This window comes from Gasterosteus aculeatus, chromosome 1 (genome assembly GCF_964276395.1).
Source record: "Gasterosteus aculeatus chromosome 1, fGasAcu3.hap1.1, whole genome shotgun sequence".
In the NCBI taxonomy this organism is placed as follows: domain Eukaryota; kingdom Metazoa; phylum Chordata; class Actinopteri; order Perciformes; family Gasterosteidae; genus Gasterosteus; species Gasterosteus aculeatus.
Genome location: NC_135688.1, coordinates 21698361 through 21759308, shown reverse-complemented (window position 1 = coordinate 21759308; position 60948 = coordinate 21698361). Strand labels below are relative to the sequence as shown.

The 60948-nt window shown below is 41.7% G+C and overlaps 1 protein-coding gene across 1 annotated transcript; it reads left to right on the top strand.

The window, feature by feature from the left end:
* The first annotated feature begins 402 nt into the window (after positions 1–402).
* Positions 403–17638, top strand: LOC120815534 (glucagon-like peptide 2 receptor). The gene is made up of 13 exons (XM_078087707.1): positions 403–857; positions 8322–8418; positions 8499–8597; positions 9006–9127; positions 9237–9343; positions 9999–10155; positions 10411–10570; positions 12530–12590; positions 12679–12745; positions 12920–13008; positions 13290–13428; positions 13516–13557; positions 16894–17638. The coding sequence occupies exons 1-13, from the start codon at positions 750–752 to the stop codon at positions 17254–17256; spliced, it is 1611 nt and encodes a 536-aa protein (XP_077943833.1). The 5' UTR covers positions 403–749; the 3' UTR covers positions 17257–17638.
* The last annotated feature ends 43310 nt before the right edge of the window (positions 17639–60948 follow it).

Below are 60948 nucleotides of genomic sequence, written 5' to 3'. Positions count from 1 at the left end.
CAAACAAGATATGTGGTGAGAGCCTTGTGAAGCTTTGGCTCTCTGCTCTCCCATTTGCTTCTCGATGTAATGCTTCAGTGCTGATAGTTTACTCTAAGTCCTCATTACTGTCAGAAATGCTGTGTGATGCTTATTTATTGAGACAAACAGACGCAGCCTAAGCATCTGTGTTTACAGTACGAGTGGTATTTGCTAAGCATTTGTGTGCACTCAATATTGCTATTGGTAAATTGGACCCACCCAGTCTGCCCATTTGCTGCTATGTGATCACTTTTTTCAGAAAACCAAGTTACTGCAGTTGTGCAGCTCCACAGGAGCTGCCTAGGCCTCTTAATGATTGGTTGGGAGAGGACGGGGCGGGACATTTTATCTCTCTTTGAGGATCCCCAGACACTCTCACTTGCGCTGCATCTACACAGACAGATCCACCTACTTCATTGCTTTAGAGCTCTTCAGGGACAGGAGGACTGAAAGTGCAGCCGAGGAATTTTGGAATCCCGGAAAACAGATCAAGAGGATATTGAGGAATTAATTGAATTTTAGTAATATTCTGGGATTAAAACAACGGCAAGCATCTCAAACCGGAGAAGTCAATTTTACGTTATTAAAAACTATCCTCATAAATTCTCAATATTCCCAAACTACCTATTGTTTGGGGGAAACTAAACAGGGATTTGGAGGCCTTGCGTGTGCATGTGTGAGGCGTGAGGTGGCCAAACAGCTGACAACCCAAAAACTTGCTGCAACCAATGCAAACAGACAGTACCATGCCAACCCTGCTGCATATATGGCACAAGAGGACTACAACAGGACAGACTTTACTCCTTTTATTCTTCTTTGTTATCTTCAACCACCAGGTAAATGCTTAATATACATGCATGCACACACACACACACACACACATGCGTACACACACACAAATTAGGCCTTTCAAGTAACTTACATTCAAGTCTTGTTTAGAGTTGTACTTCATAGTATCAGCGGGATACTATAAATACTATAATTCTCCTCTAGATTTACAGAGGTAGTATAACAGGTCATGTTTCTCATGAAACACAGAAAAAAACGTGATGCAAGATGAATGTCTAGAATGTCTAAAAATATATTTAAGATTTTATTTTCAGTATCTCTGAAATCGTTTAATAAAAAGAGCAGTTTAGTGACATTCTTGAAAAACAACTTTGTATCTGAAATCAAATATAAGAAACATTCCCTTCAAAGGAAGAAAAGAAATGTAAAGAAAAAGACAAATTTGGGGTGATGAGGCACTTTAAATTAGTCTATACATGTACATTTTCCCAACACTTACATGTATAACTTTATATTAATATTTTTTCTATTCAATTGTATTTTATTTTGTATAGCCCAAAATCACAAATTTGCCTCAGAGTGTTTCACAGTCTGTACACATGCGACAGCCCCTGTCCCGAAACCCGCACAAGAACAACTCCTCCCTAAAAAATGAAAGACCCTTGATGGGGAGAAAAAAAGGGAGAACGGCAGAGAAGGATCCCTCTCTCGGGATGGACAGACAGCAATGGATGTCATGTATTCAGAATGAACGGCGTAAAAGATGTACAATACATTCAATTCCTATGACAGAAATGATTAAAATATACTTACTATAGTCTTGAATTTCTAATTTGAGTTTATGATCATCTCCTGCTTGTCAGCGGAGAAATGTTCTTCAGGTGAGTTTATTTACCACTGTACTTTTAAAACTTTTTGAGCACAGATAAGCCTTTTAGCATGACTTCAATTATCGGGTCAATTAACCCGGCGAATAGGACATTTGATTGACTTAATTGAACCACGTATGAGGAAGAGGGCCCTGTTCGGAATGGATTAATGGCACAGATATCAGGAGCGTTCTCAAGAGACCTTAGAGTGCTCCCACTGCCACAGATGTCTTTTGAATGCTGTCGTATTACATCTCGTCAAGGTCTGTCTGATCACAAAATTCATATTTTTCCCACCTCTAATTGTACCACTACAGTCCTGGATGACAGCAAAGAAATGGTTTGTACTGTACCCTATTGTGGTTAGAATTATTAGGGCCTGAGGCGACTCAGGCGAAGCCCTATTGTGTTTTGAGGAATTATTAAGGCCTGAGGCGACAGTCAGGCGAACCCATATTGTGTTTCTAAGAATTATTAGGACCTGAGGCGACTGAAAGTCGGGGGAACCCATATTGTGTTTCGAAGAATTATTAGGGCCTGAGGCGAAAGTCGGGCGAAGCCCTATTGGGTTGAGGAACTATTTCTTCACCACCTGAATCGCACTATTGAGGCCTTTATTATATTGAAAAAAATTCTTCAAATTTGACCTGCGCATCAGAAGTGTGGAACAATTTAGATATTTTTTGGGTCCCGTATTTGGGTATGAAAAAAAATCTAGTGCCCCTAGAGAAGTTTCCTCTAGGGAGATTTTTGCCCAGTCTCACAAATTGACTTTTACAGGTTTTTTTGTGGACTAGTTTTCCCACCATTTTTAATTTTCCTCCTAGACGCTGGGTCCCATTCTCACAAAATGATCAGGTAATTATTATTGACCACTGCAGGGACAGCACCATCAGATGTAACCACAGCCTGTGGGAAGGAAAAGCAAAAAGTGTCACAGCTAGCCGTCCCCTTTAATGTGAGGGCCCAGACGCAGACACTGTAGGCAGAGGTGGAAGTGATAACAATTTTTATTTAGTAGAAGTGTTGTAGATCTTCGGGGGGGGGGGGGGGGGGGCACTTAAAAAGGCTGTTAAGATGAATGATAAATCCAATGGTGATGTTGGCAGTCCTTACTGCGTTAGATGGGAATCCAGATAGGAGAGGAGGGTGCTGGCTGAATGCTGAGGCTTTGAGTCCACGGTGGGGCGAGCAGGCAGTCAGTGAAGTGGAAGGCAGTGAAGGGGCCAACGGTGTAGCAGATTCCGGCAACAGGAGCAAGACTGGAGGAGACAAAGACAAAATGTCACACTAAGAAAGAGGCTTCTCTCTGAAGCGATACATGGGAGCCGTACTACCACTCAGGAAGCGAGATAATCTGGCGAAGACTGGAGCTCCTGCAGATCCTTAAAAAGGGTGTTCTGACGAGGGTAGATGAAGAACAGGTGTGATGACAGGAGTGATCCAGCCTCCGCCCCAGACTCCCAGGAAACCTGCCCCGCCCTCACCTAAGACTCAGAAACCAAACAACAACCGGAAAGAAGCAAAGGGGGTAATGTTGGATGGATTATGGATTATGACGAAGTAATGCGATTAATATTTAAAATAATAACGATGATGATAGCAGAAGCACTTGTCAACACGGCCATGGTGAGAGGCATGGTCCGGATAGAGCCATGATCCATGGAAACCTGTGAGGCGAGAAAGCACAAGTACTCTGTGGAAGTAACAAAGTTAGTTATGCGCATTAATGTTGGCAGTAATAGTATTGAGTAATAAGCGGTGTCAGCAAAGCCAGGATCCAGACGGATCCACGGATAGCTGCGGGGCGAGAAAGCAGCTGAATTCTGATTTCAACTAAAACTCGCGAGGTCAAAACGGGGATTTGGAGGCCTTGCGTGTGCATGTGTGAGGCGTGAGGCGGCCAAACAGCTGACAACCCCAAAACTTGCTGCAACCAATGTAAACAGACAGTACCATGCCAACCCTGCTACATATATGGCACAAGAGGACTACAACAGGACAGACTGTACTCCTTTTATTCTTCTTTGTTATTTTCAACCACCAGGTAAATGCTTAATATACATGCATGCACACACACGAATTAGGCCTTTCAAGTAACTTCAAGTAACTAATTCGAGTTGTACTTTACAGTAGAGAGAGAGAGAGAGAGATTTTTGATTTTGATAAACCTTTATTTTCTTATAAAAAAACAAACACAAACAAGAATATTGCCTGATGACATTAAGGTCCAATCAATACACAGAAGAACGCCACGCTCTCCTATCAGCCAGTCCACACCAGGCTCCTCTGCAGCATCAACGCACACCGCCCACTCCGCCGATGAACTGGTAGTCCATCTGGTCAGTGGCTCCTCACCTCCGCCGGTACTCCACTCAGTCCCCAGCAGCCCTCCCGTTGCCATTGTTGATCTTCTGGACAATCTTTCGCAGCCGGAAGACCTCCTGCTGCGTGTATTGGGAACTGCCTCGTTTGCTCGCACCCTCCCGAGCAGTACGACCGAATTTCTCCATATCCGGAAAGTAGTCCTCCAGCTTAATCCCCTTCATGTTCTTGGTGGTCTTCAGGAAGAGTTTCACCCTCCCCACGCTGTACCGATTGGTGGCCGTCTCGCCGGAGGAGACGCTGTGCGCAGAAGACTCCGCTCCTGCTGCCCCTCCCCCCTCTGTCTCTCTGTTCCCTGACCCCTTCTTGGCCTGAGAGCCCCCTCCGCTCTCCGTCTTTCTCTTCAGGCGGGGGACTTTTAACGCCTCTTCTTCTCCCTCCATGTCCATGTCGCTGTCCGTGGACAGGGTCCCTTCAATGTAGGTCCCCAAACCCGTTCCCGGCTCCTCTTGCCTCCCTTCACCCCCTTGACCCACCTGCTGGACCCCACTCGCCCGTACTTCCATCCCTACACCCACTTGACCCGCAAGCTGGACCTCGTCTGCTTTCTCATTCACTCCGTCACTCGCCTGCCCCACCTGCTGGGCCCCACTCACCCCTTCATTCGCTCCGTCACTTGCCTGCCTCACCTGCTGGACCCCACTCACCCCTTCATTCACTCAGTCGCTCGCCTGCCCCACCTGCTGGACCCCACTCGCCCCTTCATTCACTCCGTTGCTCGCCTGCCCCACCTGCTGGGCCCCACTCACCCCTTCATTCGCTCCGTCGCTCGCCGGCCCCACCTGCTGGGCCCCACTCACCCCTTCATTCGCTCCGTCACTCGCCTGCCTCACCTGCTGGGCCCCACTCACCCCTTCCTTCACTCCGTCACTCGCCTGCCCCACCTGCTGGGCCCCACTCACCCCTTCATTCACTCCGTCACTCGCCTGCCTCACCTGCTGGGCCCCACTCACCCCTTCATTCGCTCCGTCACTCGCCTGCCCCACCTGCTGGGCCCCACCCGTGTCTTCAATTACCCCGTCAGTCCCTCTCTCCACCAGCTGGACTCTGCATCCCCCCCCCTCACTCACTGCACCCTTCTGGACTTGACCTGTCCCCGTTTCACCTCCCTGTTGGACCCCAACTGTCCCCTCTTGTCTTTCCTGCCCACCTTGGCTGTGACCAGTAGAGGTCTTCTCTGGACATGTCCTGCTCAGATGTCCCTCTCTGCCACACCGGTAACATTTCGTGCTGTCAGAGTTGACAAACATCACATAGTCAAACCCATCCACCCTTAATTTGAACACCACGTTCAGATCCTCGTTTTTTTTGTTGAGGATCATGTAGAGCGTCCTCTTGTGAGATACCACGTGTCTCAGGAGAGGGGATTTGAGACCACCCCGTGTCTCGACAGTTCTCTGGTCAACATCTCGTCCCTGATGAACGGGGTCACGTTAGAGACCGTGACTCGGGTCGCTGGTGTGGCGAGAGGCAGGACGGGCACGAACGTCTCGTTCACCACGATCCCCTTCTCCACCACCATGTTGGCTTTGTCCACACTGTCTATGAACATCACCACCGCGTTGTTCATGCAGGCGGCGGATTTTACGCTGCCGTGACCGACCATCTCCCCCACGGCCAGGCTGCAGTCCTCCACCGAGCACGGGAAACCCGGCGGAACTTTAACGCCTTTCTTCCGCTTCAGTCGGGTCAGGTCCATGGCGGCGTTTAGCGCGCCGACCAGCGCAAGCCGATCAGCCGCAAAACGCGCACTGCACAAACACAGACCTCTAAAAACCAAGTCCACACAAACTCTCTAGGTTCTCCACATGAACTAGTGGAAATATCCACACGGAAAACAGTATCGCTCTCAGCTCCACGCTCCGTCACTCAGAGAGAGAGAGAGATTTTTTTTTTTGATTTTTAGAAAACCTTTATTTTGCATAAAAAAACAATTACAGTCATTTCATCTCATTTGCATTGGCCCGTCTTCTTGCTCAGGATCCTCCTCCGCCGGTCGGACGCCTCACTCAGCCACATTTCCTCCTTCCCTGGTGATCTTGAGGTTGATCTTCCGTAGTCGGAAGACCTCCCGCTGGGTGTAGTCTTCCCCACCCTTTTTCGTGCAGCAGCAACGGAGCGCGCGAACTTCTCCAAGTCGGAGAAGTAGTCCTCCAGCTCCACTCCTCTCTGGTTCTTGGTGGCCAGCAGGAACGATTTCATCCGCCCCACCCCGTGCCTGCTGGTGACCGTCCCCCCTGAGGAGACGCTGTCTTCAGTGGCCCACCCTGAAGAGGACCCTGACTCCACACCTCCCACCTTTCCTCTGCGCCCCCCTCTTTTTGCCCGAGAGCCTCCCCTGTTGGCCCTCGTCTTCCTCTTCAGGCGGGGAGCCTTAAAGTCCACCCCCCCCTCTTCCATATATTCCTCGCTGTCCGAGGTTCCACCTCGAGCAGCTCCCCCACTACCAAGTGCCCCCATCCCCTCTTTCACTCGGTCACACACACCTGCCCGCTGGGCTACATTCAACCCCCCATCCACTCCGACATTCATCCCCTCTGACCCCTCACCCACCTGACCGACCGGCTGGCTCTCGCCCAATCCCACACTCGCCCCCTCATCCACCTGATCGCCCGGCTGGCCCTCACCCAATCCCACACTCACCCCCTCACCCATCCCCACAGTCACCCCCTCACCCACCTGACCGACCGGCTGGCTCTCACCCAATCCGACACTCCTCCTCATCCACCTGACCGACCAGCTGGCCCTCACTCGTCGCCACACTCACCCCCTCACCCGTCGCCACAGTCGCCCCCTCACCCACCTGACCGAGAGGCTGACCCTCACCCGTTGCCACACTCACCCCCTCAGCGACCGGTTGGGCCTCACCCATCGCCACACTCACCCCCTCACCCGTCCCTACTGTCACCCCCTCATCCACCTGACCGACCGGCTGGCTCTCACCGCCTCCCACACTCGCCCCCACATCCAGCGGAGCGGACGAGGGGTTCCTCTCCGGGCAACCCCTCGCCAGGTGTCCCTCTCCACCGCAACGGAAACACCTCCCATCGTCCGATGTGGCGAACATGGCGTAATCAAACCCCTCGATCCTCACCTTAATCACCAGGTCGAGGGCCTGGGGTTTGGTGAGGACCATGTGGAGTTGCCTCCTATGCGACACCACATGCCTCATTAAAGGCAACTTGCAAATATTACTGGGTATATTGCATGTTTCAAAAACATAAATATTGACTATTTGTAAAATATTTTTCTTTGTGGCTCAAGCTGGGGCTACGCCACATGGTCCTCTATGGACCACCCGCCACTGGTATGGGCAGATGGGCAGTATGTATGTATTATTCATAACCAGTCATTCGATCAATTGAAGCAGTGAAACATGGAACATCTAGAAGTTTATTAAGCGCAAAATAAACAAACCAAACTTTACGAAGAGCACAACATGCAGCGGCTTTCCAGGTCTTCTCTGCATCGCAACATTCTACAAACATGTACTGTATGAGAGACTGTGTGTGAGACAGTATGAGAGACGGTGTGTGAGACAGTATGAGACAGAGACAGTATGAATTTCCTCTCTATAAAACCTTAACTAATATAACATCAATGAGGAAGAGAGCTGCCCTTTTTTCCGGAGGTGTGGTGAGCTAATCTAGCTGGCTCAAATAAGCCTGCGCCGGAGCAGGTTCAAGTTTTTGGATGTGTTGCTATGGTGATTGTGCAAAACTTGCTTTGGAGAACCGAAAAGCCTGATTAATGTAATGTTATCGAAAATTATCTGGCAAACTCAGTTAGCCACGTACGAGGAACGGGGCCCTGATCTTGGATGCAAATTTATTCCGGAACCATCCTGCTGTGCATCTGGGCCCCGCTGCAGACCTATTTTTGTAGATCTGTTACAGATTTTATTATACTTCCAGGGCGGATCCGGCCCATCTGCGTAGGCAAATGTCTGCTAAAATATTCAGGGTAAATATTCGGGTGATAAAAAATCATATGCCACATGTGTACAGATTGTAAAGCGCGAGTTTTTGAATTTTGGGCTGTACAAAATATATGTATATTTAATTTAATCAAATATGTTTTTCTAGTTTCTTTGAGTTGTTGAAGAAATAAAGATGATTTATATAGTGTGGAGAGCTTTATTTGAAGTAATATTTGGCTTGCATGTGGAATGGAGATTCTGTATATTATAAAAGTGGGTTTAATTATATTATATCATAACTATGCAGTTGATTTTATTTTTTAAACATTTTAATGCAGGTAACAGGCTCACTGCTTGGAAGTCTGATAGCGAAACGGACCAAATACTGGGAGGAATGTAACATAACTCTGGCAACAAGGGCACTACCAGAAAATGGTGAGTCGGCAAAGTAGTTCACTGTTAATTAGCTTGCTTCTTACTATCTTTGTGATAACTAGATTATTGTTGTTTTACAGGAATCTACTGTAAAGGAACGTTTGACACATTTGTGTGTTGGCCCCATTCATCTCCTGGGAATGTGTCTGTCCCCTGTCCTTCTTACCTACCATGGATCAGTGAGGACAATGTTATGTTTTACTACTTGAGTAAAAGGCCTTTTATGTATGAAGTCAAATTAGCAACACTTGGAGGAAGATATATAAATTGCACTACACAAACTTTAATTGTACTTTTGCTGAAATATGGGTACGGGTATATATGCTAATTAATGAATCATAACCACTGTGGTTATTCATTATTACATCTTGGGTCAGATCAGATCAACATTTTAATTAGTCCACTACTTTCAAATTAGGACAAATACCTGCATTGGCAATAATTGGGATATTTTGGTACATTGACATTGAAATTTATCTCAGTACAGCAGACTCTTTCAAAGGAATTTCTCAAAGGTCCATACAGCCTTGAAAAAAATAGTATCCAGCCTTGAAAATATTTTCAATGTGTCCTTAAATCACCGACAGACGGCTCCAGGAGGGCACACAGAGAATGCTTATTGAATGGTGTATGGCGAAAGAAGGATAATTCCTCCGAGACCTGGAGGGATGACTCAGAATGTAAGGAGGACCATTATTTCAAAGACAAGGTGAGATAATGTAAAATGCATGGTTTCTATACCCTTTACATTTTGGAGCATTTTGTCTCTATATTAGTAACTTATCCATTTTCTTGTGTTTGCATGTGTGTACGTAAAGGAGGATGAAATGCTTCGCCAGACAGCCCTCAGGCTTATATCTGTCATCGGCTATTCCATGTCCTTGTCCTCTCTTTTTATTGCTACTCTCCTGTTGGGCATGTTGAGGTCAGTAGTAGGGAGTAGAGGCGTTTCTGATGGAAACAAAGAAAATAATCTAATTTGTATGGAGATGGAAGATTTGCCTTAGCCTTAGTTATGATAACATTTACTTACCAAAGTCTAAGAAATGTTTCTGCATTGTATCCGTTTTCTAGATTGCCATTTAAAATTTTGGTAACCAAAATTGTTCCGTTTATCATTTTGAGAATTTGAAGGTGTAAATATTTCATAAAAGGTTATGTTCATTGCTTCTCACCAAAATGCATAGTTTATACTTCAAACCTGTTAAACATGTTCATTTATTTACCTTTCTAGAGTTGTAAGAAGGTAAATCATTAAAACATGCCTTTTCTAACATTTTAAAAGCAATTAGTACATCCATGAGTGATTGAAGTTAAAGTTGATTCAAGAAGTAGTTTTCATTCTTAATTAATCTATTGATGCATTGCTTAATTGTCCGAACCTGAAAAGGCACCCACTTTTAAAAACATTATTTCAAAGTGGTGAAAACAGGAAATTCTTTCTGGTCCATGTTGTTTCATGCACATTGATCATTTCGCCCTCTTATACCATGAAATAAGCCCTCAGTAATGCTTTTACAGTTGCACAGGAAGTATTGATTGTTGCCTTTTTCCAAATTACTCCTGTTTCTGTCTACAAGGAAGCTCCACTGTACCAGGAACTACATACACATGAATCTCTTTGTGTCGTTCATCCTGAGAGCCCTGGCTGTCATCTCTAAGGAAATTGTATTATACATTATGTATTCCAAGCTACCCAAGGACGATCCAGGATGGAACTCCTATTCAATCTCTGCGGTATAAATTATATGTCATTTTTCAATTAATTTTATTTTGTATAGCCCAAAAAGAGAAATTTGTCTCAGAAGGCTTTGCAGTTTCAAAAACCCCTGAAACCCTGATTACCCTCATCATTATTCACATATCTGCTCGGGCTGATTTGGTTTTAGCTGTGAAACCTTTTAAATGTGTACACGAGAGCACTTGTTAATCAACCAAAGCAGTTTGAATTAACCATAACATTTCATACTAATTTGCAATTTCGTTCAACAGATAGCGTTGATATGTAAATTTTCCAAAGTGTGTATGGAATACTTTGTGGCCTGTAACTTCTTCTGGCTCTTGGTGGAAGCCATTTTCCTCCGTACGCTGCTCTTCACAGCTGTGCTGACCAAGAGACATCTGCTGAAGAACTACATGCTGCTCGGATGGGGTAACTAAACCTAATATCACTCAGTGAATGTTTGGTCAGTGGCTCTTCACCTTCATACACTGACCATCTTATCTCACCTTTTGGACATGTCACACCCAATGGGTGAGAAATCAACTCTACGTTCCAATTTAATCATCATCAATTATGACTCGATGTAGAAAGGTATCAATTGTTATCATTGTTATCCCTGTAAAAATTGTGACTCTGTGTTGACCATTCTTTACTATCCCTGAATGCAACAGACATAACAGACATGCTTCTTATTCACGTTTAAAGGTAGGCTTAACTTGCCGACTTACATCCCTAGTTTATAAGATTATATTGAAGCATTTCGATACTTTCCACGCTAAACTTAAAATGTAGAAAATTGCAAAGCTTAATAGATTCCAATTTTTTACTGAAGAATTGCGGCCCTATATTGTCACGAAGAAGCTTTTGTGCTGTGTTACAAATTTTGGAAACAAGATTAAAAATGAATCTTGACGATACACAGCAATACTGTACGTCCAAACCAAAGCTAAAGTCATGGCATCACTCAGGTCCAGAAAGCGTTCTTGGTGATTTCGGGGAAGAGTCAATATTATTTTTATCAATTGGCTCCTTTCAACGGAGCAGCTCTACTCCGTGCTCCTCACCGATGGCTGAGCTTCTCACCCTATCTCTGAGGGAGACGCAAGCCACCCTCCTGAGGAAACCCATTTTGGCCGCTTGTACCCCCGACCTAGTTCTTTCAGTCATGATCCATCCTTCATGACCACAGGTGAGGGTAGGAACGAAGATTGAACAGTAGATTGAGAGTTACCGTGCGGTAAATCGAGTGCAATACCGCCCCCGCTGCTCTAATTCTCTCTAATTCAAACTCACACTCCATCGTCCCCTCACTCGTGAACAAGACCCCGAGCTTCCCCCGAGACTCCTTCACTTGGGGCCTACACGGAGTAGGCAATCCTTTGGTTTCCTGCTGAGAACCATGGCCACAGATTTAGAGGTACTAAACCTCATCCCAACCACTTCACACTCGGCTGCGAACCGCTGTAGTGAGAGTTGGACCACATCATCTGCTAAAAGAGGCGATGAAATCCACAGCCCCTTGAACTGTAGACCCTCCTCATCATTCTAAAAAGCCAAATTCATCAGATCCATTTTCACTATGCATTCCTTCAGCCAACTGCCTTAAACATGGTATAACAATTGCTGTTAGCCTAAACAACCTTAGTTGAGTATAACACACAATCAATAAGCTGAGTTATTATTAAACCAATTCCAACTGCATACAGTTATACTCTAATTACCTTAATTTATTGTCTAATATTGTCTTATTACAAAAAATGAAAGGTCTAAAAAAATGGCAACTGCCGTCAGCAGCTTTGGCAGTGGGCAGCTTTGGATGTCGTAAAACAAAAAGGACACAGAGGACAAAAATCTCAGTGTCCTTGGTGGATAGGGATGGGTATTGTTTGGGTTTTTTCAGATTCAGTGCAACTGATCGGGTAAACACTGACTTAAATGAAAATACATAAAAGGTAGATAGCTAACTAGCTACTATATATACACAAGCGGTGGGCTATGTTAGCTTCTGCAAGTGTAAAATAAAGTTTTTCAATTGGCTCAGGTACCAAAACCTAAAAATCTGGGTTGCGTTTCGGTATGGTAGGTACTGATCGGATAGAATACCAATATGGCACCAGTTCTCGGTACTCAACCCTATTGGTGGAGGCCCTGTCTTTGCCTTTATACTAGTAGATTGCTTTGACTTTTGAATAATGGAGACTATAGGTCAGAGTTGCTTGAAAGCCCTGTGTGTTGCATCCACACATCTGGTACCTGACCATCTGCGATTATTTGATGAGTTAGGATGAACTCATCAAAGAACGCAAAGCATAAAGGAAGGTTTTTTGAGAAAATGTGTTTAAGTGCATTTAAAATGTTGCACCTTATTCTTATTTTATTACTTTTCAGGCACACCTATTTTGTTTGTAACACCATGGACAGTGGTCAAGATTTTATATGAAAACACTGAGTAAGTTTTTCATTACATTCTTCTACATTCAAGAAATTATTAGAAAATGTCTCACTGATCGACTTTTTAAAATCTTTTTATTTCTAAGATGCTGGTCAATTGTGAACAAATGGTTCTGGTGGATAATAAGGGGCCCTATTACTTTTTCAGTGCTTGTAAGTGATTTGTGAACCAATCTTTGTAAGCCTGTCTGAGAACCACAGTACATTTATTCAACCTTATGTTCACGTTAGTTACAGATCCAACATCTTGTTCCTATAAGTCTCGTTTCAGTGGTGCCTGATATCATAACACATTTCTATTAAATCTAACCTTGATATGTATTGCAGGTAATTTTCTTCATATTCATTAAGATTCTGATGCTGCTGCTATCCAAGCTAAAAGCAGATCAGTTGACGTTGACAGACTACAGATACAGGTATTTGTCCCTGCCTTTACCTTCTAACCCATTCAAATTCCAGGAAACGTCTTTGACCTTAAGTGCCAAGTAGTGTTTAAACAATGAATTAGGTTCATGGTCAAACATTTAAATGTCAACCGTGAATTTCTCCATGGAAAGGAAGCTTTTTAACCCTAATAGTATAGCTTACTTTGCACTTCATATAGCCCTTTGAATTGTGTGCAACTATATATTTTGCAAACTTATTACCTGTCTTAACAAGTTATAATTATTTACTTCTGTATAATTTTGTCCTTCAGCTTGGCCAGAGCAACACTGGTACTGATTCCTCTGCTGGGACTCCATGAAGTGGTTTTCACTGTTCTGATAGATGAATGTGTGGAAGGCAGCAGTCGCTACGCCAGGAACTTTATCAACCTTACTCTCAGCTCGTTTCAGGTAATATCTGTAAAGTTGATTACATAAGTTTTTATGGTTGTTGTAAAGCTACATTAACTATCATATCTTATGTGTATCATTTTCCAGGGATTCTTAGTCGCTGTGCTGTACTGCTTTGCTAATGGAGAGGTAAATTTCATCTACTTGTAGTGTGATTTTTCACGTACATGTAGAAACATATGAATTGAAAGCTCAATACAGTCATTATAGAACAAATAAGTTGGCATTCCAACAATAGTAAATAGTACTTTCCAACTATTACTTTTCAACTTTCTACTTATGCTTGCATTAACATAAACCAAATTAATTAACCTTTTTATCATGGTTTTTCAATGGAGTTTTCTTTTCTAATTCCGCTCAAACTTTAAATCCTTCTGCTTTGTCAATCTTTCAGCTACAGCCACCATTTAAACGTTAAAATGTGGACAAAAGCCTAAGGTATTATTTTTAAAGAAGCTTGTTGATATCTATTTAACTTTCTTCAATATCACTCATTATGTTTCATGAATTTCTGAGATTTACATTAGTGTGTATTGCGCCAGCTGGTGTGAAGCCTGAAGAGCTAGAGGGCAGAGCTGCGTCAGGATCTGTTTCAAAAATATTTCTATTTTGCCCTCATTGCCACAATATTCACTCTTCAGGCTTCATTTTTGGATAAAATGATAAGATGCTTGTGCTGGTCGTAGGCATGTGGTTATGGAATCCCACATTAAAACAAGAGCGAGACCGGTCTGTATTAAGCTCCATAGAGACCAATGCAAATCTGGTGACATATTTCTCAGAGAAAGCAGAAGCTGTACGTTTTTGAAACTGGTGATAGAGTCGTTTTCCTGACCTGCAGAGACATATGAATCACATAAAATCTCCTTATTTTTTGCACAAGCGTTATAGAATCGCGGTAAAGTACACTTGTTTGAGGTGTGGATTCTAGGAATTGCTGTTCTCTCTGCACTTTGATCCGCTCTTTAACGATCCCAGCTCCCATCACTTTTTCTTTCTTTCTCCCCCTCTTCCTCCCTTTCTCTCTCTCTCTCTCTCTTCCTCTCTTTCTCCCTCTCCCTCTCTAACTCTCTACGTTTCCTCTCTCTCTTTCATCCCCACATCCTATAATTTTAAAACGAAACCCCCATGGAGGGGCATTCTTACTAAAATGTTTGAAGGCTATAAATTAATAATTAATTAATTAATTAATTTGAATGACAAACATTATGTCTCCTGACCCCCTGTTCCAAATTCCATTATTTCAAAAATAAAATCCTCAATAATTATATGTACTCTGACATTACTTACATTTCAGCTTCTGCAATTCCTGTATTTTGTGTGTTTTCAGCAATTTTTTCAAATTTCAACTTTTTTAGCAAAATCTATTAATTCATTTCAGCTGTTACTATTTCTGTATTTTCAGCAATTTAAGAATATTTTAAACTTTGATTTCTGTATGTTCAGCCATTTTTTGATCACCAAGATATCTAGAATGAGCACAGAATAACATCCCACCTCCCTCTCTGCCAATCCCAGGCATCCCACTTGTGCCACCAATCCCACTATAGATAGCTTGAATCATTGCCATGATGGTCTGCTTCACGACAAGGGCCGCTCCTCAGTAACAGTGCTTCCTCTTGTCCTCTGTTCTCCTTCTGATGTACCTGCAGGTATTGCTGTCAGAGAGGAGACAGCAACTTTGTCTCACCCGTAAGGAAGGTTTACAAGAATAATGTTAAACCAGTTTTTTGCTGTTTAAGTATTTTGTGCTACTCCAGGTCCTCTGCTTGTTTAAATCGAGCAGCGGTGGATGAAAATCTGCCCCATTCCGTTATGATTTTGTTTAAACTTTAATGCTCGAGTAACATGAGTAGTCATACAATATCATCTTTTTACTTTTGAATAGTCTTGCTCATCACTTAAAGTATATTGCGTAGTTGTTCTCATTCTTACTAATTGTCTTTTCACCTGGTCTGCTTCAGTATCTCCTTACTGACTTTATATTACTCCTGAACATAAAAAATGACTCATGAAATCCCCAGTAATTAACAAGATTATTAACACTCCATTATTTACTAATTTAGCATTGGCGCCCATTCAATATACGGTTTCGGGACCTATCCCTCCCCGTCAGGTCATGTACGTAACAACATTAAAGCCTCTATAGATCCAGTGTTCAGTTTGTCTGTTCTGGGATGCTGTATGAACCTGGTGGTGCAAGATGGAATAGGACTTGCTCCGTATGTAGAGATGACGCTAGTGTAGGCCTTAAAGTATTACAATCCTAGCGCCTCCTTTTGACACTATTACGGAAATGCAAACGTTTTACATTACATTATACAGGTCATTTAACTGACGCTTTTATTCAAAGCGACTTACATTGCATTTTTTAACCCGCGGCTTTTACATTTTTGCCCAGGTAACAATTAGGGGTTAGGTGTCTTGCTCAGGGAGCAAGCCGGGGCTCCAACCTTGCGGTTCCCACCCTCTCTACCCCTGCGCCACCGTCATCACCGTAAATATTGGGAGTTTTTTAAAAACGTTGCCCTGAGAACGTGATGCTCTGAAATGAGCAGATATTCTGTTCCATTTGGTTTTTTGTGAACATTTCCTTTATTTTTTGTACTTTCCAGGCGCAATACTTTGACAAACTCCTCCCTGAGACTTTGTCGCAGCTATTTCAATTTTGGGCGGAACAATCTCAAGGCCTTGGTGATTAAATTATATTAAAAGATTTTTGTATTACACTGTTACATTACATTTAGCTGACGCTTTTATCCAAAGCAACTTACATTGCATTGTTAACCCGTGTTTTTTTTTTAAACATTTTTGCCCAGGCAGCAATTAGGGGTTAGGTGTCTTACTCAGGAACACCTCAACATGTGGCAGCCAGGGCTCGAACCACCAACTTGCATTTCCCGGCGCACCCTCACTACCCCTGCGCCACAACGACCCCCCGGTTGCTGTGTCAACCCTACAAACTAAAAACGGGGTACTTTTGAGGGACTAAATATGCTCCAATCTTAACTAAACATGGCACGCAAATGTTAAAGTTAAAGATGTAGTTACTTAATAGGATTTCAATGCTTCCAAATGGCATATTGGCTCGATAGTGCCCCCTACCCCAACTGCTTTGATCCAGGTGCACTTACCTGGAGCCCACAGCTTTGATCCAGCTGTGTAGATTTCTCCTCCATATCAGCAGAGTAAGCTTGAGGATAATGAGTCAAGTTGGTCGAATGTCCCACTGTGACCGACATGACTGGACCTCTCTCCACATCCTCACTGGAGAGAAATGATCCACTTGATAAAAGGACATTTCTTTTGCAGAGTCTTTTCATGTCCGTCGTCGGGCAGGCCCCCCCCCCGACACGCAAGGGGAGACAAAGGCCCATTCATTGCTGCTCGCAGCTTTAATTAGTATTATTTTCCCTGTTTGTCAATAAATCCTCTGGTAACAATTGTCTTTGAACTGGAATTCAGGTCCAAGCTGAACTGAAGAAGCGCTGGCAACTTTTCCTGTTTACCAACCACGCCCAGTTCAGGAGCTGCTTTTGGAGCGTACCGCTGAAGTACCTGCGGAGGAATACCCGGATGCACCGCCCGCATTGCTCTCAGCAGAACAACCTTTTTGACAAGGACATAACGTTCACAACACATCCACACCTGCTCCAGTTAGCTGTACATGAAGGGGGTCCAGGACTTGCAATAGGAGAGGTAAAACGTTTAAAGGACTGTGACACAACAGGGCATGTCTTTCTCAACAGAAAGAGCTTATCCAGTAGTGATGGGGAGTTAACACTCGCAGAGACAATGGAGGAAATTCAGGAGGAGAGCCAATTCTGATCCCCTTCAGTGGGTTAACTTTTATCATATTGTATATAGCAACCGCATAGCAATATATTATTGATGCTGAATCATGTGGGCATTCATACCCTGTTCTTTAATGCCCTATGTTGAAATCTAGACCTTTCCAATTGTTTGCATTATGTTCATGGTGTATTTATTCCCCCCAAAACCCACATATGTAGTTAATACAGACAAACAACTCTGTCATCTAGTCTGTATTTGTGCCTTTAGTTTTTGGGATATTTTTTCATTCTATTGTCGATGTTCTGAGCAAGTGAATTGCAATGGAGTCACTTTAGCAACATTGTATTGTATGTATTTATAACATGGATTTGTAACATCGACTCATGAATAAAGTGGATTCTACTCCACAATCGTTGACTTTTCTGGTTTAGGTTCTTTCAAAGTTCAGCATTATCAGAATAGTTTGTGTTATTTCACCAAAAAATATTGAAGGTTAATTCATTAATCAAATATATTGTTGGTGTTACCAGACCTTAAGAAGTGCTTGTTGGTCTTGGATTGGTCTGGGAAAATATTGAATATTCTCTACTGTGTGTCATTTAAGGTGATACTCTTGTGATGCATTTCCTTTCAATATTGTATCTTTCATGCTTTGTGGTTTGAATAGCTATAGCCATTAGGAACATTTGTAATATAATAATACAAAGCCCCAAATTGTTGAAAAATCATTCAAAATAAATATTGTGAATCTCACGAGGATCACGTTTAACAAGTAAAACATTCACCAATGCTCAACAAATAATATTAATGTTTTCCGTCATCGTAAGATGACTCATTATGTTTCATGAATTTCTGAGATTTACATTAGTGTGTATTGCGCCAGCTGGTGTGAAGCCTGAAGAGCTAGAGGGCAGAGCTGCGTCAGGATCTGGTTCAAAAATATTTCTATTTTGCCCTCATTGCCACAATATTCACTCTTCAGGCTTCATTTTTGGATAAAATGATAAGATGCTTGTGCTGGTCGTAGGCATGTGGTTATGGAATCCCACATTAAAACAAGAGCGAGACCGGTCTGTATTAAGCTCCATAGAGACCAATGCAAATCTGGTGACATATTTCTCAGAGAAAGCAGAAGCTGTACGTTTTTGAAACTGGTGATAGAGTCGTTTTCATGACCTGCAGAGACATATGAATCACATAAAATCTCCTTATTTTTTGCACAAGCGTTATAGAATCGCGGTAAAGTACACTTGTTTGAGGTGCGGATTCTAGGAATTGCTGTTCTCTCTGCACTTTGATCCGCTCTTTAACGATCCCAGCTCCCATCACTTTTTGCCATCACGATCCCAGCTCCCATCACTTTTTCTTTCTTTTTCCCCCTCTTCCGTCCCCACATAAAGTTTGGCTGCGCAATTGATGGAGGTTCCCTGTTAGGTAGTAATTAACACACTAGCGTCCCACAGAAACCTGTTACAGTGCCATTAAAGCATCATATTTTCTATTTATGCCTTCGAAATTAACTAACTTTCATACGTTTTTCTGTATAAATACCTGTAGAAACCCACACTGGAAAAAATCCAAATCTTACCAATTATATTGTTCTCATTTCTAGTCAAAATATCTCATTACACTTAATATAAGACACAAATGCCTACCACGTACCGTTTCATATGAAAAAAGTTTTTTTTTTACATTTACATTTACAGAAGAGGTTTTTAAGCTTCTATGTTATTTGCAAAAGATAAATCTTGTTTCAGGAATTAGAGTTTTTATTTAAGAAAATATATCTTGTTTATGGGAAATCCTTAACTGTTCAACGGGTTTTGACGAAAACTCAGATAGTGAAAAGAGAATTTTGTTTAAATTTGTTAAAATAAAATGTTAAATGTTAAAACATCTTAAGGAGCATTTGCGTGTACTCATTCTCTGCAATTGTGTCAATAAGAAATGGCATGATCTTTAACAAAACCAGCATCTGCCCTGCTGACTGTTTCAGTTTATTGTCACTGATGATGATTGACAGATATGGGGCAAGGCTCATCTCTTGCATCCAAAAGAGAGTAAGGGAAACCAATAATTGCACTGTTGAATGTGTCTAACTCCATATGCCCTGAAAGCACAAGATGCTTTAAAACACATTTGATTTCATATGGGGCAACACCTTCAAGAATAATATGTATAATGTATTGTGGAGTTTCATTGATTATATCAAAGTGAGGACATTCTGTTAATTTGCTTCTCCTACTAATATTGTCGTTTTTAGATTTTCTTTCAGAAAGTGCTTGCTTTTTCAATGTCACTACATTAGTGACATTGACTTGATTTTTCAATGTCACTAATGTAGTGACGTTGAAAAAGCAAGCACTGACTTGCAGATTTATTTGTTAAAAGGACCATGACAAGTCATATCAGACAATGGTCTGATATGACTTGATATGATATTCATTAAATTGTTGTGTGTCTTCACATTCACATCTTTACATTCACAGTGTAGGCAAACCCTACTCCTTCCTTAAATCCAGCCACTTCATGTTGAGCTAGAGTGTCTCCACACACAGACATAAGCACCCCAAAAATTGTCTTCTCACAATTTGCAGTGACAACTTTAACACCATCATACAGCTCAATCACGTCACAATTAATCCTCTCAAGTACAATACCGCAATCAGAAATACCTTTTGATTTTACAATGGAAAGCAGACGAATGGCAGCCAGTCTTGATCTGTATTTAGGGTCGATGTCACCTAAGGTGTAATAAATCCAAAACAATTTGTTTGTGTAAGGTTGCCGATCTGTCTTCATTGCGTGAGCTGATGTTGTTGGAGGAGTTTAAAAACTGCGTACCTCAGCGCAACTCTTGCTGATGAGTTTACGCTCACGCATAAAGCCATTTTCAATAAACAGGATACTTCTCCACGCGAAGCTCCCCAACAATCTGGTCTTCCGGTTGTTACGACAGCGCTCACTCGCGTCCAAAGCCAGAGAAACTATGTTCCTTCTGCCGTAAGTCCAGTCATCTGGTTGCTAATTGTGACGCTTGGAAGCGGAAGCAGCAGGGGTCGTTTCAGAAAACCACCTAAGGGTGTGGGATTGATTAAAACTTCTCCCAGAGTTCAGTCCTTGGAGTCCCTAGCTTGTGTCAGGGTTTTTCACAGTGGGCGCCAGGGCAGGATTCCCTATTGATGGAGTTGACTTTATCATGGGGAATGATATTGCAGGTGGGAAAGTGTATCCTGTTCCTGAAGTTGTGTGTACCCCCATTCCTGAGTCGGAAAGCGATAAGATAGCCATAAAACATCCTCAAGTGTTTGTAGCTAGTGTGACCACTAGAGCGCAGGGTCGTAAGCAGGCCCAAGATGTTAACTTGTCTGATTCCTTTTTTGCTTCTGTCCTTTCTGGGGAAAGTGAGACCTCGGGTGGTGGACGAGTAAGTTGTCCTGGAGGTGAGCCTATTGTAAAGGTTACAGATTCAGTTTTGCTGGCTGACTCTTCTGCACCCTTGGCGCCATTTAGAACGACTCAATTCGATTCGATTCAGTGACTTGAAATCAATTCAGTACTTTACTGGACAGTGCAGACAAAGTTTCCGAGATCCCTGTTGTTTCTGGTAAGGAAATCAGGTTTAAATTAATTATGGATATTATAAACAAGCAAACAACAATTAATGGCAAATGTATTAACCTTTTATTTGAATCAAGTGCAACCATTTTCAATGTAAGCATTACACAATAACTACACAATGTTTGGATCAATTCACAGAACTCCGGATTTTCAACCACATTGTAGGATCGCATGTATTTACAGACAAAGTTTTTCAGCCTTCTCTCGGCCTGCAAACGCCTTTATAGTGAAGAAAGCACCAAAACTCAGTTTGAACAAAAAAGGTTGGAAAAATATTCACAAATCATAATACTATCATAAAACAGATAAATGGACTTTCCTGAGGTGCTAGTTTGAGGAGAACACTGTTAACCAATGCATTCTTGTGTTTTGTGCGTTCTTAAGCCTTCTCTCAGCCTGCAAACCCTAACCCTAATAGGGAAGAAAGCATCAAAACTTAGTTTGAACAAAAAAGGTTGTAAAACTATTCACAAATCATGATACCATCATAAAACAGATGAATGTACTTTCCTGAGGTGCTAGTTTGAGGAGAACACTGTTAACCACTGCATTCTTGTGTTCTGTGTGTTTTTCAGCCTTCTCTCGGCCTGCAAACGCCTTTTTAGTGAAGAAAGCACAAAAACTCAGTTTGAACAAAAGAGGTTGGAAAAATATTCACAAATCATGATACCATCATAAAACAGATGAATGTACTTTCCTGAGGTGCTAGTTTGAGGAGAACACTTTTAACCACTGCATTCTTGTGTTCTGTGCGTTTTTCAGCCTTCTCTCGGCCTGCAAACGCCTTTTTAGTGAAGAAAGCACAAAAACTCAGTTTGAACAAAAGAGGTTGGAAAACTATTCACAAATCATGATACCATCATAAAACAGATGAATGTACTTTCCTGAGGTGCTAGTTTGAGGAGAACAGTGTTAACCAATGCATTCTTGTGTTCTGTGCGTTTTCAGCTTTCTCTCGGCCTGCAAACGCCTTAATAGTCATGAATGCACCAAAACTTAGTTTGAACAAAAAAGGTTGGAAAACCTTTGATACCATCATGAAAAGGATGAATGTACTTTCCTGAGTTGCTAGATTTAGGAAAACACTGTTAACCAATGCATTCTTGTGTTCTGTGCGTTTTTCAGCCTTCTCTCGGCCTGAAAACGCCTTAATAGTCAAGAATGCACCAAAACGTAGTTTGAACAAAAAAGGTTGGAAAACTATTCACAAATCATGATACTATCATAAAACAGATAAATGTACTTTCCTGAGGTGCTCATTTGAGGAGAACACTGTTAACCACTGCATTCTTGTGTTCTGTGCGTTTTTCAGCCTTCTCTCGGCCTGCAAACGCCTTTATAGTGAAGAAAGCACCAAAACTCAGTTTGAACAAAAAAGGTTGGAAAACTATTCACAAATCATGATACCATCATAAAACAGATGAATGTACTTTTCTGAGGTGCTAATTTGAGGAGAACACTGTTAACCACTGCATTCTTGTGTTTTGTGCGTTCTTAAGCCTTCTCCCGGCCTGCTAACCCTAACCCTAATAGTGAAGAAAACATCAAAACTTAGTTTGAACAAAAAAGGTTGGAAAACTATTCACAAATCATGATACCATCATAAAACAGATTAATGTACTTTCCTGAGGTGCTAGTTTGAGGAGCTCACTGTTAACCATTGCATTCTTGTGTTCTGTGCGTTTTACAGCCTTCTCTCGGCCTGCAAACGCCTTTATAGTGAAGAAAGCACCAAAACTCAGTTTGAACAAAAAAGGTTGGAAAACTATTCACAAATCATGATACCGTCATAAAACAGATTAATGTACTTTCCTGAGGTGCTAGTTTGAGGAGATCACTGTTAACCACTGCATTCTTGTGTTCTGTGCATTTTACAGCCTTCTCTCGGCCTGCAAACGCGTTTATAGTGAAGAAAGCACCAAAACTCAGTTTGAACAAAAAAGGTTGGAAAACTATTCACAAATCATAATACTATCATAAAACAGATAAAGGACTTTCCTGAGGTGCTAGTTTGAGGAGAACACTGTTAACCAATGCATTCTTGTGTTTTGTGCGTTTTTCAGCCTTCTCTCGGCCTGCAAACGCCTTTATAGTGAAGAAAGCACCAAAACTCAGTTTGAACAATAAAGGTTGGAAAACTATTCACAAATCATGATACCATCATAAAACAGATAAATGGACTTCCCTGAGGTGCTAGTTTGAGGAGAACACTGTTAACCAATGCATTCTTGTGTTTTGTGCGTTCTTAAGCCTTCTCTCAGCCTGCTAACCCTAACCCTAATAGTGAAGAAAGCATCAAAACTCAGTTTGAACAAAAAAGGTTGGAAAACTATTCACAAATAATGATACCATCATAAAACAGACGAATGTACTTTCCTGAGGTGCTAGTTTGAGGAGAACACTGTTAACCACTGCATTCTTGTTTTTTGTAGGTTTTTCAGCCTTCTCCCGGCCTGCTAACCCTAACCCTAATAGTGAAGAAAGCACCAAAACTTAGTTTGAACAAAAAAGGTTGGAAAACTATTCACAAATCATAATACTATCATAAAACAGATAAAGGACTTTCCTGAGGTGTTAGTTTGAGGAGAACACTGTTAACCAATGCATTCTTGTGTTTTGTGCGTTCTTAAAAGCCTTCTCTCAGCCTGCTAACCCTAACCCTAATAGTGAAGAAAGCATCAAAACTTAGTTTGAACAAAAAAGGTTGGAAAACTATTCACAAATTATGATACCATCATAAAACAGATTAATGTACTTTCCTGAGGCGCTAGTTTGAGGAGATCACTGTTAACCACTGCATTCTTGTGTTCTGTGCGTTTTTCAGCCTTCTCTCGGCCTGCAAACGCCTTTATAGTGAAGAAAGCACCAAAACTCAGTTTGAACAAAAAAGGTTGGAAAACTATTCACAAATCATGATACCATAATAAAACAGATGAATATACTTTCCTGAGGTGCTAGTTTGAGGAGAACACTGTTAACCACTGCTTTATTGTGTTCTGTGCGTTTTTCAGCCTTCTCCCGAACTGCTAACCCTAACCCTAATAGTGAAGAAAGCATCAAAACTTAGTTTGAACAAAAAAGGTTGGAAAACTATTCACAAATCATGATACCATCATAAAACAGATGAATGTACTTTCCTGAGGTGCTAGTTTGAGGAGAACACTGTTAAACAATGCATTCTTGTGTTCTGTGCATTTTTCAGCCTTCTCCCGGCCTGCTAACCCTAACCCTAATAGTGAAGAAAGCACCAAAACTCAGTTTGAACAAAAAAGGTCGGAAAACTATTCACAAATCATGATACCATCATAAAACAGATGAATGTACTTTCCTGAGGTGCTAGTTTGAGGAGATCACTGTTAACCACTGCATTCTTGTGTTCTGTGCGTTTTTCAGCCTTCTCTCGGCCTGCAAACGCCTTTATAGTGAAGAAAGCACCAAAACTCAGTTTGAACAAAAAAGGTTGGAAAACTATTCACAAATCATGATACCATAATAAAACAGATGAATATACTTTCCTGAGGTGCTAGTTTGAGGAGAACACTGTTAACCACTGCTTTATTGTGTTCTGTGCGTTTTTCAGCCTTCTCCCGAACTGCTAACCCTAACCCTAATAGTGAAGAAAGCATCAAAACTTAGTTTGAACAAAAAAGGTTGGAAAACTATTCACAAATCATGATACCATCATAAAACAGATGAATGTACTTTCCTGAGGTGCTAGTTTGAGGAGAACACTGTTAAACAATGCATTCTTGTGTTCTGTGCATTTTTCAGCCTTCTCCCGGCCTGCTAACCCTAACCCTAATAGTGAAGAAAGCACCAAAACTCAGTTTGAACAAAAAAGGTCGGAAAACTATTCACAAATCATGATACCATCATAAAACAGATGAATGTACTTTCCTGAGGTGCTAGTTTGAGGAGAACACTGTTAACCAATGCATTATTGTGTTTTGTGCGTTCTTAAGCCTTCTCTCAGCCTGCTAACCCTAACCCTAATAGTGAAGAAAGCATCAACACTTAGTTTGAACAAAAAAGGTTGGAAAACTATTCACAAATCATGATACCATCATAAAACAGATGAATATACTTTCCTGAGGTGCTAGTTTGAGGAGAACACTGTTAACCACTGCTTTATTGTGTTCTGTGCGTTTTTCAGCCTCCTCTCGGCCTGCAAACGCCTTTATAGTGAAGAAAGCACCAAAACTCAGTTTGAACAAAAAAGGTTGGAAAACTATTCACAAATCATAATACTATCATAAAACAGATAAAGGACTTTCCTGAGGTGCTAATTTGAGGAGAACACTGTTAACCACTGCATTCTTGTGTTTTGTGCGTTCTTAAGCCTTCTCCCGGCCTGCTAACCCTAACCCTAATAGTGAAGAAAGCATCAAAACTTAATTTGAACAAAAAAGGTTGGAAAACTATTCACAAATCTTGATACCATCATAAAACAGATTAATGTACTTTCCTGAGGTTTTAGTTTGAGGAGATCACTGTTAACCACTGCAATCTTGTGTTCTGTGCGTTTTACAGCCTTCTCTCGGCCTGCAAACGCCTTTATAGTGAAGAAAGCACCAAAACTCAGTTTGAACAAAAAAGGTTGAAAAACTATTCACAAATCATGATACCATCATAAAACAGATGAATGTACTTTCCTGAGGTGCTAGTTTGAGGAGAACACTGTTAAACAATGCATTCTTGTGTTCTGTGCATTTTTCAGCCTTCTCCCGGCCTGCTAACCCTAACCCTAATAGTGAAGAAAGCATCAAAACTTAGTTTGAACAAAAAAGGTTGAAAAACTATTCACAAATCATGATACCATCATAAAACAGATGAATGTACTTTCCTGAGGTGCTAGTTTGAGGAGATCACTGTTAACCACTGCAATCTTGTGTTCTGTGCGTTTTACAGCCTTCTCTCGGCCTGCAAACGCCTTTATAGTGAAGAAAGCACCAAAACTCAGTTTGAACAAAAAAGGTTGGAAAACTATTCACAAATCATAATACTATCATAAAACAGATAAAGGACTTTCCTGAGGTGCTAGTTTGAGGAGAACACTGTTAACCAATGCATTCTTGTGTTTTGTGCGTTCTTAAAAGCCTTCTCTCAGCCTGCTAACCCTAACCCTAACAGTGAAGAAAGCATCAAAACTTAGTTTGAACAAAAAAGGTTGGAAAACTATTCACAAATCATGATACCATCATAAAACAGATGAATATACTTTCCTGAGGTGCTAATTTGAGGAGAACACTGTTAACCACTGCATTCTTGTGTCCTGTGCGTTTTTCAGCCTTCTCCCGGCCTGCTAACTCTAACCCTAATAGTGAAGAAAGCATCAAAAGTTTGAACAAAAAAGGTTGGAAAACTATTCACAAATCATGATACCATCATAAAACAGATGAATATACTTTCCTGAGGTGCTAGTTTGAGGAGAACACTGTTAACCACTGCATTCTTGTGTTCTGTGCGTTTTTTCAGCCTTCTCTCGGCCTGCAAACGCCTTTATAGTGAAGAAAGCACCAAAACTCAGTTTGAACAAAAAAGGTTGAAAAACTATTCACAAATCATGATACCATCATAAAACAGATGAATGTACTTTCCTGAGGTGCTAGTTTGAGGAGAACACTGTTAAACAATGCATTCTTGTGTTCTGTGCATTTTTCAGCCTTCTCCCGGCCTGCTAACCCTAACCCTAATAGTGAAGAAAGCATCAAAACTTAGTTTGAACAAAAAAGGGTTAGGGTAAAACCGTCACAATACTACAGATATTTGGACGACATCTGGGGTGTGTGGCCTCACTCGCGAGAGGATTTTGACATCTTTCTTGGAATTCTCAACAGCTTTAATCCATCCATCACCATTAAATCCACTAGCAGCCCCACATCAGTTGATTTTTTGGACACTACAACATTTAAAGACACTACATTCAAGGAAACCCATAGACTGGACATTAAAGTTTTCTTTAAAGAGACAGACACCCATGCACTTCTTTTTAAAACCAGCTTTCATCCCGGGCACACTTACGCTGGTTTAATCAAATCTCAGCTGTTGAGGTTCCATAGAATTTGCAGCAGAGAGGTGGACTTTTATTCTGCTGTCAAACTGTTGTTTCGCGCTCTGTCCAGCAGAGGGTACTCTCGCTCTTTCCTTAGAAAGTGCCAGAGGAATTTCCTTGTTAAAAAGCCCATCATGGTTGGTTCAAGCCTCACCTTTGTGACCACATACTCACCGTCCACCAGAGACTTGGTTAGAGGCTGCAGGGAAAGATTCCTTCACCACACCAGAGACAAGGACGTCCTGCAGGATTTTAGAATTATTCCGGCTTTCCGGAGAAATAGAAATCTGCAGGATTTTTTGGTTAAAGCTAAAATAAGACCTCTATATAGTCCACAAGTCAGGAACCCGGTGGACTATTTTAAGCAGCGGACATGGCTCCAGAGCCATAGCACAAAAGAGGTCTTCCACATTATGGTTCGGGGTCATGTCAAATGCAAAAATTGTGTTTATCTTATTATGTGCCAGACTTGTGGCCTGCAGTATGTGGGGGAGACGGGCAACAGCATCGCCACCAGGATGGCACAACACAAATATAACATTACAAACAGAAAAAAGGTACAGACGCCATTAGTGGCACATTTCACAATACATGGATGGAAATCCTTATCCACTAGCATTCTCCAGTGCAACCCCAGGTGGAGTGCTCCCCTGAGGAGGAGAGCTGAGAGGCTGTGGATCAACAAGCTGGACACCTTGCATCCTAAAGGCCTCAATGAGGGTTGAGAGGTGCAGACAGTGGGGTGGTGCTGGACTGTGCATCGATGGTCCTGTTCGCAGGACCTTCACAATCTTTTAATCCCTAACCAGCCCGTGCCGCCTGCCTCGCAGTCTGTGTTCTCCTTTTCCTTCATGCAGCCTACCCTGTCACTTTACCCTAAACCTAACCACTCATCTCCCACGCCTAACCCTAACCACTCATCTCCCACGCCTAACCCTAACCAGGGAACCCATCCCCTATTGAAAGCTCTTCATTACGGGTGATCAGAGATTTTTCTTATTGACATTAAAGAAGGCACACAGGCCGTTAAAAATGCATTTCGGAAACACCCCAACAAAAAGAGACCAGAGAAAGAGCTCCTACAGCTACTGGAAATTAATCTGACCCAAAATGATTTTGAATTTAATGGGGAATTTTTTCTGCAAATTAAGGGTACGGCGATGGGGAAGAAGTTTGCCCCCGCATACGCCAATATTTTTATGGCTGAGTGGGAGGACTCAGTCCTGAAAATGTGTCCCAAAAAACCGTCACAATACTACAGATATTTGGACGACATCTGGGGTGTGTGGCCTCACTCGCGAGAGGATTTTGACATCTTTCTTGGAATTCTCAACAGCTTTAATCCATCCATCACCATTAAATCCACTAGCAGCCCCACATCAGTTGATTTTTTGGACACTACAACATTTAAAGACACTACATTCAAGGAAACCCATAGACTGGACACTATCAAAACGTACTTTTGAATAAAAATCTGAATTTTTTCAAAATTGGAGTCAGATGACATTCTAATGGCAGCAGTTGAGACGCTACAGTGGTGTAGTGGTTAGCACTCTCGCCTCCCAGACAGATGCCTCGGGTTCAACTCCACCCAGTGGCGCCACTGTGTTAGATGGTGTAGGCTAAGCCTGCATGGGGTTCACTCGTTACTTGTAAAAGTAATGGAAAAAACTTTTTTTAAACTTCCAAGTCTGAAAAGAATGCCAAAATATTTGGCAGAATGTCATGAAATTCTATCTTTAGTCATCTGAAGGGGGACGACGGTGAGAAAACGTACTTTTGAATAAAAATCTGAATTTTTTCTAAATTGGAGTCATAAGACATTCTAAAGGCAGCAGTTGACACGGTACAGTGGTATAGTGGTTAGCACTCTCGCCTCCCAGACAGATGCCTAGGGTTCAACTCCACCCAGTGGCGCCATTGTGTTAGGTGGTGTAGGCCAAGCCTGCATGGGGTTCACTCGTTACTTGGAAGTTTAAAAAAAGTTTTTTCCGTTACTTTTACAAGTCAGAAAAGAATGCCAAAATATTTTGCAAAAAGTCATTAAATTCTATCCTTAGTCATATGAAGGTGCACGATGGTAAGAAAACCTACTTTTGAACAAAAATCCGAATTTTTTCTAAATTGGAGTCATAAGACATTCTAACGGCAGCTGTTGACACGGTATATTGGTGTAGTGGTTAGCACTCTCGCCTCCCAGACAGATGCCTCGGGTTCAACTCCACCCAGTAGCGCCTTTGTGTTAGGTGGTGTAGGCTAAGCCTGCATGGGATTCACTCCATACTTTTAAAAGTAATGGAAAAAAGTTTTTTAAAACTTCCGCATCTGAAAAGAATCCCAAAATATTTTGCAAGAAGTCATGAAATTCTATCTTTAGTCATATGATGGGGGACACCGGTGAGAAAACGTACTTTTGAATAAAAATCTGAATTTTTTCTAAATTGGAGTCAGATGACATTCTAATGGCAGCAGTTGACACGGTACAGTGGTGTAGTGGTTAGCAGTCTCGCCTCCCAGACAGATGCCTCGGGTTCAACTCCACCCAGTGGTGCCTCTGTGTTAGGTGGTGTAGGCTAAGCCTGCATGGGATTTCCTCCATACTTGTAAAAGTAATGGAAAAAAAGTTTTTTAAAACTTCCGCATCTGAAAAGAATCCCCAAATATTTTGCAAAAAGTCATGAAATTCTATCTTTAGTCATATGAAGGGGGACGCCGGTGAGAAAACGTACTTTTGAATAAAAATCTGAATTTTTTCTAAATTGGAGTCATAAAACATTCTAAAGGCAGCAGTTGACACGGTACAGTGGTGTAGTGGTTAGCACTCTCGCCTCCCAGACAGATGCCTAGGGTTCAACTCCACCCAGTGGCGCCATTGTGTTAGGTGGTGTAGGCCAAGCCTGCATGGGGTTCACTCGTTACTTGTAAAAGTAATGGAAAAAACTTTTTTTAAACTTCCAAGTCAGAAAAGAATGCCAAAATATTTGGCAAAATGTCATGAAAATCTATCTTTAGTCATCTGAAGGGGGACGACGGTGAGAAAACGTACTTTTGAATAAAAATCTGAATTTTTTCAAAATTGGAGTCAGATGACATTCTAATGGCAGCAGTTGAGACGCTACAGTGGTGTAGTGGTTAGCACTCTCGCCTCCCAGACAGATGCCTCGGGTTCAACTCCACCCAGTGGCGCCACTGTGTTAGATGGTGTAGGCTAAGCCTGCATGGGGTTCACTCGTTACTTGTAAAAGTAATGGAAAAAACTTTTTTTAAACTTCCAAGTCTGAAAAGAATCCTCAAATATTTTGCAAAAAGTCATTAAATTCTATCCTTAGTCATATGAAGGTGCACGATGGTGAGAAAACCTACTTTTGAACAAAAATCCGAATTTTTTCTAAATTGGAGTCATAAGACATTCTAACGGCAGCTGTTGACACGGTATATTGGTGTAGTGGTTAGCACTCTCGCCTCCCAGACAGATGCCTCGGGTTCAACTCCACCCAGTGGCGTTATTGTGTTAGGTGGTGTAGGCCAAGCCTGCATGGGGTTCACTCGTTACTTGGAAGTTTAAAAAAAGTATTTTCCCTTTTTTTTACAAGTCGGAAAAGAATGCCAAAATATTTGGCAAAATGTCATGAAATTCTATCTTTAGTCATATGAAGGGGGACGACGGTGAGAAAACGTACTTTTGAATAAAAATCTGAATTTTTTCTAAATCGGAGTCATAAGACATTCTAATGGCAGCAGTTGACAAGGTACAGTGGTGTAGTGGTTAGCACTCTCGCCTCCCAGACAGATGCCTCGGGTTCATCTCCACCCACTGGCGTTATTGTGTTAGGTGGTGTAGGCTAAGCCTGCATGGGGTTCACTTGTTACTTGTGAACGTAATGGAAAAAACTTTTTTTAAACTTCCAAGTCTGAAACGAATGCCAAAATATTTGGCAAAATGTCATGAAAATCTTTCTTTAGTCATATGAAGGGGGACGACGGTGAGAAAACGTACTTTTGAATAAAAATCTGAATTTTTTCTAAATCGGAGTCATAAGACATTCTAATGGCAGCAGTTGACACGGTACAGTGGTGTAGTGGTTAGCACTCTCGCCTCCCAGACAGATGCCTCGGGTTCAACTCCACCCAGTGGCGCCACTGTGTTAGGTGGTGTAGGCTAAGCCTGCATGGGGTTCACTCGTTACTTGTGAACGTAATGGAAAAAACTTTTTTTAAACTTCCAAGTCTGAAACGAATGCCAAAATATTTGGCAAAATGTCATGAAATTCCAACTTTAGTCATTTGAAGGGGGACGACGGTGAGAAAACGTACTTTTGAATAAAAATCTGAATTTTTTCTAAATCTGAGTCATAATAAATTCTAATGGCAGCAGTTGACACGGTACAGTGGTGTAGTGGTTAGCACTCTAGCCTCCCAGACAGATGCCTCGGGTTCAACTCCACCCAGTGGCGCCACTGTGTTAGGTGGTGTAGGCTAAGCCTGCATGGGGTTCACTCGTTACTTGTAAAAGTAATGTTAAAAACTTTTTTTAAACTTCCAAGTCTGAAAAGAATGCCAAAATATTTTGCAAAATGTCATGAAAATCTATCTTTAGTCATCTGAAGGGGGAGGACGGTGAGAAAACGTACTTTTGAATAATAATCCGAATTTTTTCTAAATTGGAGTCATAAGACATTCTAACGGCAGCAGTTGACACGGTACAGTGGTGTAGTGGTTAGCACTCTCGCCTCCCAGACAGATGCCTCGGGTTCAACTCCACCCAGTGGCGCCACTGTGTTAGGTGGTGTAGGCTAAGCCTGCATGGGGTTCACTCGTTACTTGTAAAAGTAATGGAAAAAACTTTTTTTAAAGTTCCAAGTCTGAAAAGAATGCCAAAATATTTGGCAAAATGTCATGAAAATCTATCTTTAGTCATCTGAAGGGGGAGGACGGTGAGAAAACGTACTTTTGAATGAAAATCTGAATTTTTTCTAAATTGGAGTCATAAGAAATTCTAACGGCAGGTGTTGACACGGTACAGTGGTGTAGTGGTTAGCACTCTCGCCTCCCAGACAGATGCCTCGGGTTCAATTCCACCCAGTCGCGCCATTGTGTTAGGTGGTGTAGGCCAAGCCTGCATGGGGTTCACTCGTTACTTGGAAGTTTAAAAAAAGTTTTTTACATTACTTTTACAAGTCTGAAAAGAATGCCAAAATATTTGGCAAAATGTCATGAAAATCTTTCTTTAGTCATCTGAATGGGAACGACGGTGAGAAAACGTACTTTTGAATAAAAATCTGAATTTTTTCTAAATCGGAGTCATAAGACATTCTAATGGCAGCAGTTGACACGGTACAGTGGTGTAGTGGTTAGCACTCTCGCCTCCCAGACAGATGCCTCGGGTTCAACTCCACCCAGTGGTGCCACTGTGTTAGGTGGTGTAGGCTAAGCCTGCATGGGGTTCACTCGTTACTTGTAAAAGTAATGGAAAAAACTTTTTTTAAACTTCCAAGTCTGAAAAGAATCCCCAAATATTTTGCAAAAAGTCATTAAATTCTATCCTTAGTCATATGAAGGTGCACGATGGTGAGAAAACCTACTTTTGAACAAAAATCCGAATTTTTTCTAAATTGGAGTCATAAGACATTCTAACGGCAGCTGTTGACACGGTATATTGGTGTAGTGGTTAGCACTCTAGCCTCCCAGACAGATGCCTCGGGTTCAACTCCACCCAGTGGCGCCACTGTGTTAGGTGGTGTAGGCTAAGCCTGCATGGGGTTCACTCGTTACTTGTAAACGTAATGGAAAAAACTTTTTTTAAACTTCCAAGTCTGAAAAGAATGCCAAAATATTTGGCAGAATGTCATGAAATTATATCTTTAGTCATATGAAGGGGGACGACGGTGAGAAAACGTACTTTTGAATAAAAATCTGAATTTTTTCTAAATCGGAGTCATAATACATTCTAATGGCAGCAGTTGACACGGTACAGTGGTGTAGTGGTTGGCACTCTAGCCTCCCAGACAGATGCCTCGGGTTCAACTCCACCCAGTGGCGCCACTGTGTTAGGTGGTGTAGGCTAAGCCTGCATGGGGTTCACTCGTTACTTGTAAAAGTAATGTTAAAAACTTTTTTTAAACTTCCAAGTCTGAAAAGAATGCCAAAATATTTTGCAAAATGTCATGAAAATCTATCTTTAGTCATCTGAAGGGGGAGGACGGTGAGAAAACGTACTTTTGAATAAAAATCCGATTTTTTTTTAAATTGGAGTCATAAGACATTCTAACGGCAGCAGTTGACACGGTACAGTGGTGTGGTGGTTAGCACTCTCGCCTCCCAGACAGATGCCTCGGGTTCAACTCCACCCAGTGGCGCCACTGTGTTAGGTGGTGTAGGCTAAGCCTGCATGGGGTTCACTCGTTACTTGTAAAAGTAATGGAAAAAACTTTTTTTAAACTTCCAAGTCAGAAAAGAATGCCAAAATATTTTGCAAAAAGTCATTAAATTCTATCCTTAGTCATATGAAGGTGCACGATGGTGAGAAAACCTAGTTTTTAACAAAAATCCGAATTTTTTCTAAATTGGAGTCATAAGACATTCTAACGGCAGCAGTTTACACGGTAAAGTGGTGTAGTGGTTAGCACTCTCGCCTCCCAGACAGATGCCTCGGGTTCAACTCCACCCAGTCGCGCCATTGTGTTAGGTGGTGTAGGGCAAGCCTGCATGGGGTTCACTCGTTACTTGGAAGTTTAAAAAAAGTTTTTTGCATTACTTTTACAAGTCTGAAAAGAATGCCAAAATATTTGGCAAAATGTCATGAAAATCTATCTTTAGTCATCTGAAGGGGGAGGACGGTTTGAAAACGTACTTTTGAATAAAAATCCGAATTTTTTCTAAATTGGAGTCATAAGACATTCTAACGGCAGCAGTTAACACGGTACAGTGGTGTAGTGGTTAGCACTCTCGCCTCCCAGACAGATGCCTCGGGTTCAACTCCACCCAGTGGTGCCACTGTGTTAGGTGGTGTAGGCTAAGCCTGCATGGGGTTCACTCGTTACTTGTAAAAGTAATGGAAAAAACTTTTTTTAAACTTCCAAGTCTGAAAAGAATCCCCAAATATTTTGCAAAAAGTCATTAAATTCTATCCTTAGTCATATGAAGGTGCACGATGGTGAGAAAACCTACTTTTGAACAAAAATCCGAATTTTTTCTAAATTGGAGTCATAAGACATTCTAACGGCAGCTGTTGACACGGTATATTGGTGTAGTGGTTAGCACTCTAGCCTCCCAGACAGATGCCTCGGGTTCAACTCCACCCAGTGGCGCCACTGTGTTAGGTGGTGTAGGCTAAGCCTGCATGGGGTTCACTCGTTACTTGTAATGGAAAAAACTTTTTTTAAACTTCCAAGTCTGAAAAGAATGCCAAAATATTTGGCAGAATGTCATGAAATTATATCTTTAGTCATCTGAAGGGGGAGGACGGTGAGAAAACGTACTTTTGAATAAAAATCCGAATTTATTCTAAATTGGAGTCATAAGACATTCTAACGGCAGCAGTTGACACGGTACAGTGGTGTAGTGGTTAGCACTCTCGCCTCCCAGACAGATGCCTCGGGTTCAACTCCACCCAGTGGCGCCACTGTGTTAGGTGGTGTAGGCTAAGCCTGCATGGGGTTCACTCGTTACTTGTAAAAGTAATGGAAAAAACTTTTTTTAAAGTTCCAAGTCTGAAAAGAATGCCAAAATATTTGGCAAAATGTCATGACAATCTATCTTTAGTCATCTGAAGGGGGAGGACGGTGAGAAAACGTACTTTTGAATGAAAATCTGAATTTTTTCTAAATTGGAGTCATAAGACATTCTAACGGCAGCAGTTGACACGGTACAGTGGTGTAGTGGTTAGCACTCTCGCCTCCCAGACAGATGCCTCGGGTTCAACTCCACCCAGTGGCGCCACTGTGTTAGGTGGTGTAGGCTAAGCCTGCATGGGGTTCACTCGTTACTTGTGAACGTAATGGAAAAAACTTTTTTTAAACTTCCAAGTCTGAAACGAATGCCAAAATATTTGGCAAAATGTCATGAAATTCCAACTTTAGTCATTTGAAGGGGGACGACGGTGAGAAAACGTACTTTTGAATAAAAATCAGAATTTTTTCTAAATCTAAGTCATAACACATTCTAATGGTAGCAGTTGACACGGTACAGTGGTGTAGTGGTTAGCACTCTAGCCTCCCAGACAGATGCCTCGGGTTCAACTCCACCCAGTGGCGCCACTGTGTTAGGTGGTGTAGGCTAAGCCTGCATGGGGTTCACTCGTTACTTGTAAAAGTAATGGAAAAAACTTTTTTTAAAGTTCCAAGTCTGAAAAGAATGCCAAAATATTTGGCAAAATGTCATGAAAATCTATCTTTAGTCATCTGAATGGGAACGACGGTGAGAAAACGTACTTTTGAATAAAAATCTGAATTTTTTCTAAATCGGAGTCATAAGACATTCTAATGGCAGCAGTTGACAAGGTACAGTGGTGTAGTGGTTAGCACTCTCGCCTCCCAGACAGATGCCTCGGGTTCAACTCCACCCAGTGGCGCCACTGTGTTAGGTGGTGTAGGCTAAGCCTGCATGGGGTTCACTCGTTACTTGTAAAAGTAATGGAAAAAACTTTTTTTAAAGTTCCAAGTCTGAAAAGAATGCCAAAATATTTGGCAAAATGTCATGACAATCTATCTTTAGTCATCTGAAGGGGGACGACGGTGAGAAAACGTACTTTTGAATAAAAATCTGAATTTTTTCAGATAGCACTCTCGCCTCCCAGACAGATGCCTCGGGTTCAACTCCACCCAGTGGCGCCAATGTGTTAGGTGGTGTAGGCTAAGCCTGCATGGGGTTCACTCGTTACTTGTGAACGTAATGGAAAAAACTTTTTTTAAACTTCCAAGTCTGAAACGAATGCCAAAATATTTGGCAAAATGTCATGAAATTCCAACTTTAGTCATTTGAAGGGGGACGACGGTGAGAAAACGTACTTTTGAATAAAAATCAGAATTTTTTCTAAATCTAAGTCATAACACATTCTAATGGTAGCAGTTGACACGGTACAGTGGTGTAGTGGTTAGCACTCTAGCCTCCCAGACAGATGCCTCGGGTTCAACTCCACCCAGTGGCGCCACTGTGTTAGGTGGTGTAGGCTAAGCCTGCATGGGGTTCACTCGTTACTTGTAAAAGTAATGGAAAAAACTTTTTTTAAAGTTCCAAGTCTGAAAAGAATGCCAAAATATTTGGCAAAATGTCATGAAAATCTATCTTTAGTCATCTGAATGGGAACGACGGTGAGAAAACGTACTTTTGAATAAAAATCTGAATTTTTTCTAAATCGGAGTCATAAGACATTCTAATGGCAGCAGTTGACAAGGTACAGTGGTGTAGTGGTTAGCACTCTCGCCTCCCAGACAGATGCCTCGGGTTCAACTCCACCCAGTGGCGCTACTGTGTTAGGTGGTGTAGGCTACGCCTGCATGGGGTTCACTCGTTACTTGTAATAGAAAAAACTTTTTTTAAACTTCTAAGTCTGAAAAGAATGCCAAAATATTTGCCAAAATGTCATGAAAATCTATCTTTAGTCATCTGAAGGGGGAGGACGGTGAGAAAACGTACTTTTGAATAAAAATCCGAATTTATTCTAAATTGGAGTCATAAGACATTCTAACGGCAGCAGTTGACACGGTACAGTGGTGTAGTGGTTAGCACTCTCGCCTCCCAGACAGATGCCTCGGGTTCAACTCCACCCAGTGGCGCCACTGTGTTAGGTGGTGTAGGCTAAGCCTGCATGGGGTTCACTCGTTACTTGTAAAAGTAATGGAAAAAACTTTTTTTAAAGTTCCAAGTCTGAAAAGAATGCCAAAATATTTGGCAAAATGTCATGACAATCTATCTTTAGTCATCTGAAGGGGGACGACGGTGAGAAAACGTACTTTTGAATAAAAATCTGAATTTTTTCAGATAGCACTCTCGCCTCCCAGACAGATGCCTCGGGTTCAACTCCACCCAGTGGCGCCAATGTGTTAGGTGGTGTAGGCTAAGCCTGCATGGGGTTCACTCGTTACTTGTAAAAGTAATGGAAAAAACTTTTTTTAAACTTCCAAGTCTGAAAAGAATGCTAAAATATTTGGCAAAATGTCATGAAAATCTATCTTTAGTCATATGAAGGGGGACGACGGTGAGAAAACGTACTTTTGAATAAAAATCTGAATTTTTTCTAAATCGGAGTCACAAGACATTCTAATGGCAGCAGTTGACACGGTACAGCGGTGTAGTGGTTAGCACTCTCGCCTCCCAGACAGATGCCTCGGGATCAACTCCACCCAGTGGCGCCACTGTGTTAGGTGGTGTAGGCTAAGCCTGCATGGGGTTCACTCGTTACTTGTAAAAGTAATGGAAAAAACTTTTTTTAAACTTCCAAGTCTGAAAAGAATGCCAAAATATTTGGCAAAATGTCATGAAATTCTATTTTTAGTCGTATGAAGGGGGACGACGGTGAGAAAACGTACTTTTGAATAAAAATCTGAATTTTTTCTAAATCGGAGTCATAATACATTCTAATGGCAGCAGTTGACACGGTACAGTGGTGTAGTGGTTAGCACTCTAGCCTCCCAGACAGATGCCTCGGGTTTAACTCCACCCAGTGGCGCCACTGTGTTAGGTGGTGTAGGCTAAGCCTGCATGGGCTTCACTCGGTACTTGTAAAAGTAATGGAAAAAACTTTTTTTAAAGTTCCAAGTCTGAAAAGAATGCCAAAATATTTGGCAAAAAGTCATTAAATTCTATCCTTAGTCATATGAAGGTGCACGATGGTGAGAAAACCTACTTTTGAACAAAAATCCGAATTTTTTCTAAATTGGAGTCATAAGACATTCTAACGGCAGCTGTTGACACGGTATATTGGTGTAGTGGTTAGCACTCTAGCCTCCCAGACAGATGCCTCGGGTTCAACTCCACCCAGTGGCGCCACTGTGTTAGGTGGTGTAGGCTAAGCCTGCATGGGGTTCACTCGTTACTTGTAAAAGTAATGGAAAAAACTTTTTTTAAACTTCCAAGTCTGAAAAGAATGCCAAAATATTTGGCAGAATGTCATGAAATTATATCTTTAGTCATATGAAGGGGGACGACGGTGAGAAAACGTACTTTTGAATAAAAATCTGAATTTTTTCTAAATCGGAGTCATAATACATTCTAATGGCAGCAGTTGACACGGTACAGTGGTGTAGTGGTTGGCACTCTAGCCTCCCAGACAGATGCCTCGGGTTCAACTCCACCCAGTGGCGCCACTGTGTTAGGTGGTGTAGGCTAAGCCTGCATGGGGTTCACTCGTTACTTGTAAAAGTAATGTTAAAAACTTTTTTTAAACTTCCAAGTCTGAAAAGAATGCCAAAATATTTTGCAAAATGTCATGAAAATCTATCTTTAGTCATCTGAAGGGGGAGGACGGTGAGAAAACGTACTTTTGAATAAAAATCCGAATTTTTTTTAAATTGGAGTCATAAGACATTCTAACGGCAGCAGTTGACACGGTACAGTGGTGTGGTGGTTAGCACTCTCGCCTCCCAGACAGATGCCTCGGGTTCAACTCCACCCAGTGGCGCCACTGTGTTAGGTGGTGTAGGCTAAGCCTGCATGGGGTTCACTCGTTACTTGTAAAAGTAATGGAAAAAACTTTTTTTAAACTTCCAAGTCAGAAAAGAATGCCAAAATATTTTGCAAAAAGTCATTAAATTCTATCCTTAGTCATATGAAGGTGCACGATGGTGAGAAAACCTAGTTTTTAACAAAAATCCGAATATTTTCTAAATTGGAGTCATAAGACATTCTAACAACAGCAGTTGACACGGTACAGTGGTGTAGTGGTTAGCACTCTCGCCTCCCAGACAGATGCCTCGGGTTCAACTCCACCCAGTGGCGCCACTGTGTTAGGTGGTGTAGGCCAAGCCTGCATGGGGTTCACTCGTTACTTGTGAACGTAATGGAAAAAACTTTTTTTAAACTTCCAAGTCTGAAACGAATGCCAAAATATTTGGCAAAATGTCATGAAATTCCAACTTTAGTCATTTGAAGGGGGACGACGGTGAGAAAACGTACTTTTGAATAAAAATCTGAATTTTTTCTAAATCTGAGTCATAATAAATTCTAATGGCAGCAGTTGACACGGTACAGTGGTGTAGTGGTTAGCACTCTCGCCTCCCAGACAGATGCCTCGGGTTCAACTCCACCCAGTGGCGCCACTGTGTTAGGTGGTGTAGGCCAAGCCTGCATGGGGTTCACTCGTTACTTGTGAACGTAATGGAAAAAACTTTTTTTAAACTTCCAAGTCTGAAACGAATGCCAAAATATTTGGCAAAATGTCATGAAATTCCAACTTTAGTCATTTGAAGGGGGACGACGGTGAGAAAACGTACTTTTGAATAAAAATCTGAATTTTTTCTAAATCTGAGTCATAATAAATTCTAATGGCAGCAGTTGACACGGTACAGTGGTGTAGTGGTTAGCACTCTCGCCTCCCAGACAGATGCCTCGGGTTCAACTCCACCCAGTGGCGCCACTGTGTTAGGTGGTGTAGGCCAAGCCTGCATGGGGTTCACTCGTTACTTGTGAACGTAATGGAAAAAACTTTTTTTAAACTTCCAAGTCTGAAAAGAATGCCAAAATATTTGGCAGAATGTCATGAAATTATATCTTTAGTCATATGAAGGGGGACGACGGTGAGAAAACGTACTTTTGAATAAAAATCCGAATTTTTTCTAAATTGGAGTCATAAGACATTCTAACGGCAGCAGTTGACACGGTAAAGTGGTGTAGTGGTTAGCACTCTCGCCTCCCAGACAGATGCCTCGGGTTCAACTCCACCCAGTCGCGCCATTGTGTTAGGTGGTGTAGGGCAAGCCTGCATGGGGTTCACTCGTTACTTGGAAGTTTAAAAAAAGTTTTTTGCATTACTTTTACAAGTCTGAAAAGAATGCCAAAATATTTGGCAAAATGTCATGAAAATCTTTCTTTAGTCATCTGAATGGGAACGACGGTGAGAAAACGTACTTTTGAATAAAAATCTGAATTTTTTCTAAATCGGAGTCAAAAGACATTCTAATGGCAGCAGTTGACACGGTACAGTGGTGTAGTGGTTAGCACTCTCGCCTCCCAGACAGATGCCTCGGGTTCAACTCCACCCAGTGGCGCTACTGTGTTAGGTGGTGTAGGCTACGCCTGCATGGGGTTCACTCGTTACTTGTAAAAGTAATAGAAAAAACTTTTTTTAAACTGCTAAGTCCGAAAAGAATGCCAAAATATTTGGCAAAATGTCATGAAAATCTATCTTTAGTCATCTGAAGGGGGAGGACGGTTTGAAAACGTACTTTTGAATAAAAATCCGAATTTTTTCTAAATTGGAGTCATAAGACATTCTAACGGCAGCAGTTGACACGGTACAGTGGTGTAGTGGTTGGCACTCTAGCCTCCCAGACAGATGCCTCGGGTTCAACTCCACCCAGTGGCGCCACTGTGTTAGGTGGTGTAGGCTAAGCCTGCATGGGGTTCACTCGTTACTTGTAAAAGTAATGTTAAAAACTTTTTTTAAACTTCCAAGTCTGAAAAGAATGCCAAAATATTTTGCAAAATGTCATGAAAATCTATCTTTAGTCATCTGAAGGGGGAGGACGGTTTGAAAACGTACTTTTGAATAAAAATCCGAATTTTTTCTAAATTGGAGTCATAAGACATTCTAACGGCAGCAGTTGACACGGTACAGTGGTGTAGTGGTTGGCACTCTAGCCTCCCAGACAGATGCCTCGGGTTCAACTCCACCCAGTGGCGCCACTGTGTTAGGTGGTGTAGGCTAAGCCTGCATGGGGTTCACTCGTTACTTGTAAAAGTAATGTTAAAAACTTTTTTTAAACTTCCAAGTCTGAAAAGAATGCCAAAATATTTTGCAAAATGTCATGAAAATCTATCTTTAGTCATCTGAAGGGGGAGGACGGTGAGAAAACGTACTTTTGAATGAAAATCTGAATTGTTTCTAAATTGGAGTCATAAGACATTCTAACGGCAGCAGTTGACACGGTACAGTGGTGTAGTGGTTAGCACTCTCGCCTCCCAGACAGATGCCTCGGGTTCAACTCCACCCAGTGGCGCCACTGTGTTAGGTGGTGTAGGCCAAGCCTGCATGGGGTTCACTCGTTACTTGTGAACGTAATGGAAAAAACTTTTTTTAAACTTCCAAGTCTGAAAAGAATGCCAAAATATTTGGCAGAATGTCATGAAATTATATCTTTAGTCATATGAAGGGGGACGACGGTGAGAAAACGTACTTTTGAATAAAAATCCGAATTTTTTCTAAATTGGAGTCATAAGACATTCTAACGGCAGCAGTTGACACGGTAAAGTGGTGTAGTGGTTAGCACTCTCGCCTCCCAGACAGATGCCTCGGGTTCAACTCCACCCAGTCGCGCCATTGTGTTAGGTGGTGTAGGGCAAGCCTGCATGGGGTTCACTCGTTACTTGGAAGTTTAAAAAAAGTTTTTTGCATTACTTTTACAAGTCTGAAAAGAATGCCAAAATATTTGGCAAAATGTCATGAAAATCTTTCTTTAGTCATCTGAATGGGAACGACGGTGAGAAAACGTACTTTTGAATAAAAATCTGAATTTTTTCTAAATCGGAGTCAAAAGACATTCTAATGGCAGCAGTTGACACGGTACAGTGGTGTAGTGGTTAGCACTCTCGCCTCCCAGACAGATGCCTCGGGTTCAACTCCACCCAGTGGCGCCACTGTGTTAGGTGGTGTAGGCTACGCCTGCATGGGGTTCACTCGTTACTTGTAAAAGTAATAGAAAAAACTTTTTTTAAACTGCTAAGTCCGAAAAGAATGCCAAAATATTTGGCAAAATGTCATGAAAATCTATCTTTAGTCATCTGAAGGGGGAGGACGGTTTGAAAACGTACTTTTGAATAAAAATCCGAATTTTTTCTAAATTGGAGTCATAAGACATTCTAACGGCAGCAGTTGACACGGTACAGTGGTGTAGTGGTTGGCACTCTAGCCTCCCAGACAGATGCCTCGGGTTCAACTCCACCCAGTGGCGCCACTGTGTTAGGTGGTGTAGGCTAAGCCTGCATGGGGTTCACTCGTTACTTGTAAAAGTAATGTTAAAAACTTTTTTTAAACTTCCAAGTCTGAAAAGAATGCCAAAATATTTTGCAAAATGTCATGAAAATCTATCTTTAGTCATCTGAAGGGGGAGGACGGTTTGAAAACGTACTTTTGAATAAAAATCCGAATTTTTTCTAAATTGGAGTCATAAGACATTCTAACGGCAGCAGTTGACACGGTACAGTGGTGTAGTGGTTGGCACTCTAGCCTCCCAGACAGATGCCTCGGGTTCAACTCCACCCAGTGGCGCCACTGTGTTAGGCGGTGTAGGCTAAGCCTGCATGGGGTTCACTCGTTACTTGTAAAAGTAATGTTAAAAACTTTTTTTAAACTTCCAAGTCTGAAAAGAATGCCAAAATATTTTGCAAAATGTCATGAAAATCTATCTTTAGTCATCTGAAGGGGGAGGACGGTGAGAAAACGTACTTTTGAATAAAAATCCGATTTTTTTTTTAATTGGAGTCATAAGACATTCTAACGGCAGCAGTTGACACGGTATAGTGGTGTGGTGGTTAGCACTCTCGCCTCCGAGACAGATGCCTCGGGTTCAACTCCACCCAGTGGCGCCACTGTGTTAGGTGGTGTAGGCTAAGCCTGCATGGGGTTCACTCGTTACTTGTAAAAGTAATGGAAAAAACTTTTTTTAAACTTCCAAGTCAGAAAAGAATGCCAAAATATTTTGCAAAAAGTCATTAAATTCTATCCTTAGTCATATGAAGGTGCACGATGGTGAGAAAACCTAGTTTTTAACAAAAATCCGAATTTTTTCTAAATTGGAGTCATAAGACATTCTAACGGCAGCAGTTGACACGGTACAGTGGTGTTGTGGTTAGCACTCTCGCCTCCCAGACAGATGCCTCGGGTTCAACTCCACCCAGTGGCGCCACTGTGTTAGGTGGTGTAGGCTAAGCCTGCATGGGGTTCACTCGTTACTTGTGAACGTAATGGAAAAAACTTTTTTTAAACTTCCAAGTCTGAAACGAATGCCAAAATATTTGGCAAAATGTCATGAAATTCCAACTTTAGTCATTTGAAGGGGGACGACGGTGAGAAAACGTACTTTTGAATGAAAATCTGAATTTTTTTCTAAATTGGAGTCATAAGAAATTCTAACGGCAGCTGTTGACACGGTACAGTGGTGTAGTGGTTAGCACTCTCGCCTCCCAGACAGATGCCTCGGGTTCAACTCCACCCAGTCGCGCCATTGTGTTAGGTGGTGTAGGCCAAGCCTGCATGGGGTTCACTTGTTACTTGGAAGTTTTAAAAAAGTTTTTGCATTACTTTTACAAGTCTGAAAAGAATGCCAAAATATTTGGCAAAATGTCATGAAAATCTTTCTTTAGTCATCTGAATGGGAACGACGGTGAGAAAACGTACTTTTGAATAAAAATCTGAATTTTTTCTAAATCGGAGTCATAAGACATTCTAATGGCAGCAGTTGACAAGGTACAGTGGTGTAGTGGTTAGCACTCTCGCCTCCCAGACAGATGCCTCGGGTTCAACTCCACCCAGTGGCGCTACTGTGTTAGGTGGTGTAGGCTACGCCTGCATGGGGTTCACTCGTTACTTGTAAAAGTAATAGAAAAAACTTTTTTTAAACTGCTAAGTCCGAAAAGAATGCCAAAATATTTGGCAAAATGTCATGAAAATCTATCTTTAGTCATCTGAAGGGGGAGGACGGTTTGAAAACGTACTTTTGAATAAAAATCCGAATTTTTTCTAAATTGGAGTCATAAGACATTCTAACGGCAGCAGTTGACACGGTACAGTGGTGTAGTGGTTGGCACTCTAGCCTCCCAGACAGATGCCTCGGGTTCAACTCCACCCAGTGGCGCCACTGTGTTAGGTGGTGTAGGCTAAGCCTGCATGGGGTTCACTCGTTACTTGTAAAAGTAATGTTAAAAACTTTTTTTAAACTTCCAAGTCTGAAAAGAATGCCAAAATATTTTGCAAAATGTCATGAAAATCTATCTTTAGTCATCTGAAGGGGGAGGACGGTGAGAAAACGTACTTTTGAATAAAAATCCGATTTTTTTTTTAATTGGAGTCAAAAGACATTCTAACGGCAGCAGTTGACACGGTACAGTGGTGTGGTGGTTAGCACTCTCGCCTCCCAGACAGATGCCTCGGGTTCAACTCCACCCAGTGGCGCCACTGTGTTAGGTGGTGTAGGCTAAGCCTGCATGGGGTTCACTCGTTACTTGTAAAAGTAATGGAAAAAACTTTTTTTAAACTTCCAAGTCTGAAAAGAATGCCAAAATATTTGGCAGAATGTCATGAAATTATATCTTTATTCATATGAAGGGGGACGACGGTGAGAAAACGTACTTTTGAATAAAAATCCGAATATTTTCTAAATTGGAGTCATAAGACATTCTAACGGCAGCAGTTGACACGGTAAAGTGGTGTAGTGGTTAGCACTCTCGCCTCCCAGACAGATGCCTCGGGTTCAACTCCACCCAGTCGCGCCATTGTGTTAGGTGGTGTAGGGCAAGCCTGCATGGGGTTCACTCGTTACTTGGAAGTTTAAAAAAAGTTTTTTGCATTACTTTTACAAGTCTGAAAAGAATGCCAAAATATTTGGCAAAATGTCATGAAAATCTTTCTTTAGTCATCTGAATGGGAACGACGGTGAGAAAACGTACTTTTGAATAAAAATCTGAATTTTTTCTAAATCGGAGTCATAAGACATTCTAATGGCAGCAGTTGACACGGTACAGTGGTGTAGTGGTTAGCACTCTCGCCTCCCAGACAGATGCCTCGGGTTCAACTCCACCCAGTGGCGCCACTGTGTTAGGTGGTGTAGGCTAAGCCTGCATGGGGTTCACTCGTTACTTGTAAAAGTAATGGAAAAAACTTTTTTTAAACTTCCAAGTCTGAAAAGAATGCCAAAATATTTGGCAGAATGTCATGAAATTATATCTTTAGTCATATGAAGGGGGACGACGGTGAGAAAACGTACTTTTGAATAAAAATCTGAATTTTTTCTAAATCGGAGTCATAATACATTCTAATGGCAGCAGTTGACACGGTACAGTGGTGTAGTGGTTGGCACTCTAGCCTCCCAGACAGATGCCTCGGGTTCAACTCCACCCAGTGGCGCCACTGTGTTAGGTGGTGTAGGCTAAGCCTGCATGGGGTTCACTCGTTACTTGTAAAAGTAATGTTAAAAACTTTTTTTAAACTTCTAAGTCTGAAAAGAATGCCAAAATATTTGGCAAAATGTCATGAAAATCTATCTTTAGTCATCTGAAGGGGGAGGACGGTGAGAAAACGTACTTTTGAATGAAAATCTGAATTGTTTCTAAATTGGAGTCATAAGACATTCTAACGGCAGCAGTTGACACGGTACAGTGGTGTAGTGGTTAGCACTCTCGCCTCCCAGACAGATGCCTCGGGTTCAACTTCACCCAGTGGCGCCACTGTGTTAGGTGGTGTAGGCTAAGCCTGCATGGGGTTCACTTGTTACTTGTGAACGTAATGGAAAAAACTTTTTTTAAACTTCCAAGTCTGAAACGAATGCCAAAATATTTGGCAAAATGTCATGAAATTCCAACTTTAGTCATTTGAAGGGGGACGACGGTGAGAAAACGTACTTTTGAATAAAAATCAGAATTTTTTCTAAATCTAAGTCATAACACATTCTAATGGTAGCAGTTGACACGGTACAGTGGTGTAGTGGTTAGCACTCTAGCCTCCCAGACAGATGCCTCGGGTTCAACTCCACCCAGTGGCGCCACTGTGTTAGGTGGTGTAGGCTAAGCCTGCATGGGGTTCACTCGTTACTTGTAAAAGTAATGGAAAAAACTTTTTTTAAAGTTCCAAGTCTGAAAAGAATGCCAAAATATTTGGCAAAATGTCATGAAAATCTATCTTTAGTCATCTGAAGGGGGAGGACGGTGAGAAAACGTACTTTTGAATGAAAATCTGAATTTTTTTCTAAATTGGAGTCATAAGAAATTCTAACGGCAGCTGTTGACACGGTACAGTGGTGTAGTGGTTAGCACTCTCGCCTCCCAGACAGATGCCTCGGGTTCAACTCCACCCAGTCGCGCCATTGTGTTAGGTGGTGTAGGCCAAGCCTGCATGGGCTTTACTTGTTACTTGGAAGTTTAAAAAAAGTTTTTGCATTACTTTTACAAGTCTGAAAAGAATGCCAAAATATTTGGCAAAATGTCATGAAAATCTTTCTTTAGTCATCTGAATGGGAACGACGGTGAGAAAACGTACTTTTGAATAAAAATCTGAATTTTTTCTAAATCGGAGTCATAAGACATTCTAATGGCAGCAGTTGACAAGGTACAGTGGTGTAGTGGTTAGCACTCTCGCCTCCCAGACAGATGCCTCGGGTTCAACTCCACCCAGTGGCGCTATTGTGTTAGGTGGTGTAGGCTACGCCTGCATGGGGTTCACTCGTTACTTGTAAAAGTAATAGAAAAAACTTTTTTTAAACTGCTAAGTCCGAAAAGAATGCCAAAATATTTGGCAAAATGTCATGAAAATCTATCTTTAGTCATCTGAAGGGGGAGGACGGTTTGAAAACGTACTTTTGAATAAAAATCTGAATTTTTTCTAAATCGGAGTCATAATACATTCTAATGGCAGCAGTTGACACGGTACAGTGGTGTAGTGGTTAGCACTCTAGCCTCCCAGACAGATGCCTCGGGTTCAACTCCACCCAGTGGCGCCACTGTGTTAGGTGGTGTAGGCTAAGCCTGCATGGGGTTCACTCGGTACTTGTAAAAGTAATGGAAAAAACTTTTTTTAAAGTTCCAAGTCTGAAAAGAATGCCAAAATATTCGGCAAAAAGTCATTAAATTCTATCCTTAGTCATATGAAGGTGCACGATGGTGAGAAAACCTACTTTTGAACAAAAATCCGAATTTTTTCTAAATTGGAGTCATAAGACATTCTAACGGCAGCTGTTGACACGGTATATTGGTGTAGTGGTTAGCACTCTAGCCTCCCAGACAGATGCCTCGGGTTCAACTCCACCCAGTGGCGCCACTGTGTTAGGTGGTGTAGGCTAAGCCTGCATGGGGTTCACTCGTTACTTGTAAAAGTAATGTTAAAAACTTTTTTTAAACTTCTAAGTCTGAAAAGAATGCCAAAATATTTGCCAAAATGTCATGAAAATCTATCTTTAGTCATCTGAAGGGGGAGGACGGTGAGAAAACGTACTTTTGAATAAAAATCCGAATTTATTCTAAATTGGAGTCATAAGACATTCTAACGGCAGCAGTTGACACGGTACAGTGGTGTAGTGGTTAGCACTCTCGCCTCCCAGACAGATGCCTCGGGTTCAACTCCACCCAGTGGCGCCACTGTGTTAGGTGGTGTAGGCTAAGCCTGCATGGGGTTCACTCGTTACTTGTAAAAGTAATGGAAAAAACTTTTTTTAAAGTTCCAAGTCTGAAAAGAATGCCAAAATATTTGGCAAAATGTCATGAAAATCTATCTTTAGTCATCTGAAGGGGGAGGACGGTGAGAAAACGTACTTTTGAATGAAAATCTGAATTGTTTCTAAATTGGAGTCATAAGACATTCTAACGGCAGCAGTTGACACGGTACAGTGGTGTAGTGGTTAGCACTCTCGCCTCCCAGACAGATGCCTCGGGTTCAACTCCACCCAGTGGCGCCACTGTGTTAGGTGGTGTAGGCTAAGGCTGCATGGGGTTCACTCGTTACTTGTGAACGTAATGGAAAAAACTTTTTTTAAACTTCCAAGTCTGAAACGAATGCCAAAATATTTGGCAAAATGTCATGAAATTCCAACTTTAGTCATTTGAAGGGGGACGACGGTGAGAAAACGTACTTTTGAATAAAAATCAGAATTTTTTCTAAATCTAAGTCATAACACATTCTAATGGTAGCAGTTGACACGGTACAGTGGTGTAGTGGTTAGCACTCTAGCCTCCCAGACAGCTGCCTCGGGTTCAACTCCACCCAGTGGCGCCACTGTGTTAGGTGGTGTAGGCTAAGCCTGCATGGGGTTCACTCGTTACTTGTAAAAGTAATGGAAAAAACTTTTTTTAAAGTTCCAAGTCTGAAAAGAATGCCAAAATATTTGGCAAAATGTCATGAAAATCTATCTTTAGTCATCTGAAGGGGGAGGACGGTGAGAAAACGTACTTTTGAATGAAAATCTGAATTTTTTTCTAAATTGGAGTCATAAGAAATTCTAACGGCAGCTGTTGACACGGTACAGTGGTGTAGTGGTTAGCACTCTCGCCTCCCAGACAGATGCCTCGGGTTCAACTCCACCCAGTCGCGCCATTGTGTTAGGTGGTGTAGGCCAAGCCTGCATGGGCTTCACTTGTTACTTGGAAGTTTAAAAAAAGTTTTTGCATTACTTTTACAAGTCTGAAAAGAATGCCAAAATATTTGGCAAAATGTCATGAAAATCTTTCTTTAGTCATCTGAATGGGAACGACGGTGAGAAAACGTACTTTTGAATAAAAATCTGAATTTTTTCTAAATCGGAGTCATAAGACATTCTAATGGCAGCAGTTGACAAGGTACAGTGGTGTAGTGGTTAGCACTCTCGCCTCCCAGACAGATGCCTCGGGTTCAACTCCACCCAGTGGCGCTACTGTGTTAGGTGGTGTAGGCTACGCCTGCATGGGGTTCACTCGTTACTTGTAAAAGTAATAGAAAAAACTTTTTTTAAACTGCTAAGTCCGAAAAGAATGCCAAAATATTTGGCAAAATGTCATGAAAATCTATCTTTAGTCATCTGAAGGGGGAGGACGGTTTGAAAACGTACTTTTGAATAAAAATCCGAATTTTTTCTAAATTGGAGTCATAAGACATTCTAACGGCAGCAGTTGACACGGTACAGTGGTGTAGTGGTTGGCACTCTAGCCTCCCAGACAGATGCCTCGGGTTCAACTCCACCCAGTGGCGCCACTGTGTTAGGTGGTGTAGGCTAAGCCTGCATGGGGTTCACTCGTTACTTGTAAAAGTAATGTTAAAAACTTTTTTTAAACTTCCAAGTCTGAAAAGAATGCCAAAATATTTTGCAAAATGTCATGAAAATCTATCTTTAGTCATCTGAAGGGGGAGGACGGTGAGAAAACGTACTTTTGAATAAAAATCCGATTTTTTTTTTAATTGGAGTCAAAAGACATTCTAACGGCAGCAGTTGACACGGTACAGTGGTGTGGTGGTTAGCACTCTCGCCTCCCAGACAGATGCCTCGGGTTCAACTCCACCCAGTGGCGCCACTGTGTTAGGTGGTGTAGGCTAAGCCTGCATGGGGTTCACTCGTTACTTGTAAAAGTAATGGAAAAAACTTTTTTTAAACTTCCAAGTCTGAAAAGAATGCCAAAATATTTGGCAGAATGTCATGAAATTATATCTTTATTCATATGAAGGGGGACGACGGTGAGAAAACGTACTTTTGAATAAAAATCCGAATTTTTTCTAAATTGGAGTCATAAGACATTCTAACGGCAGCAGTTGACACGGTAAAGTGGTGTAGTGGTTAGCACTCTCGCCTCCCAGACAGATGCCTCGGGTTCAACTCCACCCAGTCGCGCCATTGTGTTAGGTGGTGTAGGGCAAGCCTGCATGGGGTTCACTCGTTACTTGGAAGTTTAAAAAAAGTTTTTTGCATTACTTTTACAAGTCTGAAAAGAATGCCAAAATATTTGGCAAAATGTCATGAAAATCTTTCTTTAGTCATCTGAATGGGAACGACGGTGAGAAAACGTACTTTTGAATAAAAATCTGAATTTTTTCTAAATCGGAGTCATAAGACATTCTAATGACAGCAGTTGACACGGTACAGTGGTGTAGTGGTTAGCACTCTCGCCTCCCAGACAGATGCCTCGGGTTCAACTCCACCCAGTGGCGCCACTGTGTTAGGTGGTGTAGGCTAAGCCTGCATGGGGTTCACTCGTTACTTGTAAAAGTAATGGAAAAAACTTTTTTTAAACTTCCAAGTCTGAAAAGAATGCCAAAATATTTGGCAGAATGTCATGAAATTATATCTTTAGTCATATGAAGGGGGACGACGGTGAGAAAACGTACTTTTGAATAAAAATCTGAATTTTTTCTAAATCGGAGTCATAATACATTCTAATGGCAGCAGTTGACACGGTACAGTGGTGTAGTGGTTGGCACTCTAGCCTCCCAGACAGATGCCTCGGGTTCAACTCCACCCAGTGGCGCCACTGTGTTAGGTGGTGTAGGCTAAGCCTGCATGGGGTTCACTCGTTACTTGTAAAAGTAATGTTAAAAACTTTTTTTAAACTTCTAAGTCTGAAAAGAATGCCAAAATATTTGCCAAAATGTCATGAAAATCTATCTTTAGTCATCTGAAGGGGGAGGACGGTGAGAAAACGTACTTTTGAATAAAAATCCGAATTTATTCTAAATTGGAGTCATAAGACATTCTAACGGCAGCAGTTGACACGGTACAGTGGTGTAGTGGTTAGCACTCTCGCCTCCCAGACAGATGCCTCGGGTTCAACTCCACCCAGTGGCGCCACTGTGTTAGGTGGTGTAGGCTACGCCTGCATGGGGTTCACTCGTTACTTGTAAAAGTAATGGAAAAAACTTTTTTTAAAGTTCCAAGTCTGAAAAGAATGCCAAAATATTTGGCAAAATGTCATGAAAATCTATCTTTAGTCATCTGAAGGGGGAGGACGGTGAGAAAACGTACTTTTGAATGAAAATCTGAATTTTTTCTAAATTGGAGTCATAAGACATTCTAACGGCAGCAGTTGACACGGTACAGTGGTGTAGTGGTTACCACTCTCGCCTCCCAGACAGATGCCTCGGGTTCAACTCCACCCAGTGGCGCCACTGTGTTAGGTGGTGTAGGCTAAGCCTGCATGGGGTTCACTCGTTACTTGTGAACGTAATGGAAAAAACTTTTTTTAAACTTCCAAGTCTGAAACGAATGCCAAAATATTTGGCAAAATGTCATGAAATTCCAACTTTAGTCATTTGAAGGGGGACGACGGTGAGAAAACGTACTTTTGAATAAAAATCAGAATTTTTTCTAAATCTAAGTCATAACACATTCTAATGGTAGCAGTTGACACGGTACAGTGGTGTAGTGGTTAGCACTCTAGCCTCCCAGACAGATGCCTCGGGTTCAACTCCACCCAGTGGCGCCACTGTGTTAGGTGGTGTAGGCTAAGCCTGCATGGGGTTCACTCGTTACTTGTAAAAGTAATGGAAAAAGCTTTTTTTAAAGTTCCAAGTCTGAAAAGAATGCCAAAATATTTGGCAAAATGTCATGAAAATCTATCTTTAGTCATCTGAAGGGGGAGGACGGTGAGAAAACGTACTTTTGAATGAAAATCTGAATTTTTTTCTAAATTGGAGTCATAAGAAATTCTAACGGCAGCTGTTGACACGGTACAGTGGTGTAGTGGTTAGCACTCTCGCCTCCCAGACAGATGCCTCGGGTTCAACTCCACCCAGTCGCGCCATTGTGTTAGGTGGTGTAGGCCAAGCCTGCATGGGGTTCACTTGTTACTTGGAAGTTTAAAAAAAGTTTTTGCATTACTTTTACAAGTCTGAAAAGAATGCCAAAATATTTGGCAAAATGTCATGAAAATCTTTCTTTAGTCATCTGAATGGGAACGACGGTGAGAAAACGTACTTTTGAATAAAAATCTGAATTTTTTCTAAATCGGAGTCATAAGACATTCTAATGGCAGCAGTTGACAAGGTACAGTGGTGTAGTGGTTAGCACTCTCGCCTCCCAGACAGATGCCTCGGGTTCAACTCCACCCAGTGGCGCTACTGTGTTAGGTGGTGTAGGCTACGCCTGCATGGGGTTCACTCGTTACTTGTAATGGAAAAAACTTTTTTTAAAGTTCCAAGTCTGAAAAGAATGCCAAAATATTTGGCAAAATGTCATGACAATCTATCTTTAGTCATCTGAAGGGGGACGACGGTGAGAAAACGTACTTTTGAATAAAAATCTGAATTTTTTCAGATAGCACTCTCGCCTCCCAGACAGATGCCTCGGGTTCAACTCCACCCAGTGGCGCCACTGTGTTAGGTGGTGTAGGCTAAGCCTGCATGGGGTTCACTCGTTACTTGTAAAAGTAATGTTAAAAACTTTTTTTAAACTTCTAAGTCTGAAAAGAATGCCAAAATATTTGCCAAAATGTCATGAAAATCTATCTTTAGTCATCTGAAGGGGGAGGACGGTGAGAAAACGTACTTTTGAATAAAAATCCGAATTTATTCTAAATTGGAGTCATAAGACATTCTAACGGCAGCAGTTGACACGGTACAGTGGTGTAGTGGTTAGCACTCTCGCCTCCCAGACAGATGCCTCGGGTTCAACTCCACCCAGTCGCGCCATTGTGTTAGGTGGTGTAGGCCAAGCCTGCATGGGGTTCACTTGTTACTTGGAAGTTTAAAAAAAGTTTTTGCATTACTTTTACAAGTCTGAAAAGAATGCCAAAATATTTGGCAAAATGTCCTGAAAATCTTTCTTTAGTCATCTGAATGGGAACGACGGTGAGAAAACGTACTTTTGAATAAAAATCTGAATTTTTTCTAAATCGGAGTCATAAGACATTCTAATGGCAGCAGTTGACAAGGTACAGTGGTGTAGTGGTTAGCACTCTCGCCTCCCAGACAGATGCCTCGGGTTCAACTCCACCCAGTGGCGCTACTGTGTTAGGTGGTGTAGGCTACGCCTGCATGGGGTTCACTCGTTACTTGTAATGGAAAAAACTTTTTTTAAAGTTCCAAGTCTGAAAAGAATGCCAAAATATTTGGCAAAATGTCATGACAATCTATCTTTAGTCATCTGAAGGGGGACGACGGTGAGAAAACGTACTTTTGAATAAAAATCTGAATTTTTTCAGATAGCACTCTCGCCTCCCAGACAGATGCCTCGGGTTCAACTCCACCCAGTGGCGCCAATGTGTTAGGTGGTGTAGGCTAAGCCTGCATGGGGTTCACTCGTTACTTGTAAAAGTAATGGAAAAAACTTTTTTTAAACTTCCAAGTCTGAAAAGAATGCTAAAATATTTGGCAAAATGTCATGAAAATCTTTCTTTAGTCATCTGAAGGGGGACGACGGTGAGAAAACGTACTTTTGAACAAAAATCCGAATTTTTTCTAAATTGGAGTCATAAGACATTCTAACGGCAGCTGTTGACACAGTATATTGGTGTAGTGGTTAGCACTCTCGCCTCCCAGACAGATGCCTCGGGTTCAACTCCACCCAGTGGCGCCATTGTGTTAGGTGGTGTAGGCTACGCCTGCATGGGGTTAACTCGTTACTTGGAAGTTTAAAAAAAGTATTTCCCGTTTTTTTTACAAGTCTGAAAAGAATGCCAAAATTTTTGGCAAAATGTCATGAAATTCTATCTTTAGTCATATGAAGGGGGACGACGGTGAGAAAACGTACTTTTGAATAAAAATCTGAATTTTTTCTAAATCGGAGTCACAAGACATTCTAATGGCAGCATTTGACACGGTACAGCGGTGTAGTGGTTAGCACTCTCGCCTCCCAGACAGATGCCTCGGGATCAACTCCACCCAGTGGCGCCACTGTGTTAGGTGGTGTAGGCTAAGCCTGCATGGGGTTCACTCGTTACTTGTAAAAGTAATGGAAAAAACTTTTTTTAAACTTCCAAGTCTGAAAAGAATGCCAAAATATTTGGCAAAATGTCATGAAATTCTATTTTTAGTCGTATGAAGGTGCACGATGGTGAGAAAACCTACTTTTGAACAAAAATCCGAATTTTTTCTAAATTGGAGTCATAAGACATTCTAACGGCAGCTGTTGACACGGTATATTGGTGTAGTGGTTAGCACTCTAGCCTCCCAGACAGATGCCTCGGGTTCAACTCCACCCAGTGGCGCCACTGTGTTAGGTGGTGTAGGCTAAGCCTGCATGGGGTTCACTCGGTACTTGTAAAAGTAATGGAAAAAACTTTTTTTAAAGTTCCAAGTCTGAAAAGAATGCCAAAATATTTGGCAAAAAGTCATTAAATTCTATCCTTAGTCATATGAAGGTGCACGATGGTGAGAAAACCTACTTTTGAACAAAAATCCGAATTTTTTCTAAATTGGAGTCATAAGACATTCTAACGGCAGCTGTTGACACGGTATATTGGTGTAGTGGTTAGCACTCTAGCCTCCCAGACAGATGCCTCGGGTTCAACTCCACCCAGTGGCGCCACTGTGTTAGGTGGTGTAGGCTAAGCCTGCATGGGGTTCACTCGTTACTTGTAAAAGTAATGGAAAAAAGCTTTTTTTAAACTTCCAAGTCTGAAAAGAATGCCAAAATATTTGGCAGAATGTCATGAAATTATATCTTTAGTCATATGAAGGGGGACGACAGTGAGAAAACGTACTTTTGAATAAAAATCTGAATTTTTTCTAAATCTGAGTCATAATAAATTCTAATGGCAGCAGTTGACACGGTACAGTGGTGTAGTGGTTAGCACTCTAGCCTCCCAGACAGATGCCTCGGGTTCAACTCCACCCAGTGGCGCCACTGTGTTAGGTGGTGTAGGCTAAGCCTGCATGGGGTTCACTCGTTACTTGTAAAAGTAATGGAAAAAACTTTTTTTAAACTTCCAAGTCTGAAAAGAATGCCAAAATATTTGGCAGAATGTCATGAAATTATATCTTTAGTCATATGAAGGGGGACGACGGTGAGAAAACGTACTTTTGAATAAAAATCCGAATTTTTTCTAAATTGGAGTCATAAGACATTCTAACGGCAGCAGTTGACACGGTAAAGTGGTGTAGTGGTTAGCACTCTCGCCTCCCAGACAGATGCCTCGGGTTCAACTCCACCCAGTCGCGCCATTGTGTTAGGTGGTGTAGGGCAAGCCTCCATGGGGTTCACTCGTTACTTGGAAGTTTAAAAAAAGTTTTTTGCATTACTTTTACAAGTCTGAAAAGAATGCCAAAATATTTGGCAAAATGTCATGAAAATCTTTCTTTAGTCATCTGAATGGGAACGACGGTGAGAAAACGTACTTTTGAATAAAAATCTGAATTTTTTCTAAATCGGAGTCATAAGACATTCTAATGGCAGCAGTTGACACGGTACAGTGGTGTAGTGGTTAGCACTCTCGCCTCCCAGACAGATGCCTCGGGTTCAACTCCACCCAGTGGCGCCACTGTGTTAGGTGGTGTAGGCCAAGCCTGCATGGGGTTCACTCGTTACTTGTGAACGTAATGGAAAAAACTTTTTTTAAACTTCCAAGTCTGAAACGAATGCCAAAATATTTGGCAAAATGTCATGAAATTCCAACTTTAGTCATTTGAAGGGGGACGACGGTGAGAAAACGTACTTTTGAATAAAAATCTGAATTTTTTCTAAATCTGAGTCATAATAAATTCTAATGGCAGCAGTTGACACGGTACAGTGGTGTAGTGGTTAGCACTCTCGCCTCCCAGACAGATGCCTCGGGCAGACAGATGCCTCTCAGACAGATGCCTCGGGTTCAACTCCACCCAGTGGCGCCACTGTGTTAGGTGGTGTAGGCTAAGCCTGCATGGGGTTCACTCGTTACTTGTAAAAGTAATGGAAAAAACTTTTTTTAAACTTCCAAGTCTGAAAAGAATGCCAAAATATTTGGCAGAATGTCATGAAATTATATCTTTAGTCATATGAAGGGGGACGACGGTGAGAAAACGTACTTTTGAATAAAAATCCGAATTTTTTCTAAATTGGAGTCATAAGACATTCTAACGGCAGCAGTTGACACGGTAAAGTGGTGTAGTGGTTAGCACTCTCGCCTCCCAGACAGATGCCTCGGGTTCAACTCCACCCAGTCGCGCCATTGTGTTAGGTGGTGTAGGGCAAGCCTGCATGGGGTTCACTCGTTACTTGGAAGTTTAAAAAAAGTTTTTTGCATTACTTTTACAAGTCTGAAAAGAATGCCAAAATATTTGGCAAAATGTCATGAAAATCTTTCTTTAGTCATCTGAATGGGAACGACGGTGAGAAAACGTACTTTTGAATAAAAATCTGAATTTTTTCTAAATCGGAGTCATAAGACATTCTAATGGCAGCAGTTGACACGGTACAGTGGTGTAGTGGTTAGCACTCTCGCCTCCCAGACAGATGCCTCGGGTTCAACTCCACCCAGTGGCGCTACTGTGTTAGGTGGTGTAGGCTACGCCTGCATGGGGTTCACTCGTTACTTGTAAAAGTAATAGAAAAAACTTTTTTTAAACTGCTAAGTCCGAAAAGAATGCCAAAATATTTGGCAAAATGTCATGAAAATCTATCTTTAGTCATCTGAAGGGGGAGGACGGTTTGAAAACGTACTTTTGAATAAAAATCCGAATTTTTTCTAAATTGGAGTCATAAGACATTCTAACGGCAGCAGTTGACACGGTACAGTGGTGTAGTGGTTGGCACTCTAGCCTCCCAGACAGATGCCTCGGGTTCAACTCCACCCAGTGGCGCCACTGTGTTAGGTGGTGTAGGCTAAGCCTGCATGGGGTTCACTCGTTACTTGTAAAAGTAATGTTAAAAACTTTTTTTAAACTTCCAAGTCTGAAAAGAATGCCAAAATATTTTGCAAAATGTCATGAAAATCTATCTTTAGTCATCTGAAGGGGGAGGACGGTGAGAAAACGTACTTTTGAATAAAAATCCGATTTTTTTTTTAATTGGAGTCAAAAGACATTCTAACGGCAGCAGTTGACACGGTACAGTGGTGTGGTGGTTAGCACTCTCGCCTCCCAGACAGATGCCTCGGGTTCAACTCCACCCAGTGGCGCCACTGTGTTAGGTGGTGTAGGCTAAGCCTGCATGGGGTTCACTCGTTACTTGTAAAAGTAATGGAAAAAACTTTTTTTAAACTTCCAAGTCTGAAACGAATGCCAAAATATTTGGCAGAATGTCATGAAATTATATCTTTATTCATATGAAGGGGGACGACGGTGAGAAAACGTACTTTTGAATAAAAATCCGAATTTTTTCTAAATTGGAGTCATAAGACATTCTAACGGCAGCAGTTGACACGGTAAAGTGGTGTAGTGGTTAGCACTCTCGCCTCCCAGACAGATGCCTCGGGTTCAACTCCACCCAGTCGCGCCATTGTGTTAGGTGGTGTAGGGCAAGCCTGCATGGGGTTCACTCGTTACTTGGAAGTTTAAAAAAAGTTTTTTGCATTACTTTTACAAGTCTGAAAAGAATGCCAAAATATTTGGCAAAATGTCATGAAAATCTTTCTTTAGTCATCTGAATGGGAACGACGGTGAGAAAACGTACTTTTGAATAAAAATCTGAATTTTTTCTAAATCGGAGTCATAAGACATTCTAATGGCAGCAGTTGACACGGTACAGTGGTGTAGTGGTTAGCACTCTCGCCTCCCAGACAGATGCCTCGGGTTCAACTCCACCCAGTGGCGCTACTGTGTTAGGTGGTGTAGGCTACGCCTGCATGGGGTTCACTCGTTACTTGTAAAAGTAATAGAAAAAACTTTTTTTTAACTGCTAAGTCCGAAAAGAATGCCAAAATATTTGGCAAAATGTCATGAAAATCTAACATTAGTCATCTGAAGGGGGAGGACGGTTTGAAAACGTACTTTTGAATAAAAATCCGAATTTTTTCTAAATTGGAGTCATAAGACATTCTAACGGCAGCAGTTGACACGGTACAGTGGTGTAGTGGTTGGCACTCTAGCCTCCCAGACAGATGCCTCGGGTTCAACTCCACCCAGTGGCGCCACTGTGTTAGGTGGTGTAGGCTAAGCCTGCATGGGGTTCACTCGTTACTTGTAAAAGTAATGTTAAAAACTTTTTTTAAACTTTCAAGTCTGAAAAGAATGCCAAAATATTTTGCAAAATGTCATGAAAATCTATCTTTAGTCATCTGAAGGGGGAGGACGGTGAGAAAACGTACTTTTGAATAAAAATCTGAATTTTTTCTAAATCGGAGTCATAATACATTCTAATGGCAGCAGTTGACACGGTACAGTGGTGTAGTGGTTAGCACTCTAGCCTCCCAGACAGATGCCTCGGGTTCAACTCCACCCAGTGGCGCCACTGTGTTAGGTGGTGTAGGCTAAGCCTGCATGGGGTTCACTCGGTACTTGTAAAAGTAATGGAAAAAACTTTTTTTAAAGTTCCAAGTCTGAAAAGAATGCCAAAATATTTGGCAAAAAGTCATTAAATTCTATCCTTAGTCATATGAAGGTGCACGATGGTGAGAAAACCTACTTTTGAACAAAAATCCGAATTTTTTCTAAATTGGAGTCATAAGACATTCTAACGGCAGCTGTTGACACGGTATATTGGTGTAGTGGTTAGCACTCTAGCCTCCCAGACAGATGCCTCGGGTTCAACTCCACCCAGTGGCGCCACTGTGTTAGGTGGTGTAGGCTAAGCCTGCATGGGGTTCACTCGTTACTTGTAAAAGTAATGGAAAAAACTTTTTTTAAACTTCCAAGTCTGAAAAGAATGCCAAAATATTTGGCAGAATGTCATGAAATTATATCTTTAGTCATATGAAGGGGGACGACGGTGAGAAAACGTACTTTTGAATAAAAATCTGAATTTTTTCTAAATCGGAGTCATAATACATTCTAATGGCAGCAGTTGACACGGTACAGTGGTGTAGTGGTTGGCACTCTAGCCTCCCAGACAGATGCCTCGGGTTCAACTCCACCCAGTGGCGCCACTGTGTTAGGTGGTGTAGGCCAAGCCTGCATGGGGTTCACTCGTTACTTGTGAACGTAATGGAAAAAACTTTTTTTAAACTTCCAAGTCTGAAACGAATGCCAAAATATTTGGCAAAATGTCATGAAATTCCAACTTTAGTCAGTTGAAGGGGGACGACGGTGAGAAAACGTACTTTTGAATAAAAATCTGAATTTTTTCTAAATCTGAGTCATAATAAATTCTAATGGCAGCAGTTGACATGGTACAGTGGTGTAGTGGTTAGCACTCTAGCCTCCCAGACAGATGCCTCGGGTTCAACTCCACCCAGTGGCGCCACTGTGTTAGGTGGTGTAGGCTAAGCCTGCATGGGGTTCACTCGTTACTTGTAAAAGTAATGGAAAAAACTTTTTTTAAACTTCCAAGTCTGAAAAGAATGCCAAAATATTTGGCAGAATGTCATGAAATTATATCTTTAGTCATCTGAAGGGGGAGGACGGTGAGAAAACGTACTTTTGAATAAAAATCCGATTTTTTTTTTAATTGGAGTCAAAAGACATTCTAACGGCAGCAGTTGACACGGTACAGTGGTGTGGTGGTTAGCACTCTCGCCTCCCAGACAGATGCCTCGGGTTCAACTCCACCCAGTGGCGCCACTGTGTTAGGTGGTGTAGGCTAAGCCTGCATGGGGTTCACTCGTTACTTGTAAAAGTAATGGAAAAAACTTTTTTTAAACTTCCAAGTCTGAAAAGAATGCCAAAATATTTGGCAGAATGTCATGAAATTATATCTTTATTCATATGAAGGGGGACGACGGTGAGAAAACGTACTTTTGAATAAAAATCCGAATTTTTTCTAAATTGGAGTCATAAGACATTCTAACGGCAGCAGTTGACACGGTAAAGTGGTGTAGTGGTTAGCACTCTCGCCTCCCAGACAGATGCCTCGGGTTCAACTCCACCCAGTCGCGCCATTGTGTTAGGTGGTGTAGGGCAAGCCTGCATGGGGTTCACTCGTTACTTGGAAGTTTAAAAAAAGTTTTTTGCATTACTTTTACAAGTCTGAAAAGAATGCCAAAATATTTGGCAAAATGTCATGAAAATCTTTCTTTAGTCATCTGAATGGGAACGACGGTGAGAAAACGTACTTTTGAATAAAAATCTGAATTTTTTCTAAATCGGAGTCATAAGACATTCTAATGGCAGCAGTTGACACGGTACAGTGGTGTAGTGGTTAGCACTCTCGCCTCCCAGACAGATGCCTCGGGTTCAACTCCACCCAGTCGCGCCATTGTGTTAGGTGGTGTAGGGCAAGCCTGCATGGGGTTCACTCGTTACTTGGAAGTTTAAAAAAAGTTTTTTGCATTACTTTTACAAGTCTGAAAAGAATGCCAAAATATTTGGCAAAATGTCATGAAATTCCAACTTTAGTCATTTGAAGGGGGACGACGGTGAGAAAACGTACTTTTGAATAAAAATCTGAATTTTTTCTAAATCTGAGTCATAATAAATTCTAATGGCAGCAGTTGACACGGTACAGTGGTGTAGTGGTTAGCACTCTAGCCTCCCAGACAGATGCCTCGGGTTCAACTCCACCCAGTGGCGCCACTGTGTTAGGTGGTGTAGGCTAAGCCTGCATGGGGTTCACTCGTTACTTGTAAAAGTAATGGAAAAAACTTTTTTTAAACGTCCAAGTCTGAAAAGAATGCCAAAATATTTGGCAGAATGTCATGAAATTATATCTTTAGTCATATGAAGGGGGACGACGGTGAGAAAACGTACTTTTGAATAAAAATCCGAATTTTTTCTAAATTGGAGTCATAAGACATTCTAACGGCAGCAGTTGACACGGTAAAGTGGTGTAGTGGTTAGCACTCTCGCCTCCCAGACAGATGCCTCGGGTTCAACTCCACCCAGTCGCGCCATTGTGTTAGGTGGTGTAGGGCAAGCCTGCATGGGGTTCACTCGTTACTTGGAAGTTTAAAAAAAGTTTTTTGCATTACTTTTACAAGTCTGAAAAGAATGCCAAAATATTTGGCAAAATGTCATGAAAATCTTTCTTTAGTCATCTGAATGGGAACGACGGTGAGAAAACGTACTTTTGAATAAAAATCTGAATTTTTTCTAAATTGGAGTCATAAGACATTCTAACGGCAGCAGTTGACACGGTACAGTGGTGTAGTGGTTGGCACTCTAGCCTCCCAGACAGATGCCTCGGGTTCAACTCCACCCAGTGGCGCCACTGTGTTAGGTGGTGTAGGCT

What these genes read in the sequence shown, in the direction of transcription:
- LOC120815534 (XM_078087707.1), top strand. Translation starts at nt 750, where the DNA reads ATGCAAACAGACAGTACCATGCCAACCCTGCTGCATATATGGCACAAG. An exon ending in TTGTTATCTTCAACCACCAG is followed by an intron (nt 858 to 8,321) that starts GTAAATGCTTAA and finishes ATTTTAATGCAG; the next exon opens with GTAACAGGCTCACTGCTTGG. An exon ending in CTACATGCTGCTCGGATGGG is followed by an intron (nt 10,571 to 12,529) that starts GTAACTAAACCT and finishes ATTACTTTTCAG; the next exon opens with GCACACCTATTTTGTTTGTA.